Source organism: Mesocricetus auratus, unplaced genomic scaffold (assembly GCF_017639785.1).
Source record: "Mesocricetus auratus isolate SY011 unplaced genomic scaffold, BCM_Maur_2.0 Super-Scaffold_100006, whole genome shotgun sequence".
In the NCBI taxonomy this organism is placed as follows: Eukaryota; Metazoa; Chordata; class Mammalia; order Rodentia; family Cricetidae; genus Mesocricetus; species Mesocricetus auratus.
In genome coordinates, this window is record NW_024429190.1 from 91,368,240 (window position 1) to 91,440,328 (window position 72,089).

The following is a 72,089-nucleotide window of genomic DNA, read 5'->3' on the forward strand; positions in this document are numbered from 1 at the left end:
GAGAGCATCCCTCCATGTGGAATGGGCTCAAAGTCCATTTGTACGCCAGGAATAAATACAGATCTACTATCTGAGGTCCCATAGATTGCTGAGGCCTCCTCTCTAACACCCAGGTTGGGGGGGCAGGGTGTTGATCAGTCCCATGCTGGCCTCTCAATCATGGGGTCCATGTGTTCCCCCCTTGTTTAGGTCAGCTGCCTCTGTGGGTTTCGCCAGCTGAAGACTGTTTTTTGAGCTGTTTTATTCTATAGAGAAGAGTATTCCTTAAACAAAACCAGCATTTCATTGAAGAGTCCTCTGGTCTGGCAGTTATCCACAGCACATGGGCACCATCCACACTAACATAAAGGCTGTGTGTTTTCCACCAACTGTAACTGCATTCATTCCATCAATGGACCAGAGTGCAAGAGCTGTGTTCAAAGCATCCTTTTGCAGCAAGTGGTTGCTTAGGCTATTGGAGTGATCAAATATGGATGAAAACTGCCAGAAATTGTAATAGTATTAATGTTCTGTCTGAAATGCTGCAGAAGTTTGGGAAGAAGTCACACCAGACATACCATAGGCATATGGAAGGACAATTTTAAAACATACTCAAAGGTTAGGGTTGTCTGCAATGCAAGTGATTTATTAATGCCTTAGCAAGCAGTATGGCAGGAATCTGAGATAAAAAGCTTCAGTCACAACTTTTTCTGACAAGATTTCTACTCTTAGAGGTTTCTGAGGAGAGGGGAGGTGGGTCTTGCACTGTGAGGAAGCAGGTTTAATTAATATGCCATGTAACAGAGAATGTGTGACATAGGCTTTCTAACAATTAGTTGGGAAACATCCAGAATTGGAAGCTGATAAAGATCTTCACAAGCCCTTTAGCACAGAAGCTGAAGAACTTTCCAACAGTGAACTGGATGAAAACAGAAACCACAAAAAGGAAGAGGAAGAGGAAGAAGGAAGAAGAAGAAGAAGAAGAAGAAGAAGAAGAAGAAGAAGAAGAAGAAGAAGAAGAAGAAGAAGAAGAAGAAGAAGAAGAGGACGAGGAGGACGAGGAGGACGAGGAGGATGAGGAGGAGAGGGAAGAGGAGGAGGAGGAGGAAAGACATCAGCCCTTCCAGGCCCCAAACTCTGGCGAGCCCAGCTTCAGGTGAGCTTGGGTCTCCGGCAGGGACACTACCCATCCCCTGCCCAACACCCATCCCCTTGATCTTTCGGGGCCGCTCCTGGCATCCAGAAGGCCCACACAGGAAAGACGTCAGCCCTTCCAGGCCCCAAACTCCGGCAACCCCAGCTTCAGCTTAAGCTTCAGTGTCAGCATCCCCAGCTTAAGCTGCAGGAAGGAAGGAGACCAGTGGAGATGGAAAGACCCCACCAGCACCCACTGGAAAAGGAGATGGGAAGAAGACAGAATAAGAGCTCACTCAGCAATAGAAAGACCAACATGACCCCACCAGAATCTAGGGATCCAACACCAGCAAGACCCGAAAAGCACTACATAGACGAAGAAGAGGAGACAGACCTTAAAAATTATTTTATGAAGATGATAGAGACCCTCAAAGAAGAAACGAGGAAATCCTTTAAAGAAATAGAAGAAAAAACAAACAAAAAAATCCATGAAATGGGGGAAAAAATTCAAGAAATAAACAAATCTCTCAAAGAATCTAAAGAGCACCAAGAAAAAACAAGCAAACAAATGAAGGAAACAACTCAAACAGTTGGAGGATTGAAAGCTAAAATAGAAAAGATAAAGACAACACAGAATGAGGGGATGCTGGAAATAGAAAAGCTGGGTAAATGATCAGGAACTACAGATGCAAGTATCACCAACAGAATACAAGAGATAGAAGAGAGAATCTCAGGTGTTGAAGACTCATTAGAGGATATAGAGTTGTCAACCAAAGAAAATCTCAAAACCAACAAATCCCTAACACAAAATATCCAGGAAATATGGGACACCGTGAAGAAGCCAAACCTGAGAATAATAGGTATGGAAGAAGGCGAAGAAATACAACTCAAAGGTACAGAAAACATATTCAACAAAATCATAGAAGAAAACTTCCCTAACCTAAAGAAGGATATGCCTATGAAAATACAAGAATCTTACAGAACACCAAATAGGCTGGACGAGAAAAAGAAGTAACCTTGCCATATAATAATCAAACCTACAGAATAAAGAGAAAATATTAAGAGCAGCTAAATAAAAAGGCCAAGTAACATATAAAGGCAGACCTATCCGAATTACACCTGACTGCTCAACGGAAACGATGAAAGCCAGAAGATCCTGGATAGATATCCTACAAACACTAAGGGAACAAGGATGTCAGCCCAGACTACTATATCCAGCAAAGCTTTCAATTACCATAGATGGAGAAAACAAAATATTCCATGACAAAGCCAGATTTAAACAATACGTATCCATGAATCCAGCTCTACAGAAAGTGCTAGAAGGAAAACCTAGATCCAAGGAAGATAACTACACTCACAAAGACACAGGCAATATATAATCCCACTTTACAAAACACCAAAAGAAAAGGGGAGGAGAAACTACACAAAATAACTTGACTAACAATAAATCAAGCACAAACAAGAATCATCAATCAATGGTCATTAATATCCCTCTATAGAACATTCCACCCAAACATAAAGGGATATACCTTCTTCTCGGCACCACATGGAACCTTCTCTAAAATTGGCCACATAATAGAAAACATAGCAAATCTCCACAGATACAAAAAATTGGAATAATCCCCTGTATCTTATCAGACCACCATGCATTAAAATTAGAATTCAACAATAACACAAATCGCAAAAATCCTACAACCTCATGGAAATTGGACAATGCACAATTGCACCATCCCTGCGTAAAGGAAGAAATAAAAAAAGAAATTAAAGACTTCCTGGAATTCAATGAGAATGAAGGCACAACATACACAAACTTATGGGACACTTTGAAAGCAGTGCTGAGAGGAAAATTCATTGCACTAAGTGCCCATATGAAGAAACTAGAGAACAGTCATACTAGAGAATTAATAGCCCAGCTGAATGTTCTAGAACAAAAAGAAGCAAACTCACCCAGGAGGAGCAGACGCCAGGAAATAATCAAATTGAGGGCTGAAATCAATCAAGTAGAAACCAGGAAAACATTGAGAAGAATCAATGAAACAAAGAGTTGGTTCTTTGAGAAAATCAACAAAATAGACAAACCTCTGTCCAAATGAACCAAAAGACGGAGAGAGAGAGCATGCTAATTAACAAAATCAGAAATGAAAAAGGGGGCATAACAACGGACTCTGAGGAAATCCAGAGAATCATCAGGGCATACTTTGAAAAATCTGTACTCCACAAATTTCAAAAAATTAAAGGAAATAGACAATTTCCTGGATAGATATCACTTGCCAAAACTAAATCAAGAGCAGATAAACAATCTAAACACACCTATAACCCCTAATGAAATAGAAGCAGTCATAAAAAGTCTCACAAAAAAAAGCCCAGGCCCAGATGGCTTCAGTGCAGAATTCTACCAGATATTCAAAGAAGAGCTAATTCCAATACTCCTCAAACTATTCCACACAATAGAAGCAGGAGACTCACTGCCAAACTCTTTTTATGAGGCTACAATTACCTTGATACCCAAGCCACACAAAGACACAACTAAGAAAGAGAACTATAGACCAATTTCCCTCATGAACATCGATGCAAAAATACTCGATAAAATACTCGCAAACCGGATTCAAGAACACATCAGAAAAATCATCCACCATGATCAAGTAGGCTTCATCCCAGGAATGCAGGGATGGTTCAACATTAGAAAATCTATCAATGTAATCCACCATATTAACAATCTGCAAAAGAAAAACCACATGATCATCTCACTAGATGCTGAAAAAGCCTTTGACAAAATCCAGCACCCCTTCATGATAAAGGTCCTAGAGAGATCCGGGATAACAGGAACGTACCTGAATATAATAAAAGCAATATACAGTAAACCAACAGCTAACATCAAACTAAATGGAGAGAAACTCAAAGCAATTCCTCTAAAATCAGGAACAAGACAAGGCTGTCCACTCTCTCCATATCTCTTCAATATTGTACTTGAAGTTCTAGCTACAGCAATAAGACAACAAAAGGAGATAAGGGGGATACAAATAGGAAAAGAAGAAGTCAAACTTCCACTATTTGCAAATGATATGATAGTTTACATAAGTGACCCGAAAAACTCCGCAAGGGAACTCCTAGGGCTGATAAACACCTTCAGCAATGTGGCAGGATACAAGGTAAATTCAAAAAAATCAGTGGCCCTATTATATACAAATAATGAAGTGACTGAGAAAGAAATCAGAAAAACATCACCCTTTACAATAGCCAAAAACAGCATCAAATATCTGGGGATAATGTTAACCAAGGAAGTGAAAGACATGTATATCAAGAACTTTGAGTCTTTAAAGAAAGAAATCAAAGAGGATACCAGAAAATGGAAAGATCTCCCATGCTCTTGGATTGGTAGGATCAACATAATAAAAATGGCAATCTTGCCAAAAGCAGTCTACAGATTCAATGCAATCCCTATCAAAATTCCATCACAATTCTTCAAGGACCTGGAAAGAACATTAATCAAATTTATATGGAAAAAAAGGCCCAGGATAGCCAAAACAACCCTATACAATAAAGGAACTTCAGGAGGCATCACCATACCTGACTTCAAGCTCTATTATAGAGCTATAGTCCTGAAAACAGCTTGGTATTGGCACAAAAACAGGCAGGTAGACCAATGGAACCAAATAGAAAACCCTGATTTTAACCCACACATCTATGACCACTTGATTTTTGACAAAGAAGCTAAAACTATACAATGGAAAAAAGAATGCATCTTCAACAAATGGTGCTGGCATAACTGGGTACTGGTATGCAGAAAACTGCAGATAGATCCATGTTTATCGCCTTGTACAAAACTTAAGTCCAAATGGATCAAAGATCTCAACATAAATCCAGCCACACTGAAAATTTTAGAAGAGAAAGTGGGAGATATTCTTCAACGAGTTGGTACAGGAGACCACTTCCAGAACATAACACCAGTGGCAAAAACACTGAGATCGACAATTAACAAATGGGACCTCCTGGAACTAAAAAGCTTCCCACTGCTGGTGGGAGTGCCAACTCATACAGCCACTTTGGAAATCAGTATGGAGATTCCTCAGGAAAATGGGAATCAATCTACCACAAGACCCAGCAATTCCACTCTTAGGCATATATCCAAATGAGGCAAATTCATACAAGAGCATCTGCTCCACTATGTTCATAGCAGCATTATTTGTAATAGCCAGAACCTGGAAGCAACCTAGATGCCCCTCAACTGAAGAGTGGATAGAGAAAATGCGGTACATTTACACAATGGAGTATTACTCAGCAGAAAAAAACAATGGAATCTTTAAATTCGAAGGTAAATGTATAGCAGTGGAAGAAACCATCCTGAGTGAGGTAACCCAGTCGCAAAAAGACAAACATGGTATGTACTCACTCATATATGGATTTTAGACATGGATCAGGATAGTACCAGTCTGCACTTCCACTGACAGAGAGTCTGGGAAACAGGAAAGAATCTAAAAGATATGCATAGTACCCAAGAGAAGAGGAATGAGGCAAGATCCTCTGAACAGATGGGGAACACGGCGAGGGGTTGGGGGGAGTGGGAGCTGGGAAGAAGAGAGGGGGAGAAGAGGAAGAGAGAGTAGGTCATGGGGGAACAGGAAGTTTGAGTGGGGGGGTAGAATAGGGGGAAGAGGGAGTCATAGGTTAGAAGACAGATCAGGCACCAGTGTGACCTCTAGTGATCTAAAGGGATGACGCCATTTGGCAAGCTAAGCAATAGTGTAGAGACCACCTTGAATGCCCATTCTTGGTAACGAACTTGATGTCTATAACCATCCGGGAGCCTTCATCCTGTGACTGATGGAAGCAGAGGCAAACACCCACAGTTAAACACTGAACTGAACCCAAGGAACCCAGTGACATAGAAAGAGCAAATTGGCAAAGAATGGGCTGGCAAAACCAACAGAGACAGCTGATCTGAACAGAGCTCTTGGACCCCAGACCGACAGTGGGGAGACCAGCCTGTGCCTGATCCGGACCCCCCAAATGTGAGTGTCAGTGAGGAGGCCTGGGCAACCTATGGGGCCCTGAGCAGTGGATCAGTGTTTATCCCTGGAATACAAACAGACATCATGTGTCCATAGCACAAAGAGGGATGCTCTCTCAGCCTAGACTCTTAGGGGAGTGCCTGGACCCTACTGTGAGTGAAATGACAGACTCTAGATATCCACTATGTGGAAGGAATTGGCAATAGGGTGGGAGGCTGGGGGGTGCAGGGGGAGGGGAGAGAGAGCAAACTGGGATTGACATGTAAAACAAGCTATTTAAAATTAAAATTAAAAAAAGAAGAAGAGGAAGAGGAAGGAGAAGGAGGAGGAGGAGGAGAAGAAGGAGAAGAAGAAGAAGAAGAAGAAGAAGAAGAAGAAGAAGAAGAAGAAGAAGAAGAAGAAGAAGAAGAAGAGGAAGAGGAAGAGGAAGAGGAAGAGGAAGAGGAAGAGGAAGAGGAAGAGGAAGAAGAAGAAGAAGAGGAAGAGGAAGAGGAAGAGGAAGAAGAAGAAGAAGAAGTTAAACACAAGACACCAGGAAGGTTCATGACAAAGACACTGGCAGAGGTACAGGACTCTCAGCAAAGAGATGGAAGCAAAAAGAGGTGGACACTGAAGGTTTACATGATCAGACGGGCAGATACAGGATGTTCTTACTTACCATGAAAAAACAAGATCAAAAAGAAGGAACAAATGGAGCAACCAACTCTTGGCATCTTCCCAAAGATACCGCACCTGCCCAACCATCAGGTGTCAACCTTGTGGACCGACAGCCTCCAAAACAATACAGAGAAACCCTGTCTCGTAAAAACATAAAATAAAAATAAATTTAAAAAATTTCTACTTTCACTTTTTACTTGCTGCTTCTTGTCATCTGTATCTTGGTCTTTTCAATGGATGGGACGCTTGGTAAGGTGTTCCTTGTACACATGAATCATGTGGTTCAGCTGTCAGTATCCTGGCAAATGTAACTATGATGTCAGTTCCAATGTTCCCAGACAGGTGTCTCCTGTCCCACTCTCTAGAAAGAACAACAGAAAGGCGATTTGAGGTCTCAATGAGTGTGCTAGGAACTGAACTTGGGTCCTCTGCAAGTGTAATCTGTATACCCCAAGTTTTAAAATATTGGACCTAGAGAAATGGTTCAGTGTGTGGAGTGCTTGTTGTACAAGCGTGAGAACCTGCACTTGGATATGTAACACCCACCTAAATGTCAAATGTGAATGTGCATGCCTGTAGCCCCAATGGATCTTGAGGGCTCACTGACCAGTCAGTCAGTCTAGCCAAGAGGTGAACTAGTGGTTCATTGAAGAAAAACTGTTTCAAAAAATAAATAAATAAATAAAACAGTAGAGACCCAAAGCCAACCTCTAACCTCTACAAGAACACAAACATGCCGGGCGTTGGTGGCGCACGCCTTTAATCCCAGCACTCGGGAGGCAGAGGCAGGCAGATCTCTGTGAGTTCGAGACCAGCCTGGACTACCAAGCGAGTTCCAGGACAGCCTCCAAAGCCACAGGGAAACCCTGTCTCGAAAAACCAAAAAAAAAAAAAAAAAAAAAAAAAAAAAGAACACAAACATACACACCACACCACTACAATCACCATCACCATTGTAGCATAAATTAAAAATATCAAATCAATCAAATACCCTGAAGCCATAGAAATGAACGTGGATTAAAAGAAAACCATGGTGAGAAGGCTTGGTGGATAAAAGTGCTTGCTGTACGAGCCTGATAATTTGAGTTTGACCTTGAACTTCTGTAAATTAAAAAAACAGAAAAGGCTGGTTGTGGTGGCATGTGTCTCAAAACATTCCCAGTACTGCGAGGTGGGAGGTGGAGACAGGAGAATTACCCAGGAGCCCAAGAGCCAGCTAGCTTAGAATATGCAGCACAGTAGAAAGAAAAGAGACCCTACCTTACAATGTGGAATGAAAGAGCCAATTCCCCAATATTGTTCTGTCCTCTACGCGTGCGCCATGGCAGGGTATGGGAGCGAACACACACACACACACACACACACACACACACACACACACACACACACACACACACGGGTTAAATTAGATTTTTTTTAAAAATCCAGAAAAAAAATACCTATTTTGATCCTAGTAATCAACAAAAAAGTGAATCATTTTATTTTCACGTGTGGAACTGCATTTTAGAGTAATACAAATTTCTTATTGCTGCTGATGAATCTGGAGATTTCTAGGCACAAAAATAGAGTGAATATGAAAAAGGTTTTCATGTAGTTCATACAGCCCAGCACCTACATGACATCTCACAGCCGTGTGTGACTCCGGCTTCCAAACTAAATATGATGCCTTGTTCTGGCCTCCACAGACACTGCACATACAGGATACCGACAGACTTATGGGTAAAACACCCAGGGTACCGACAGACTTATGGGTAAAACACCAACACATGAGGACCAGGCAGGTGAAGGATAGCCACAAGCCCACCCGGACCGATTGCCTTGGGAGGATGAAAGACCCCACAACCTACACCTTGGTGGGGTATGGGAGAGACAGAGGCAGATCTGAAGAGAACTGGTGAGGAACAGACTGATTTGGGTGGCCTGCTTACCACCTGGGGCCATTCTGACATCTGGCCCCGAGCTGTTGCCAAAGGCCATGTCTGGGTACATGGTTCTGCCAAAACCACAGTCTGTGTTGATGTCTGTGGCTCCCATTACCACTGAAGGCCATGCGGATGCCTGGGGTCTGGGCGTGTGGCCAGATTGGTGCCCAAGGGCCATGCCATCACAGGGACCATCTCAATCTAAGTCATCTGCATTTCCACCAGGGCCATGAAGATGTCCCTGTCTAAACTACAGCCAAAGGCCATGTCTGGGTCTGTGACCCTACTGCAGCCAGGGTTGTGTTGATGTCTGTGGTTCCTGTTACCATCCAAAGCTGTGTCTGGGGTGTAGGCTACCACCTAGGGCCATGTTGCAGGCTGGGACCACACTGCTGCCGGGCTCATGCCATCTGAGAGGCCTGTGCTGCTGCTCAGAGCCATGGTAACATCTGGGCCCATGCTGCTGCTGCTGCTGCTGCTGGCCATCTCTGGGTCCCTGGTCCTGCTGCAGCTGGAGTCTGTATGGATGTCCATTGCCCATGTTACCACAGGGGCCCATGCAAATAATGTATTGAACCATGTGTAGTACAAGGGCAGTGCTGAGCTAACCTCGCCTCTATTGGCCCTAGGATAGAGAACTCAGTGACCCCAGCACAGGAGGGCTGGCCCCACCCCTCACAGGAGAACTGCCCCCCTTACTCGCACTTGGGAAAGCTGGCCCCACCCCTCGCCACTAGTGTGGGAGAGCTGGCTCTGGCCCTCATCTGAGGGGAGTAATCTCAGCAGCCCAGACCGACCAACGCAGCTGCCACCTAGGCACACATCCAGGGCATTGAGTTGGCACACCTCAACATCTACCCCAACTGTGGACTGCAGAGCCGTGGCAGAAGGATTTCCATGACGTGGGGCAAAAACAGGACATCCAAGAGGAGTTTGGGTGAAGGTCCAGTATTGATGGTGTACCAGAAGCCAGAGGCCTTGAACCTGACCAACAACACATTACACAATGAGCACTTGCAAGTAAAGCTGTTTGGGCAAAAGGGCATAGTGCATGATAGGCAGACGTTCCCAAAGACTCTGAGATGAATGAAGACGCAATAGAGAGGTGAGCAAGACGGAGGAATGAAGTGAGTTTTTTGTTGTTTGCTTTGTTTTGTTTCTGTTTGTTTACATAAAAATTATATAAAGTATAATTTTATTAATATTTTAGTCATATTTTTATTTTATTTCTTTTTAAGTTTCCTATGAGGGGGCAATACTAGTGTGAAGGGCAGATTAAGAGGGATCGGGAAATGGGTGGGATGGGGGTGCATGGCGTGAAATTCCCAAATCAATAAAAAATTATGTTTTAAAAAATAAAGACCAACATTTCGTGTGTGTGTGTGTGTGTGTGTGTGTGTGTGTGTGTGTGTGTGTGTGTGTGTGTGTGTGGTTTGTCGAGACAGGGTTTGGCTGTTCCGGAACTCAAGTTGTAGACAAGGCTGGCCTCAAATTCACAAGGACATTTGCTCAACTATGTCCATACAAGCTTTATTCGTTAATAGCCAGAAACTGGAAGCAACCTAGATGTCCTTCAACTGAAGAAAGGAAAAAGAAAATGGGGTTCATTTGCACAGTGGGATATTACTCAGTTGTTAAAAGGAATTATATCAGGAAATTTGTAGGCAAATGCAAACTAGAAAAGATCATCCTGAGTGAGGTAACCTAGATCCAGAAAAACAAACATGGTATGTACTTGCTCATAAGTGGGTATTAGCCCTAAAGTAAAGGATAACCAGGCTACAATCCACAGACCCAGAGAAGCTAAGTAACAAGGGGGGGCTCAAGGGGAGGGGATACATGAATCCCACTGTGAAGGGGAAATAGAATGGACACTGCCAGTAGATGGGAGGAGGGGGCTGGAAGGGGGATCTGTGGATAGAAACTGGAGGGATCAGGTGGGGAAGGATGGAGGAAAAGAGTACTGGGAGAGACAACAGATGTATCTCTGGGATGAGCTAGAAACCTAGAGCAATGAAAACTCCCAGTAATCTATAAGGGTGTCCATAGCTAAGATTCCTAGCAATCAGGAACACAGGATCTGAACCAGCCACTTCCTGTAACCAGGTAAGACTTCAATGAAGGGACTGGGACACTAACCCAGTCACAAACCCTTTGACCGATTATTTGCCCCATCTACAAGATGTGCTGGGGTAAATATGGTACAGAAATATGGGAGTAACCAACTAATGACTGACACAACCAGAGACCCATACGCTGAGAGGGAACGCTCCTGAGGACCAGGACCCAGAGGCAGCATACCCCAGAGATATAGGATAGAATCAAACAAAACTGGCAAAAAAAAGTCAAGGAAATGATTCCTAATGATACTCTTAGATACTAGCCTAACTGTCATCAGAAAGGCCTCACCCAGCAACTGATGGAAACAAATGCAGAGACCCACAGCCAAACATTAGGTGAAGCTTGGGGAATCCTGTGGAAGAAAGGGAGGAAGAATTGTAGGAGCCAGTGAGGCCAAGGTCATCACAAAAAAAGCCCATAGAATCAACTAACTAAGCTCATAATTGCTCACAAAGACTAAGCCTGAATGAGACTGCCCTAGGCCCTCTGCATGTATGTTACAACTGTATAATGGGTTTCTTGTGAGGATCCTAACAGTGAGAGCAGAGACTGTTTCTGAGTCTGTTGCCTGCTTTTGGGACATGTCCCTCCTACAGGATTGTCCCATCCAGCCCTAACAGAAGAGGAGGTGGCTGGTTTCATTGCAACTTGACATACCATGACCATCTGATATCCATGGGAGGCCAGCCTGTGTCTGAAGAGAAACAGAGGAGGGGGAGTGGGTGGGGAGGTGGTAGGAGGGAGGAATTGGGAGAAGAGGAAGGAGGAGAAACTTTTATTGAGTTGTAAAAAATAAATAAAAACACAAAATATAAAGAATGTAACATTTATGAAAAAGGAAATCAAAAAATATTGAATATCCAGAATACCAAACAAACTAATATGAAATATGCAAGAAAAAGCATTATAGAGAAATAAAGTACCTCTGTGGTAGTTTGAATCAGATATGCCTATGGTGTGTATGTGTGTGTGTGTGTGTGTGTGTGTGTGTGTGCGCGCATGCTTAGTGTTTAGTCATTAGGGAGCCAAAGATACCTCAGAAGGATTAGGAGATTATGAGGTATGGCCTTTTTGGAGTAGGTTTTCCTTGTAAGAAGTGATACAGAAGATTTTCTGAACAGCATACTGTTAGCACAGGCAGTAAGATCAACAATAAATGAAACCAAAAAGCTTCTGCAAGTCAAAGGAAACCATCATTCAGAAAAAGTAGCAGCATACAGAATGGGCAAGGATCATTCAACTACACATCTGACACAGGAGTAATATCCAAAAAAACTTAAGAAACCAAATATCAAAAAAACAAATAATTTAATTTTAAAATAGGGTACAGATCTAAACAGAGAATTCTCAATGGAAGAAATGTGAATGACTGAGAAACACTTAGAGAAATGTTCAACATCCTTAGCCATGAGGAAAATGCAAAACTAAAGTACTTATACCTTCAGAATGACTAAGATCAATAACACAAGTGACAGTTGATGCTGTCAAGGATGTGAAATAAAGGAAACACTCATCCATTGCTGGTGGAAGACAGCCACTGTGGAATCAGTATGACAGTTCCTCAGAATGATGGGAATTGGTCTATCTCAAGATCCCGTTACACCACTCTTGGACACAAACCCAAGGAATGTTTTGACCTACCACAAGGACACTTGCCCAACTGTGTTCACTGTTGCTCTATTCAGAATTGCCAGAAATTGGAAAGAACCCAGATGCCCCTCAACAGAAGAATAGATAAAGAAAATGTGGTATATTTGTACAATGGGGTATTACTCAGCTATTTTTTCTAAAAAATGATGTCATGAAATTTGTAGGCAAATGGGTGGAACTAGAAAACAATCATCCTGAATGAGATAGGTCAGACCCAGAAAGATAAACATGGTATGCATTCACTTATATATGGATATTAGCTGTTAAATAAATGATAACTAAGTTACAGTAAATGATAACTGGCCCAGATAGGTTAGGCACAGAGGAAGGGTCTAGAAGGGACACATGAATTTCCCTGGGAGGGGGAAATAGAATAGATTTTAAGGGATTGGGGGTATGGAAATGGGAGGATCAAGTGGGGAAGAGGAGGGAAGACAGAGTTGAGGGAAGGAATACAGGAGAGACAGCTGGCATTGAGGGGCATGTGAGGGGTGGTATGAAAACTTAGTGCAGTGGAAACTTCCTAACATATATGAAGGAGATACTAATGAAGTCTCTAGATAATGGGGAAAGAGAGAGTCCTAACTGGCTATCTCTTGAAATCAAACAAATCATCCAGTATTGGGTTGGGGTTACATTCAATTGAGTTGTTAGCTAAAGGGGTCCCATGGTAATTCCTAAATAATCCAGGATGTTGCCAAGACAATAGGTTGTTCACAAATTGACAGCAAGGCCCTGTGGCTGAAGACAACACCCATACAACTTACTGAAGATGGAAAAATCAAGCAGGTGCCTATATTAGAGACTTTACCCCTAAGTTCTAGTGCTTTGGTATGGGATGGTACTCCACTGGTTACCAAAAGAGAAACAGAAATATCAACCCAGCCACAAAACCTTTGATCTATAATCTATCCTCCCTGCAAAATATGCTAGGACAATGGTGGCACAAAGTTTGTGGAAGTAACCAACCTATATCTGATTTGTCTTATGACCCACCCCATGAGATGGAAGCCATATCCAACATGGCTCAAGTAACCAAGAGCCAGAGACTAGGTAACCCAGGGACCTAAGATAAAGCCAAATACTACTAGTATTGAATAATCAAATGAATGATAAAAATGACTCGTGATGATATTCTGCTGAACTGATGGGTCAGTGTCTTATTCAGCTATCATCAGAGAAGCATCCTCCTGTAGAAGATGGAAACAAGTACAGAGACCCACAGACATTATGAGAAGAGAGACAGAGACAGATTTTGGAACACTCTAAATGGAATGTCACCACTCTAAATGGGATGTCTTCATCAAATCCCTCTCTTCAGAGCTGAGGAAATCCAGAGGAAGAAGAGTCAGTAAGGGTGTAAGAACCAGAGGTGATGGAGGACACCAAGGAAACAAGGCTCTCTAAATCAACTAAGCAAAACTCATACGAACTCACAGAGACTGAAGCAGCCAGGACCTGCATATGTCTGCACTAGGCACCCTCTGTAAATATTACAGCTTCCAGTTTTGTGTTTTTATGGGGCTCCTGAGTGTATGAAAGAGTGGGTCCCTGATTCTTGTGCATTCTCTTGGGCTCTTTTCCTTTTATTGTAATGGTTTTGTTTTATTTTATTGTATTTTATATTATGTTTTGTTATCTCTTAGAAGTCTGTTCTTTTGTAATGAGAGACAGAAAGCAATTGGATTCAGGTGTGAGTGAAGGTGGGGAGGATGTGGGAGAATTAGGATATACTGTATGAGAAAAGAATCTATTTTCAATAAAAGAAGGAAATTACATTTATTATTGTGTATTGTGTGCATGTGAGTGCCAAAGGACAACTTTCAGGAATGTTTTCTTCCGTTGTGAATGGGTCAAGGGTATCAAATTCAGATAGCCAGGCTTGACGACAGGTGCTTTTACTTGCTGAGCTGCCTTGTCAGCCCTGAAGTATTTTATTTTAACACATAGTTTACATTAATTATGAGGTGTTATTTATGCCTTCTAAATATACATATACATATACACACATATAGGTAACTAATAGAACAATTAGTATTACCACTTCTTTATGGTGATGACTTTCAAAATTCTCTCTTCTGGCTAACCTAGGGGTACTCAGAATGTAGAGAGAGGAAAACTGGTGGAATAGACCAAAGTTGCTTAATGGTATGTAATTTTTGTTGTACTGATATACAACTTGACCCTTAATTTTGCTGAGTATCAGCATCCTTCCATTCCAATTTTAGTGCACCTGCAAACATTTTATTTTTAACTTTGATGGTCTCATCTTTTGCAGTGGAAAAAATTAGTTTAATTACTATGGTGGTTTGAAAGAAAATGCCCCCCCCAAAAAAAGTGCCACTATTAGGAGATGTGGCATTATTGGAGTAGGTGTAGTCTTGTTTAAGAAGTGTGTCACTGTGGAAGAGGATTTGAAGTTTCATATATACTCAAGCCATGCCCAGTGAGACACACCACTTCCTGTTGCCTACAGGTCAAGATATAGGAACCCTCAGCTCCTTCTCCAGAACCATATCTGCCTGTATGCTGCCTTGCTTCCCACCAAGACAATAATGAACTAAACCTCTGAACTGTAGGCAAGCCCCCCCCAGTTAAATGTTTTTCTTTATAAGGGTTGACAGGGTCATGGTGTCACTTCACAGCAGTAGAAACCCTAAGACAATTACCTATGCTTACATATTTTGTAGCCACCATTTTTCCATCTATTTTCTCCTCTCCTGGATTCCTCACCATCCTTGAACCTGGTTCAGACGAAAGATCTAGATTCCTTCATAATAAGCCCAGGATGTGGTCCAGCAACAAAGACAATCTGCCAAAATGAGCCTAGCTGCCATCAGCAAGAAAGTCTATGGCCAGGATTAGCCATTCTATTTGAGACCCAACTCCCTTTAGGGTAAAGAATATCTGCTTCTCCCCTTTCATCCAGTTCTGGCTGTTGCACAAATAATATAAACCCAGAGACGTATATTGGGGTTCAAGCTGAATATCAGAGAAGCAAAATGGTCAAGTCACCAGAGAGCTCTCACCACTACCAATGTTCAGACCAAAGGGGTGATCCACCGACCTGAACCTCAGATTGCATCTCCAGAGTGTACGGCTCTTCAGCAAATCTCAGATTCCTCCTGCAACTGTACTGAGCTCCTTATATTTTCTCTAGTGCTGGGATTAAAGTCATGAGCTCTGTTTCTCTTTTAGACTGATTCACTCTCATGTAGCCTAGGGTGACCTTGAACTCACAGACATCCATCTGCCTCTATCTCCTGGGTCCTGGGATTAAATTAGTGTGTCACTACTGCCCAATTTCTATGGCTGTGGCTAGTTTTGCAATCTGATCTCCAGGCAAGCTTTATTAGATCATAAACAATATATCACCACATCTGGCCAGGAGTACTTTAAACAAAACTGTACCCTATTTGGAACCACAATCTCTCAGCCTGTGACCAGTCAAATCCCTCTCATCCATACCCTTTGAGGACTGTTCCAGGGCACGCAAAGTCCAAAAATCACCACCCTCCTCTCACCTCCTTCCTGTCTCTCACCTCCAGGCTCCCATGATGGAGTACTCTGTTGGGAGACGTCATTCTGTAAATATGTGTCTGATTGGTTTGAATAAAGCACTGTTGGCCAATAGGGAAACAAGATTGGTGGGACTAGGAGTCTAGGATTCTGGGAATTGTAGTGAAGAGAGCTGTCACCATGTGATTTTCTGGAAGGTATGGATGTGGCAGGAGTGCATCCTCAAAAAGGTAAGTCCTTGTAAAATATATATTAGTAATTATGAGTTAATAATCAAGTCAGAGCTAGCCGATAAGAAACCAAGCAAATGGCCAACAGCTTCATAATTAATATAGTGTCTTGTGTGTTATTTGGGGGCTGAAAGCAGCAACAGGAACCAGGAGGCAGGCAGGAAGACTACAAGTTACAGTCCTCTGAGGCTAGGTTCCCTTCTCTGACAGACTCATTAATGGGTGTGAATGATGTTGGTCCATGATAGACCTTAGCACCAGACAGATTCCCAGAGAATACATCTCTCCAGAGCTTTTTGTGAAAAAATGTATAGAACAGGTATGACAAGATATATTTACATTTAATAAAATAAGTCATTTTTCCTATTTTTCCCTGTTTCAATTTCCATCTGAACAATGGCTGAAGAAAATATTAGATGCAAAAACATATTTTAAAAAACAAAAGGGTTTCTTCCTAGCATTTGTGGTTTTATACCCATGTCTTTAAGAACTGAAAATCAATGCCATGGCCTTGGATTTGAAAGAATTCTGTAAAGGGAGTTCTCTTAAGAGTTCTACATATCCTAAAACTTCAAAGGAACCAAAAATCTGTCTGACTACAGGGCTCTAGTGTCTGAGCCTACTGGCTGATTAAGAAAAAATATGTTCCAAAAAGAAAATAAAAAGTATGTTCCAGTCTCTCTAAAACTTTCCCACTCTACTGTCTCTGTGTGAATATTCATTTTAACAAGCCTACTTTCATAAACCCTGAAGGGAAGACAGGACCTGGATACCCAACTGCAGAGAGAGTAAAGAAAGGGAAACCCCAGAACTATTCTTGAATTCCATTCAAATACGGCTGCATCATGGACGTTTGATTAAGTGTTCCTATGAGGCTCCACCTTCCAGCAACCTGGAAAATACTTTCAGTTCATTCCTTAAGGAGAGGCAATGTCTGAGACTTGTTGAGACCTCCATCCTTTTTACAGTAGCAGTTTCGTTTCTAGAACTTTCCTTCCAAGCCATCTTGTTCTTTGTAGAGATGTACTTTCTTTTGACTCATCTCTTGCCTCTTTTTGTTGCTTCAGCAAATTCTGTCGTACCTTCACAATAGATCACACAAGTAACCAGATGTACTGCGCAATCTAAACTGTATTTTAAGGATACCCTTGAATCTCATTTATAAAATTAGTAAGTGGGAGAGGGGAGCAGAGTTCAAGTTCGGAGGGAGGAAAATACATATTAGGGCCCTTGTGATTTGAAGTTTGAAACAGATAGAAAAAAATTCTTCACAGTTGGTTGGTCCTACAAATCTTGATCAATGTTTAATGCAACCTAAAAGAAAAATACAAAGTAAATGAACTTTACTACAATGAAAAGACACAAAGCAAAGAAAATAGAGCTTAAGTAATATCAATGTGATCCAGTAAAGGAAGTTTTTTGAGTTTCAGATAATTTTAGAAGAGTACCCAAGTAGTCTTATCCTTGTCTTTCTCATCCTTCCTAAGAGACACACTCTTTCCAGAGACACCTCCCATTGGGAACAGAACCCTTGTCCTGTTGCTGGTGAGCCTTAGCCTTTAAGGGTATAGTCATCTCTCTAGTCCAAGCACCTCTTTTGGGAATTCCTAGTGGTTTCTTCCTAGATGGCCATTAGGCCTTTACACATTGCATCCCCTCATCAACACCACGCTCCCTCCCCTAGCTCAGTTAACACACATACCCTTCCTTGGCTGCGGAATTTGAATCTTCTGCATGGCCCTCCTGTCCCTACCAAAGCTATCCCATACATAAAGTGGGGTTTGGTCATGTGCATGGCTCAGTCATCTGAAATTCAGCATCTCCATGACTAAAGCCTCCCTGTCCAAAAACCCTTCTTCCTTTTCTTGTATTCACCGACTCGTTCAAGGATAACACTCACAGCTCAGCTGCTCAAGGCAAAGGGCTAGGATTGATTCTTGGCTCCCTCTCCCCATCTCTTGAGCCAAATTCAAGTCCATTCTGACCACATCTGTGCTTTCTAGTCCCAGTCATCTTGCACGCAGATGGCTGTAGCCACCCCGGTGTGGTCCCCCTTTTAAATACCTGCCCCACTCTAACTCTCCACCTGATAATCCTTACCTCTCCTTCTGCTCCTAAGTCCCATCTACCTATCTGATATGCACATGTCATCTGGCTTTTCCAGCTCCCGGCCTTCAAGTCTCGCCACTCTCCTAGCTCTGTGAAGCTGAGCTGGAAAACGGGGCTGTTGGCAACTTCTTGCCTTCTCTTGTTCCAAATCTCCTTCCTTGGTCTCTTATAGTCCCTTCCCAATGGCTATGGGCCCAAAGGAAGGGAACTGTTTATTGGTTGTGGTGCCCTGCTGTCTAACACCAGGTGCTTCCATCCCCGTCCCTGCTTTCTGAATAGCTCTTTGTTTTTTTTTTTGTTTTTTGTTGTTGTTGTTGTTGTTGTTGTTTTGTTGTTGTTTTTTTTTTGTATACAATCTTCTGCATGCCAGCAGAGGGCACCAGATCTCATTCAAGGTGGTTGTGAGCCCCCATGTGGTTGCCAGGAATTGAACTCAAGACCTCTGGAAGAACAGTCAGTGCTCTTAACCGCTGAGCCATCTCTCCAGCCCCCTCCCCTGAATAGCTCTTGAGAACATCTAAATTCTTCTTTTCTTCTACTTCCAATGGCCACCATTAAATAGTGTAATTCCGTGTGCTGCCCACCCCCACCCCAGCCTGCAGGTCTTTTGATTCTGCACAACACCTTGCTCCCTCCCTTAGCTCAGTTGGTATCTGTGCTCCTTCTGGAGTACTACCAAAACCTAGTATCAACTCACACCTACTTGCCCATCCTCCTCCCCCACTGCAGCCAGACGATCTTTCTAAAGTGCAGTCCTGATGACCCAGGTCTCCACTTTCTGCAGGAAAATGTCTGAGACCCAGAGCAAGAATTACGAGTACTTTCGGGCTCTAGGCCCTTCTGTCTCCTGACCTTTCCCTCACTGCATCACTCTTTTCTCTCTCCTGTCTGACTCTTTGCCCTTCATGTGATTTCTGCTTGGAACTCCTTCCTCACTAAGGTTCCTCCATCCTGGTCATATCCCACCCTCTCGGTGCCCACAGAATGAAGCAACAAGATGTGCCTGTTCTAGTTTGCTTTCTTTCTGTTGCTCTGACAAACACCATGGCAACATGGAGGGGGGGGGTGTTTGGCTTACAGTTCCAGATCACAATTCATCACTGAGGGAAGTTGGGGCAAGAACTGAAGCAGAAGCCATGGAAGACGAGACCAGACTTACTGTCTCATTCCCTCACTTATTTCTCATTCAGTCTCTCCTACATCAAGTAGCAACCAAGAAAATGCCCCCACAGACATGCTCACAGGCTAATCTGATGGAGGCAATTCATTTCCAGGTTTATCGAGCTGATGACTAAGATTAGGCATCGCATTGCCTTCCTGGCAGGACAGTCCCCCTGTTGACCTAAGTCAGTTATTCATAGGCTCTTCTTTCAGTCACAAACTACACTAGTATGGGCAGTAGATTTCCTGGTCGTTCCGATGATAAATGCCTAATCCTGCTCTGATTATGTTTCTCCTCTAGACAACAAACTCCATGAGGTGAACACTGCTTTATTGCCTGCTGTCACTGGCACGATGCCTTATACACAGACATCACAGTTTGTTTGTTAAATAAACACATACTTACATACTATATATATAAAAAAACCTTGTTTGCATTAAACTGCTTATGTGTTTCCAGGGCTTGCTCCAGAGAGCCAAAAAGGTACTTTCCCTATCATATTTAAGGATTGTGTATTTCAAAAACTTATTTTACACATGTTTTTTAAGAGGTTTTGACGTTTTCAACATCTAACTGTAAAATACATGGATACAGATGATTAGAAACAGAAGCATCGACAGTCAGGAAGCTATGTGAAGACAGATAGAGCTATGCCAGTGATGCCTCGCTGCAAGGCAGAGCACCAGGTAAGAATCTGGTTAGTGGGACTGGGAAAGTGGTTCAGCAGCCAGGAGCACTAGCTGTTCTCCTAGAGGACCTGGGTTTGAATCCTAGCATCCATATGGCAGCTCACAAATTTCTGTAACGTCAGTCCTTGGGGATTGGCATTCACTGGCACTACACATACATGGCAGTCAAAACACACACACACATAACATAAAGGTAAAGTTCTTAGAAATTGCACCTGAATATTTGGTCTTCTTTGCATGGAGGGAAAGTATTACTTGTCAGTTCACCTCATACATACTAGACTTTATCAACGTGAAAACTTCTGTGATGACACATTTGGATACTCACATCAGATAACATCGGCTCATCAAGTTCTTCCACTCTGCTCAAGTTAGGTGCCCCGTAGCGATCACTGATTTCAGCTAGGGTTTTGCCTGAGTCCATAATTGATTCCTACAGCATAAAAGTCATTTTTTAGTTTTGCATGCCTTCAAAATGACCTGTTACTTTTTCTTGCAATTTGATATAAAATTTCTGAATTAAGCACCCAAACTCAACATTGTTAAGTAGTAGAATTCATCAATGGCTTTTAATGATAATAGAATTCTAGTAAGAAGCACTAACAATTCTACTTAAATGCATCTGGAATTTCAAAATGCATTTGTAAGTAATTCTGTATGCAACATAACAGGACATTGTATCTTCAGAATGCACAAGTACATATTTCATGTTCAAATTCTATCCACTTTGAGGTTTATTTCAAAGCACCACGCAGCTGTGAGTTACCATGAGAATATCAATTTGGACTGTCACTTTTATAGGGCTTTTGGCTTTGTTTTTGTTTGTTAAAACAGGGTCTCACTATGTAGCTTTAGGTGTGCCATGAATCACAACTCCCCAGCCTCAGGCACTGTGATCGTGTGTGTGTGTGTGTGTGTGTGTGTGGGTGTGTGTGTGTGTCTGTGTGTCTGTGTGTGTGTGTGTCTGTGTGTGTGTGTGTCTGTGTGTGTGTACTACCATGCCCATCCTGGACCAGCACTTTTGACAATGTCCTTACTAAAACTTTAGCCACTGATATTTAAAACTAAGGTTTCCACTCTAAAACTGTGCTCACTTCATGGAACACACTGTAGCTATTCCTTCTCACCTCTGATTGTGCGGACTCCTCACCCCTAGTGATGCTTTCCATGCTCATCTCCTAGAAAGTTAAGAAAACACCGAATATTATTCGTTTCTAGTCCATGTTTAGATTTTAAGAATTTTTATTTTTATAAAGCGCTATGATTAGTTTAACAGCAAAAGCCATGTCACTTTCCAAGGAGTAATCAGAATTCAGGGCACACACACACACACACACACACACACACACACACACACACACACAAAATGGATCACCATTTCATTTGTTACTATATACTAATTCTTTCACAACTGGGCTGACCAGAGGTGAAGGGTAAATCTCACTTGCTGAAGGCATCAGCCCTGAGCTGAACTGACCTGAGTGCCTTTTTCCCTGGGGACAAGCTTTTGTGATACCAGAAGGTGCCATGAGAGTTTCCAAAGGAAAGAAGTAACCAACAGCTCTAGCCAGTTGTGATGTCTATGAACCACAACAAGACCATCATGGCACAATAACCCTAAGGGTGCAGTAGTAGCACACATGCCTTAGTGCTTTACCAAGAGTGGCGTCCTGCTTGGTCCTGGAAACCTATAACTACTCAGGCCAGGCGAATTCATGGATCTTGGGGGAGAACTTAGAACCACTTTACTAAGCCAGCATCATCCCATTCTCTTTGCAACAACAGACAGAGATCATTACAGAAAACCACATTAAATTAAATTTAAACCACATTAAAATAACATTCAATTGAAATAAAACCACATTCAAATACAATTAAAATGCAGAGTTGTGGGCTTCCAGTGTGTACATCTACAAAACAACTCCTGCACCTAAGGCTCAGGGGACATGGAAGAGGGTGGAAAGATTGTGAGAGCCAAGGGCCATGGGTGTGTAATGGCAAAAGCTATATTCATAAAGTCTTACTATATGACAGCATAAACATGAGCTGGACAAGGACAATAATAGGCATGTCAAAGACAATAATAGGCATGTCAAAGCGGACAGAGGAAAGCCCACGAGACCTCAAGCCTACACAAGAACTATAGGAATGCGGAGGGTGGGAGAAATTGTCCCCCCCAGGGAAAAGCACACTAATTGGTTGTCCGATGCCAAATGGTCAGCCCTGAAAACGTACACAAAAGTAGCATTATACAGACAGAGCAGGTTATATTTAGGAATATATATACATGTTCATATATATGTGTAACAAAAATTAATGAAAAAGATGATATAAATTTGAAAGAGAGCAAGAAGAGGTATATGGGAGGGCTTGGTGGGAGGAAAGGAAATAGAGAAATGATGTAATTACATTATGATCTCAAAAATAAAAGGACAATATATAAAACATACATTGTATGAAATTTTCTAATATTAGGAATCTTAAAAATGGGCTGAATGAAATGTTAAAATTGAAGCAAAAGTTCTAGCGACTATGAAAAGCAACAACATTAATGTCTTAGATTAAGAGATTCTTAAAGAGAGCCACACCTGGTACCAGCTGATGAGGGGGGTCAATGCAATATGGAAATTAATATATTTATTTACCAGAGAAAGAACTTACACACAAGCTGGAAGATCAGAAGTGTGGCAGGCTTCCAAGAAAGAGCAAAGTTTTCCTTTTCCTTTCTTTAAATATCTCACCTGTGCCCATCCCTTATCCATGCCAATACTGTGGGCTCACCCCTACAGGTTGGGCTTTTTATACAGGAAGAAATGAGTGCATATTTCTAAATGAATTAACAATGTCCAAGTTACTGTCCAATGCCCAAGTGTTCTCCAGAAATCCTTAGCAACACTCATATGTTCAGCCCAGCATGGAAAGCTACTCCTAAATGAGAAGGTGTTCTTCTAACCAAGCTAACCTACTATGACCTTCATCTTTTCATCAGTAGGACCGTGCAAAAAAAAGTCGCATGACTCATACTTGGCAGCTGGAAGATTACTCATCTTGTGACTTTCCATATGGCCACACTAATTATAAGGATATAACATGGTATGCGACACTATCTTGCAAAGATGACTTCATTTTTTTCTAAAAAGTTTTTTATTGATTGATTGATTGATTGACTGATTGCTTTTTGAGACAGGGTTTCTCTAGGTAGTCCTAGCTGTCCTAAAGCTTGCTGTTCGAACCAAGCTGGCCTTGAACTCACAGAGATTCTCCTGTCTCTGCCTTGAGAATGCTGGGGTCAAAGGTGTGCACCACTATACTGGCTTTTCCAGGAAGTTCTTATCCTAAATCCATGTCATAACCCCAGGCAGTGTATATTCTTACAGGATCACCACCCTTAACCGTAAGGATGAACATTTGACACTAACCTTTTCCTCTAGTTCTTTTAACTAAAACCAGAAACCAAATCTGCTCCTCTGCAATGGTGGGAGCCACAACATGTGACTCTCCAGGACCCAAGGACCCAATAAGATCCAAGTTCCTCAGACTTTACCACAAGCAAAAGCCCCAGTGTGTGGGGGGGGGGACTGAAATCAGCTTCAGGCAGTGGCGGGGAAGACATTCCTGAAAGCTCTTGACTCTCTTGCTCCCAAGGGTCTGAGGCAACCATTTCAGAATCCATCCCCTATTCAACTCAGGATTCCTCAACTACATCTGAGAATGACAGCTTATACTGTGTGTCTGCAGGTCATAGTAAGCGACACGAATGGACTTTGAGGAGTGAGGGAGACAGGGATATTTTCCAGGGTGGAGATGACTTACACTCAGCCAATGTGGACATGAAGTATTAAAGTTGTCTTTAATACTTGTCTAGTCACACATTTGCTATTTGGAGACAACGTTGTGACCTTCTGGTGTGTTAATATGTGTGTGAGCTTATGCACAAGACCAGCAAATGCTCCTTTTGCACAAGCTAACATTGAAGCATCTGGATGTTAAGACTGTGTACATATACTTAAATTTGTCCTTCAATGTCCCACCTTTTTTATTCAATTCACCACCCTATATGTTTTTAAAGAAATATATTTAATCCCAGCACTCAGGAGGCAGAGGTAGACAGATCTCTGAGTTCTAGGTCAGCCTGGTCTACAGAGTGACAGCCAGAGGTACACAGAGAAACCCTCTCTTGGGAAAAAAAAGGAAAAAAATACTTCAAATGATGATTTGTTCTGATGTAATCCATTAATAAACATTAAACATATTTGCTTCTGATTTCAGTTTTAGTTATGGGTTCAATAAAGGGAGTTTCAGTTGGGTGGGAAAGACAGTAGCCATAAATGTAGTCATTGAGAAGTCATACCTAAATGCACACATTTTCAAGATATCAGCAATTATTGGATAAACTAGAGATTTGGGTCTATATATTGCCAATGGAAATGGGCTTTTTTTTTAGCTAAGTCACTGTACCATTTATTGTCATAAGAGACAGGAAAATCAACATAAGAACAGATTTTTAAAATGTAAGTGAATTTCTTGGTATATCTAACATAAAGAAAAGTGACATGCTGCTACCTCATCCATCAGAACACCTGAAATCATCCAACATAATTAACAACACCTCCTTCCTGACAAAACCATTGACAGTGCCCCCCTAGAAGCCTTTGTGGCTTACAAAGGCTCACACACAGGACTCCTTGCTTGATGTGCTACTACCCAATTGTAAAAATGGGAAAGTAGACACAAAGGCTGAGAGGGAACAGGTGTCTGGGTTCTGCAACCTATAGTCTTTCTGCTGGCATAGCTGAAACGAACAGCCTGAAGAGTCTAGAAGCTTCCAAGGAGCAGACACTTAACAAAACTTCAAATTACCTTGTTTAACGGTTCTTGAGTTGTCTGGAGTTCTTCTGTCTTCTGTTTCTCTTTTTCTTGCATTTCCAACTCCAGCTGGAATGCCAGCTGCTGCTGAACAGTTACAGGCATTTAAATCATACAGCAGTTGTAAGAGAGCAATAACTAGACATTAACTCCACCACCCTGTTCGTGGTTTGTTTGTTTTAGACAGGTCTTACCTATGTAACCCAGACTGGAGTCTAACTCATAACTATCCTCCTGCCTCCACATCTCCAGTGCTGACATTACTGGAACTACCTCACACCTGCCTAGGTGCCACTTTTAAGTCCCCAACTAAATTTCAGAAAATTAGAAAAATGATTGTATTCAAATAATACTCAACTTCTACAATGATCAATTTCTTTAAGCATAAAAAAGGACATTTCTTTAATTGCCAAAGATAGGAAGTAGTGTATACAAAGTCAGGTTATGACTCTTTTGTTCTTAAAACTACAAATAAAACTAAAGTGAATTTTCTGAAATGATATCTTTAATGAGTTTGGCTGGGAGAGAACCAGATCTTGGATGCAAAGCAGTTAAGAGAGAACATGATAACCACGACAATGAGTATCTGTAAACAGGACTGATTAACAGTATGCTTGGTCCTAATGCAGCATACATGTCACACTGGAACAGATGTCAACAATAAAGCCTGTGGACCAAATGGGACACAACTCCTGTTTGGGTGTAGCTCAGAAGCCAAGAATACCATATACATGCTACAATGGTTGAGGGAAAATAAAATCAAAAGAATAATGATATATGGAAGTTATATAACATTCAAGTTCCAGAATCTGTAAATAAGGCTTAGTTGAAATACAGATAGGCTCATTCGATTGTGAATTGTCTATGACTGATTTTCACTGGCAACAAAAGAGCAAAGCAGTCATTACCAAGGTCACATGCAGCACCATTGACACACTACAGATAGCACTGCACACCAACAGTGTGTGGAGTGTCATGATATCACTCTGCATTTAGAAAATTGATAGCATAATGAAAACAAAGGAGCTAGATGCAGTGACATACACTAGCTACCCCAGCTTTTAATAATTAAGATAGGAGGATCTAAAATTGGAGGCTGATTTGGGCTAATATAATGAGACCTTGTCACCAAGAAGCAAACAATAATAAAATAAGACACGGATGCTGAGTGACATACTTTGAAGACACAATGAGGCATGAATTGTTTTCTTATCTTAATAGCAAAATACAATTTTGTTTTGTTTAATATAATGACACTGAACTAAAGGAACTCAACAAACTTCATTCACAGGTGATGCATGCATCGCAATAGTCTTAACTCATATGAAGGCAAAGGTCAAGCGTCATCAGACAGCTAAGTGGGTAAAAGCACTGTCAGTTAGTCTTGGAACCTGAGTTCAATCCCCATAACGTATGTAATGCCTGGAGGTCAAAGATGCCCTCTGACCTCCACGCATGGATCATATGTGTACATACATGCTCTGTTCACCACCCCTGTGTAAACCATATACACATACACTCTACAATAATATGTTTTAATTTAAAAAGAAAGCAAATGTTCAAAATAGAAAATTTAAGATTGATTCCTCTTATCACTGCACAATTTCTTTGTAAAAATTAAAACAAACTTGAAAAAAATATTAAGCATCTAAGTAATTCATTTGTTCTCAAAGCAAGGAATGATATTTGCCGGGGTGAGTTAATTTAAGTAGAGTTGATTTACATGCTCGAAGAAATGTGTCACCCTGCAAATATTAGTTTTTTTCAATTCTTGAACTATTAGTAAGAAAGCTGGATGTTAGGTCTCAAACCTGGGACAATGGCTAACATATCAAAGTGGACCTGGCCACCATATTATCCCAGCATCCCTCAGCCCCTAACTGTTACAGGGTATGGCTGACATACCCCACTCCCTATTCTAAACTTTTCCAGCCCAGAGGTTAGGGTACCCTTTCCCCAGCTGCCCTTGCCTATATAGCCCAGATGTATTGGTTACCAGACCCTTTTTGTTTACCCTCTACTCTCCCGGCTCTCCCCTCCTCCCTCTCCTCATGTGACCCAGCTCAGGGTCATGCTTACTCTGGACACTGACTGATGTTCCTGCCTCTGGCTATACTCTCCCTATAAACTGTCTCCTCCACCATACCCAGGAGCAGCCATGTCCTTCCTTTTTATTTTTGTTTGTTTGTTTTCATTCACTGATCAATTTATTGATACTAGGAACAATATCAGCTGTCAACTAAAAACAAGTCAAATGCTTTTGAACATTTTCTCCCAGCTTTTGTTGATTTTTATTTACTTGCCCTATTTTATTTTTTGACAGCCTCAGTACGTAACCCAGAACTAGCCCAGAACTTAAGATTCTCCTCCCTCTGTCTTCCGAGAACAGAGATTGTGAGTACCACCTGCCCAGCCTTTTCTCTGGCTTTTGTTTAGGAGAGGATGCTGCCCAGGTGCCTATGAGTCACTTATTCATTGAAACCCTCAGTGCTGAGTTGGAAATGACCTCGAGGAAGAGGCCAAATCCTCAGCCTCCAACTCAAGCGCTTCAGGGAGCAGGAGAAAAAGAATGATCTGTACTTCTCATCTCAACCCACTCTCTGTGAAGCCCTCTTCTGTTGGCTCAGCGATCCTTCTCCCATCCACTTCTTTAATTAACTATCATATCTCTTGTTGTCTTACATTCCACATCCCCTGCAAATGAAATGTTTTGGGTTCAACATGCAGCAGTTATCTTTGCTGGCTAACACAGCTAGGAAAATGTTCAATTTCTAGTGTAACTAAAATTTCATTCCGGTAGGATGAAGCAGACACATCAAAGGTTGTGAAGTATAACCCCATAGTGAATCCATTGTCTCGGGAAAGAAGAACAGCTGAGACTTCCTGCTTCTCTTCAGTACAGACAGATCTAGCAGTAGAGAAGGATAGGTCCAAGTGGACAGCACTATAATGAATGCTTGGCCACCAAATACTACATCATACCATCTTGTTTCAGAAATGCTTAGGACTATTAAATAAGATGCCTCAGGTATGGCACCCAAAACAGCATGAAATTCAGTAATATTTTACCTTCTACCCTAAAGTAATCATATATCATAATTTATTATTTTTCTATGTAAAACAAAGCTTAACAATGTGGAATTTTCCACTCCTTGGCACCACGTAAGCACACAATGAGTTTCATATTTGGAAATAATTTGCGGGGTTTGTTTTTTGCTTTTTTGTTTTTTTTTTTTTTAGGTCAGCCCACCCTTCCATCCTCCTAAGGTATTATTTCAGACATTCATCATTCTCTTCACCCCTCCTACCTCATCACTTGACTCTTAAGTATATGGTCCTGGTTGATTCTTACCTCATGAAGTAGATAGAAACACCGAGTCATCTTTCAACTTTGTGTCACATGCCAATACACCCACCTATACCTAAGCCACCTATGCTTTGTCTCTGAGCTGCAATAAAAGAGGGTTCATCCACTTGTTTTCCAGGCCAATTGCCTCTTATTACAGTGGATAGAAGGTTTTAGACCATTTTTTCTATTTTTCTAAAGTCATTCATTGTGTTCCTGAATCAAAACAAAACCCATTGCCCAACCCCATGAAAGCATAATGCTCACTCACCATCCCCCTTCTTAACCTGTACACCCCACCCTCACCACTGTTCCTGGAGAGACTATCTGGGCTGTAAATAACCACCAGCTTAGCGGTGGTGCTGTTGACTACTCTCTGGATTGTCCTCTTTCCTCGTGGTACTGTCTCTTATCAAAAAAGGATGGGGATACTAGGGAGCAATGTCTAAATGACCAGAGCCTGGGAGTATTTCCAGATGTGGGTTGTAGCATGCCAAGGGTGGCACTGTCAACTTCCGTCGTATTTGAGCGCTTGCCTCACCTGCTGAAATAAGATTTCCTCAGCTTTGAGTCGCTCCAGCATTTCCTGCTCCATCAGCGCTAATTCTCTCTCATGCTCCAACTTAATCATCTCTTTCTGTCTCTAGCAATTGGTAAAAAGCAACAGCACACAAATTATCAGAGACCAATCTTTCAACAGTCTCAGAGGCATCTCAACCACCAGCAATAGAAGAAGGGCTAAAAACATGATGCTCTATTCATTTGGAAACTATACAACAATTTGGGTGATTTTATGATTTAGCCAAACAAACACTGTACCATTAAGACTATGTATTGAATATAAAGAAAAATGTTGAAAAAGGAAACCAACCTACAGACAAACATGTCAGAAAAAGACACTACTTAGTTGAAAATACTTAAAATCAAAACAGAAGCCTTCTTTCTGTTTTCTCCCCTCTCTGCATTCCCATACTGTCCAAAGTTTTCATATAATAAACTTTATTATAACGGAAAAACAATACTGAACATAAAACATAAACAAGATGAACCAGTTATCATGCTCTTCTAATTTCCTGAAAGGAGATCCATATTTACCAATTGCTCCATGATCACATTGTCCTTGTACTTATAAATCCACAAGGCTAAATATTCTATCGGATCCAATGGACGAACTCTTGCCACTTCAGCGAGACCTTGAGTTAGGCATGTCCCCAGGCACTTTTGAAGATATGCTGACTCCATTTTTAACTCCTAAATAAAACAACCTACAAAAGTTTTTCATTAGAGCCAAAAGTGTTCTGAGTAGGCAGAGTTAAGAGTAAAGTCAAACTAAGTAGTGGTGGCTCTCACCAATAATCCCTGAACTCTGGAGACAAGCAGAGGCAGGCACATCTCTGAACTTAAGGCCAACCTGGTCTACAGAGAGAGTTCCAGGTCTACAGAGAGTACCCAGAGAAACCCTGCCCACAAAACCAAAAAAAAAAAAATCAAATGTAATGTCAAAGGAGGCTACCTGAGCATTCCACTCTATCACTAGTCATGGATATTTCTTATTAGGGATGACATAAGCAAGCTGGCCCCTGGAAACTCCAAATGGTCTACAAAAGGTCTCTGCAGAATTCATAGTGAAAATAGCTTCTACATCCTGACGATTCTTGTTTGGTCCCAGAGTCAGAAACAGACACTAGTGTTACTCATCACATTGTGCCAAGTAATGCTGGTGCCAGTTAGTGTCCACAACATCTCAGGCAACTGGCAAGAGAGGGAGCCAAACTCAAAGAGCTTCAGTTAACAGCCCAGAGCACTTGGCTGGCAGGTGAATGTAGGTTTTATACCCACTGCCTGACCTCAGAGACTTAAGTCTATTGACTCTAAGATGCTTCTGGTAAGCACTTCAATAAAACACCACAAATTATTCATCTCTTCTGAAAAATCATGTATTGTCAAAGCCAGAGAATACAAATTCAGACTCCAATAAACAGCATGAAGCTACTCATAATCTAGCCATAAACTTGAGGCTCACCTCAAGCACCTGCCTGTCATCATATACCCTAGGCTCTTACTCTACCAAATATCCTGCAATTCTACATACCACACCCTACACTTTTCCAACTCCATGATCCTCGCTCTATTGTTAGAACATAGCTCCTCACCTTCAAGGTACAGACCAGCTCTAGATAAGGGGGTTTCTGGGGGTTTCTTCCGCTTCAAGTACTTCATACAGCCCTCATTATGCTCCCTGAGATGGTGGAGAGAGAAGAGAGAGAGAGAGAGAGAGAGAGAGAGAGAGAGAGAGAGAGAGAGAGAGAGAGAACATGCACATGTGCATACCATGTACCTGTGCCTGCCTTTCTTCTAGAAGAAAGACTCCTTTAGGTTCCCAAGGAGTATTTTGACCACAGGACTAACACCACTGTCTCTCCATGAGCAAATTTGTGCTCACTCCTAGCTGGTTCCCAGTCTTTTCGGACATGAACATTGCTGCGTGGCTTTTTCTGGGTTGACTATTTCTATTTACCCCAGAAGGATAAGAGACTGAACAAATGATTCTACCCAAGCTCAGAATTGTGACCCAGTGCATTTACTGGGTTTGCCCACAGAAGCAACAGTGATAATACATGTTCCAGCAGGAAGGCTACTAATATTGCTTCATTAAACATATATGATGTCTGTCAGTTGCCTTCTAAACATCTGCATTTGGACCTACAGACTACCTCTGACATCATATGGCATGGAGATTAGTAGAGGAGATGAATATTAATGACAAATCAGCAAATACAAAATTAAAACTGAAATGTGTTCTCTTAAGAGCAGACAACACGGGCTCTGGCAAGCCAGGGAAGCCAAGAAAATCTTCTGTGGAAGGTTGATATTTGAGCTAAGCTCAAGTTTGCTGAAGAAACAATAAAATTCACAAGGCAAAAAAAAAAAGAGAGAGAGAGAGAGAATTCTAGCAGCCAGAAGAGACAGAGTTCCACTGTGCCAAGACTTGCCTCTGGACCAAGGCATTTTGCTTCTTATAGACACCAGCCTGGCCTGCAATAGCGAAGGGAAAACAAAACTGACATAGTTGAGGTAACATCTAGAAATGTCACACTATGTTCACCATCGCAGTTCTTGATCCCATCTCAAGGTTCAGTCTCAGCACCTCGAGACGACACGTGAACACAACGTTTGCACCGTTATTACCATCTGAATGTCCAAGTGGAGGGTCAATTCAGTACAATACTGTGGAATCTTGTGACAATATAAGGGGATGGAAATGCTCTCTAAAACAGGGAGTGGTTCCCTAGTGACCCACAATGCAGGAGGGGAAGCGTGGTACAGAAATTACTTCAACCACCAAAGGAATGAATGTATGTAGACGTGTAGCCCTAAGAACTGACGAGCTGATCTCCTACCGAATTGCCATGGGTGTCCTAACCACATAGAGAAAAGTATTATGGCAACTGACTGGACTGTGTTCTGCAATGTGCTTCTTCAGCGGGAAATCCTCCAGAGATAAAATCACCACATGGACATCTCAGTGTCATTTGAAGTTTAGTTACAGAAAACGTGGAAGATACGCCAGCTGCCCCAGAAACATGGAACCTGGGGAAGGGACAATGGTCGTTCAGGGGAAAACTCTAATTTAGGAGTTGGCCAGGGTCTATCTAGGGCTTCTGGCAGGTGCTTAGCATTCTCTGTGGGGCTTGTATGAGGCCCCTGTGTCATCTCTCCATTTCCTGGCCATATGAGGAAATAATAACCATTGCTTCTGCCCCAAGAAATGTTACTTCCCAGTTACAAACACCAGCATGAACCCAGCTCCTAAGAAAAAAGTCCCTTCTCACAGAAACAGCTCCCTGCAGCCTGGAGTAGCTGCTATGAGCCACTGAAGGAGGTCCTCTGCCAGGACCTGGGAGAAAGGGGACTTGGGCAGCAGTTCTGGATTTGGCACCAGAGAAACGATGAACAATTGTCTTATGCTATATTTGTGCTAGAAAGTAACGAGTTTACCTGAAAATAAAATTCAATCAGGCAGCCATCAACCTTGACTCTTACCTTAGTTTTCCTATTGTGTGGATAGAGGGCGGGGAAGGGGGAGGAGGAAGAGGAGGAGGAGGAGCCGGAAGAGAGGGAGGAGGAGGAGACGGAGTCACCCAGGCCCACCGCTCCTTCCAGAGAACTAACGCTCCCTCAGCCTCCGGGGCGAGACCCACGAAACTCGCAAGGTGTACTTTTGAGAACTGCTTCTGCAGAGGCACTGGAGGATCAGTTCTAAGGAAACCGCTCCAGCCTCCTTGGTGCGTGCAACTGACGCACGTTCCTGCCACCTGCCAGTGAGTCGCGTACCGTTGCCTGGCAACGAGTGCACGCTCGTGGGTAGAGTTAGGATTCCACCCCGACTGAGGCAGTGAGGCGAAGGAAAATGGAACGGGAACGCGTGCACGAGGGGAAAGGGCGCGCTCAGGAAGGGGCCGGGAACGTGCGCCATAGGGGAAGGGACACGCGGATGGGAGAGCCAGATATGCAGAGGAAGCACCGAGGAGGCGCATTGGGACAAAGCTATGGAACCTGGCAGGCCCCAAAAGACAGAGCCTGAGGGGCAGGGACCCTTAGATAGGAGCTCTGAGGACCCACAGGTCTTTGGAAGTCAGGGGAGACCCCTTGATCACTTGGGGGACAGTCGCTAGGTGACTTGGTAATTTTCACTTTCCTTTCAGAGCCAACTCAAGCACAGGCAACTAACTCCAGGTTGCCCAAAGATACCGGCCACCCTCTACCCTGGGACCAACCTCTTCTTAAGGATCTCTGGTCCCTTATGTAATGAGCAATATTCAGTTCCCCTTTGAATCTGGATACGATGGGGCACACCTCTCATGCATCACTGGGAAGGCTTAGGCAGAAGAAGCACAAGTTCAAAGCCACCCCAGACTACCTACAGAGTTGCAGCATAGCCTATGCATAGTGAGACTCCATCTCATTTTTAAAAGGAGAGAGAGATAAATAGATACAAGAATGTTCAGAGTGCATATTGCCTCTGGAATGTTTGGCTTCATATATATGCTTTCTATACCAATTTGTCTATGTATCCCTCCTTAAGCTGAAAGAAAAATGGGAATATGGAGGCTAGGTACTAAGGACATATGTTGACAAAATCTTGTTCCATAATAGCTCAAGTTTACTAAATTCTTGCTGTGTGCCAGGCTGGGTGCTTTTCACGTGATTAGTAGCTCAATTTGTCCTTTCAGTATTATGAGGAATGTGTTTTATTTCTGTTTTCCAAAGGACACGCCAAAGACTCTGAGACATCGAGCAACTTGCTGAAGATCACACAGCTGTCAGTGGTGACATCAGGCCTGGTACAGGTGATTGTGCTGCTGTGGCTCTGCTCTGGTTCCGTGCTGCTCCTAGTGTGGCATTCAGCCTGAGGCTGTATTGCCTGCCACTCTTGAAACCTATTAGGAAATCTAGGAGCATCAACTTCACCCAGCGTGTCTGGGTGGGATAGCGTGTCTGCAGTGGCCTGATGGGCCCATCACTTACTTCCTTCTCTCTCCCTGTAAAGTACATGAGCCTCTGTTGTCTATGTCATAGACTAGCTTCCAACCTCACAATAACACAGCTTGCAATCTCCCCAGAGTTTCTCTGTACCTAGGGCATATGTGACCTTAAATAATCACATGCCAAGCCCTCTCAAGACGGATGAGCACTAGCTCTCATGGTCTGACATATTCCAGCTGGGAAGCCATAAAGAAGAAGCCCACTCACTGTAACTGCTGCTGGCAAGTGAGATTTGGTTGGCTCTCCTCAGAAAGGTAGTGTTATAATTGGATCTTAAGTGACAACCCCCGCCCCCAGCAAAAGCCACTAGCTGAAGGCTTGTTTGCCGGCCAGTCTGTAGTGTTAGATCCAAATAAAACTCCAGTTCCCCAAACTTCGAAACGCAGTCCAGATATCCAGAAATGGGCTCAACTTGGACGACGTCCTGATTTCTGATGGTTAGATAAAAGCCAGCATTCCTCAGGAAGCCGAAACTGCTTCCCTCCACATTTCCTGTACCACTGGCAGAAGGGACAAAAGGCTACCTGTGGTGTCTATTAGCATACCAAAGTGGTTGCTGGCCCCCAGGGTCCCTCAGCTCACCGTCCTGTTTCAAAGTAGCTCTTCTCCCGTCCTCCCCTCCCCTAAACTCCCTGCAGCTTGTGGCTTCCCTCCCCCAGCTACTCCTGCTTTTTTCAATATGCTCTCTCTCGTCGTCACCCCTACCATGCCATGCCCCTCCCTCCTGACCCCTGCTGGCCATGTTCAGTCTACTTTTTTCTCCGCTCCCCTCCTCCTACTCCCTCCACTCTGGACCCTTCCAGATACCTCTGGCAATTCTCTCTCTCAAATCTACAATAAAAACCTTCTCCTTAACCGTACCATGGAGGTCATGTGGCCAGTTTATACTTGGAGCACTCACTGTTGGAGACTGACGGACTCCTTAGTGGGTAGGGCCTACAAGAGGAAGGTGCATCATGGGAAGTGTGCCCTTGAAGGGAACTATGCTACTCTGACCCCTCCCTTCCACTGTCCTTACTTTCATGAGGTGAACAGCCTTTTCAACTGTGTTGCTCCCTACCCTGAGGTTCTCTCTGCCTTTCCAGAGGCCAAAAACCATTGAAGCCAAGTGACTATGTATGACCCAAGATATCGGAAGCCATGGGTAGAAGGAAACCCAGCCTCCTTCACATGACTATCTCCGCATTTTGTTATGGCAACAGAGAGTTTCCTAATACAGAAATTGGCACCAAGGAATCAGGCTCCTTGATTTGATTACTTGATATTGTGCTTCAGAAGTCTTTGGAATTTGTGTAAGGAATTTTGAAAAAAATTGGGAAGCAGAACTACAGTGCTGTAAGCAGAACTTGATGGGCAGTTCTGGCAAGGGCTCAGAAGACCAGAGTACCAATAAGTACACAAACTAATGATATGACAACTTGAGGGTATGATTAAGAGGTGGGTTTACGGTAGATGGGAGGGAGAGACTAGCTGAGGCATCTGGAGAGTCCGGAGCAGACAGAGAAAGAAGTAATCTGAACATAGCCAGTGGACTGGACGTGGCCATGAGAGAATCGGGAGCAGAGCAGAGAGATCGAGGGAAAGAGGTGGAGTGGGGGAGAGACAGAGAGAACGCATAGTGAAATAGCAGGGTTATAAGAATGAGTACTTGGGCCGGGTGGTGGTGGCGCACGCCTTTAATCCCAGCACTCGGGAGACAGAGGCAGGCGGATCTCTGTGAGTTCGAGACCAGCCTGGTCTACAAGAGCTAGTTCCAGGACAGCCTCCAAAGCCACAGAGAAACCCTGTCTCAAAATACAAAAAAAGAAGAAGGAGAAGGAGAAGAAGAAGAAGAAGAAAAGGAAACTTGGGGGAGGGAAGCCTGTGAACTGGGGAGTGGGGGAGTTTGGTACAGGAGAGGTGGGAAGGGCTAGGATGCCAGCTAGAATGGATTTTGAAATTTATAACAGATCCTGAGGAAGCCTGGAGGCCAGCAGGCTCTTTGGTACGCTAATAGACAGTGCCATTTTTCCCTTCTGCCTTCTAGAATTTGGGAAAATGAAGTTTCCTTTGAACCTGACAATAAGAGAAGCATAAGGACAGATGTGGAGCATAAGGACAGATGTGGCCAGCAGAGAGGTCTATGTGGACTGCTGCTGCCAGCCAGGCATAGGAAAGAGTCTGCCCAGCACTTACAGCTCATGTAAGACTACTATGCTAGCAGACATGGAGTGACAGCATTTAATGTTTGCCCTTCTGGGCTTTGGTCTTGCTGTAGTCTTACTCCTTCTTTTCCTATTTTACCCTTTGAGAGGAGAAATATTTTCCTGTGCATCTGCTTCTACCTCTTCCCCTTTCCCCTCTTCCCCCTTCCTTCCTCCTCCTCCTCCTCCTCCTCTTGCTCTTTTTGTAGTATTGAGAATTAAACCTAGGGCCTTGTGTATGCTGGACGAGAACTCTACCACTGAATTATACCCCTAACCCTCTAAGTATGTTTCATTTTGAAACGGGGTCTTGCTAAGATGCCAAGGGACTTGAACTTGGTCTACCACCCAGAAGGCCTTGAACTTTTGATCCTCTTGCCCTAGACTCCAAAGTAAATAGAATTTTAGGTCTTCACCATCTTCAGGCTTGACCTTCATTGTTCCTTAGAAATATGTATTAATAACTTGCTCTTTTGATACTTTTTTGAGGTAGTGTTTCATTATGTTTCTCAACCTGGCTTCAAATTGTTTTTAATAACCTATCATTTATTTATTCGTTGACCATTTCACACATCTAATCAATGCATTTTGATCATATCCAGCCCAAATCCCTCTTCCCACACACCTCCAATATAGTCCTTTCCTATCTTCTCTCCTCTCAGTTTTACTAATAACCTACTGAGTCTAATCATCGCTGCCTGTTGGAATGGTGGCTGGTTTACTAATTTGATGGTATATAGGTAGCTATAACTGCAGTGAGTTCATGCCTTGTCATATAATGAATATAGCATTTCACAGCACTCATTCCCACCGTCTAGCTCTTACCTGCTTTCCATACCTCTTCTATGATATTACTTGAGCCTTGGGGTGGGGATTGATGCAGATGTCCCATTTAGGGTTGAACACTCAAGAGACTCTATTCTCAGCCGTTTGGACCAGTTATGAGCTGTATTAACCACTGTCCACTGCAGGGAGAAGTTTCTCTGCTGCCTCTAATTCTTGATATTCGTGCCTCAGCCTCATGAGGGCCAACGTTACGGGCATGCGCCACCTTGGCCCACTTCTTTTGATTTCTACAAAGGTTCTTCTCTTAGAGTTGTCCCTGAGTCCTACAGGAGACTTGGGACTTTGACTTATGAGTTGTTCTGGGACTATTAAAGACTTCAGTGCCAGGTCCAGTTGTACAAGCCTGTAGTTCCATCACTCAGAGTATGGAAGCAAGAGGATAGCAAGTTTAAGGCCAGCTTAGGCCACACTACAGGAACCGGCCGCAAAAGACAAAAGATAAAACCCAAATCAACAACTAAAGACTTCCGTGACTCTTGAAGACATACCAAATATATTTTTCATGGTGAGGTAAGTACTCAGCTTTGGGAACCAGGGACAGAGTGTTGTGATTCAGATCTTAAATACTCCCTCCCAAAAAAGTCATGTGCTAAAGGCTTTTTTTGTGGAGCTGTGGCAATATTGGGAAATGGCAGAGTCTGTAACAGGTAGAGCCTACTGGAAGGAAGTTAGGTCAATGGGATCACACCCTTGGAAAGGAGTCTCTCTCTCTCTCTCTCTCTCTCTCTCTGTCTCTCTCTCTCTCTCTCTCACACACACACACACACACACACACACACACACACACACACACACATGGAATAAGAATATGTGTCCTTCCCTTTCTCTTTTCCTTCTTCCTTCCTTTCCTCCCCTTCCTGAAGTGACTTACTCTTACCCACCATGTTCCCTCTCTTACAGTGTTTGGCCTCATTATAGGCCCAGAGTGATTGGACCAAATGGCCATACAGCCAAAATAGCCCTTCCTCCTTTAGTTGATGGTCTCAAGTATTATGTTATTATACTGGAAAACTACCGTAATTGTGATTCTGAAATACTTCATATTTGTCCCAGAACAAATGTAACTTGTTTGAATGGATTCATTTTAAAAGGTATATAGCATTTGTAAAATAAAGCATCTGATTTGGTGTTTCCCAGGTCCCCAGCATGGAAACTGCCTACCTGAAGAAGTGCTTTGGAAACAGCCTGACCCAGGCATTGGCAGAGGTGGCAAGAGTGCGACCCAGTGACCCAATAGAGCACTTGGCTCACCTGCTTTACCATTACAGGGATGTGAATAACGCTAAAGAGAAGGTGTGCTTGTGTACGGGGCCTGCCTAGGGAGGCTTTGGTTTGCTCAGAACATCTTGAAATCCAAGGCGGAGTCCTGAGCTGACCTGGAGAGTTTCTTGGCTCATCCGCCTTGTGAGGGTTGCTTAGTCTCAGCTACCTCTGATGTAGGAGGACTCTGAGGGGTACGGAGGGAGTCTAGCTCAGAGGGTTTTAGAGCTGGATTTGGAGCTACTGCCTAGCTCACCCTTATAACAGGAAGAAGTTCAGTGGGCCTGGCAGGGGCAGGTCTATCTCAGGTGGGTGGGGGGGGGTCCTGTCAAAGAGATGTAACGTGACTGTCTCTATCATATTATCATAGAAAAGGCAAGAGGAGCTGCAGCTAAAGGAAGAGTATGACAGACACCTCAAGGAAGCGAAAATGACCCAAATCCTGAAACAAGAGGAAAATCAAATTCAGCAGAAGTGTGAGAAGTGTCACCAGGTAGGAAGGGAGAATGGAAAATTTAGCTCAGCTGCTCTCAGGCAGGGCTCCCAGGAAACCCTGAAGGCACCTAGCACTGTACAAAGCACACTGAGGCCACCCTTGGACTGCTTCTCCCTCACAGCTGCGCTGTAGGCATTACATCTTGTCCATAAAACACTTGGCAATAGAAAAATGAAGTATCAAATGGCAAATTTATTTTAGATTTCAGAAAGTCATTAGTATGACTGGCCTTAAAATTTTCAGGTTTTAAATATTTTTTTAATATTTCATTTTCTTTCGAATTCCTTGGAGTCCTTCAAAAACATTATTCCATGTTTTTCAGAAACAAATACAATTCTCAATGCATATATCAGATATAGTATTCTACTTATCATTTTATCTTTAGATTATAATTATTTCTGTGTCAAGCATCAGGCCTACCTTCTATGATGTAATGCAAACATCAGTTATCAACTCCAAGCAGTTCAAAGCAATTCTGTCTATCTTGGTTTGGCAAGCAGAACATCAGTCTCCCACAGTCTACAACTCCTAAAAATTTTACACGTACCTAATTAGAGAACTCTCTCAGCTGTAATGTCAGGATTGACACCAGAAGTCTTCTTAATCATCAATATGTCCTTAATATCCTTAGTGAGATCCAGCTTTGCTGCCCCAAAGCCAACTTGAAAAACACTGTGCTTGTTTGCATTTGATGGTAAGATATTCAGCAATAACACACTCTTATAATCAGTAGGCTTATTTGTAAGGCTAAATGTCTTGTCAATAAATTGAAAGGAAGACACACCAGATTTAGAAGCTTGGGCTACATGGTAAGTTCATGGCTAGCCTGGACAAATAAAAATCCTAAATTGCTGAGACCATATCACTTAGTTTTAGAGATTCAGCTAGTATGTGTAAGTGCTAGGTTCAGTCTGCTAGAATGGATTGACACAGAGGCAGAGAGAGATTCTCTACATAGCCCAGGAACTTACTGTGATCTTCTTGCCTCAGCCTCCCAAGTACTAAGAAATACAATCACAAACTACCATACCCATTAGGACACTAGTTTGATAGTACCTTTTGATAATCCCATGAGGTCAATCTATGCACTCCAAGGTAGCCGTGAATACAGGCAAATACATTGCAATATATTTTTGTGTAACCCTATTGTATAAGTATGAAACGTGAACCTTGTAGTTGGCCATGTTTTGCAATATTACAGGCTGGGCATCCATGAAGTGGAACTGGCCCTCAGGGTTCATTTTTTGAACAACTGAGATGGAAAAGGTGAGGCACATTAAATAAAGTCCTCATCACTTGTTGTTCATGTTAATCATTTCCCAACACTATTTGTGAACAGAAAGAAATATGGAAGGTAAGGCACGACTCCCCACACCACTGTGTTTTATGCTGCTTACTGTGGAAAGCTTTGCTGACACTAACAGTGTAGATTGGCCCCCTGTGTTTCACTCACGTTTTTGCACTCTATGGCTAGGGTTAGATAGACCAAAAGTGTGCCTGCCATTCTTTTCCCACGCATGAGAGGAGACACTTGTGAGGGAAGATGGGAAAGGAGAGCTGGCGATGCCCGACTGTGCGAACGCTTTATTTGGAAAGTGTCTATAGCCAGTTGTAGTCACAGACATTGTTCCCCTTTGTTAGAAGGAATGAAGGCAACCTGAGACCAAACCAAGCTGAATCGATCACTTATCTGGCCTCTTGACTCACATCAGTTAGTGTCCAAATCAAATTTGAAAAGATTAGGCAAAGAGGTAGGAAGGCAGCAAATAAGACAACTTGCAAGTTCTGGCTCCCGGATGACTTTGTGTGGATTTCAGATACTTCTGTGTCACTAGTAGAGGGTAACTTGGCTTCAGACAGGCCTGGGATACGTTTGGTACTATTTCAGCTGACCTACGTTTTACTGGCTGCTTTACACGCACTTTCTTGCAAGATTTGTTCTTCATATCTTTGTTTTGCTTTTTGCTTGGTTTAGATTGTTTGGTTTGGGTTTTGGGGAATGTTTGTGTTTGTTTGCTTTGTTTTTGAAAATTTTTAAAAAGATTTATTCATTTATTTATAATATACAGTGTTCTGCCTGCATGTGTGCCTACGGGCCAGTAGAGGACACAGATCTCATTACAGATGGTTGTGAGCCATGTGGTTGCTGGGAATTGAACTCAGGACTCTGGAAGAGCAGCCAGTGCTCTAACTCCTAGGCCATTTCTCCAGCCCCTGCTTTTGGAATTTTTGAGGCAGGATCCTGTTGTTTAGCACTGGCTGGTCTGGAACTCTCAAGGTTGCCCGGGATGGCCATAAGCTCATAACAGTCTCCAGCCTTGGCCTTCCCAGTGTTGGGATGACAGGCATGCGACGCCATGTCCAACTATCTCTCTCAAAACTCTCTGTGTGTCGATCTGAGTATTGGAGTTCCCCTGATAGGATGCTGCTAGTAGAAGTAAAAAAAAAAGTGTCCAAAGAGGAGCAAAAGTGGGTGCCAAATGGGATAGGAATCACATCCAAATGGGAATCAAGGAGAACATCACTGGGGTGGTAGCTCATGAGTTCAGGCTAGGAGCGAGTTTACAAACATGGTCTTCAGTTGGTTTCCATTTATTAAGCAGAGGGACTCTAAGAAGGCACTCCCTAAGACACGAAGCGTCCCTAATATTTATAAGGATATGTACCACATAAATGTCTTGGTAAACATTCTCTTAGATTCAACACAAGTTAGAAAGGTCTCAGAGATGATGTGGGCAGATGCTTCGCAGGCCTCTCTGCTACAACCTTACAGGGTCCACACTGCAGAATGGACTTCTGGAACTTTCATGCAGTCGCCCATCAAGCTTCAGTTCCAAGAGTTCTTACCTCAGCCAGAGACTGCAGTCACATGGACGTTAGACTCTTAGACATTACCCCATACATCCATCACAGGGACTTTGGTTTCTTTGGGTTTTGCAGGTGTTATATTTGAGTGCCCTCTTGTGTTCATATGTGTGTGGGATAGGTTTGTGTGTGGTATGTGTTTGCACATGTACATGTGTACACATTAGTGTGGAAATCTGAAGCTGATATCAGTCTTCCTCAATTGCTCTCCACCTTATTCATCAAGGCAGGGATGCTCGGGTGAACCCAGAGTTTGCTGATATGGCTAGTGTAACCAGTTAGCTTGCTGATATCTAGTGTAACCAGTTAGCTTCCTGATGTGGCTAGTGTAACTGGTTAGCTTGTTGATATGGCCAGTGTAACTGGTTAGCTTGCTGATATGGCCAGTGTAACTGGTTAGCTTGCTGATATGGCCAGTGTAACCGGTTAGCTTGCTGATATGGCCAGTGTAACCGGTTAGCTTGTTGATATGGCCAGTGTAACTGGTTAGCTTGCTGATATGGCCAGTGTAACTGGTTAGCTTGCTGATATGGCCAGTGTAACTGGTTAGCTTGTTGATATGGCCAGTGTAACTGGTTAGCTTGCTGATATGGCCAGTGTAACTGGTTAGCTTGTTGATATGGCCAGTGTAACTGGTTAGCTTGCTGATATGGCTAGTGTAACTGGTTAGCTTGTTGATATGGCTAGTGTAACTGGTTAGCTTGCTGATATGGCTAGTGTAACTGGTTAGCTTGTTGATATGGCCAGTGTAACTGGTTAGCTTGCTGATATGGCTAGTGTAACTGGTTAGCTTGCTGATATGGCCAGTGTAACTGGTTAGCTTGCTGATATGGCCAGTGTAACTGGTTAGCTTGTTGATATGGCCAGTGTAACTGGTTAGCTTGCTGATATGGCCAGTGTAACTGGTTAGCTTGTTGATATGGCCAGTGTAACTGGTTAGCTTGCTGATATGGCTAGTGTAACTGGTTAGCTTGTTGATATGGCTAGTGTAACTGGTTAGCTTGCTGATATGGCTAGTGTAACTGGTTAGCTTGTTGATATGGCCAGTGTAACTGGTTAGCTTGCTGATATGGCTAGTGTAACTGGTTAGCTTGCTGATATGGCTAGTGTAACTGGTTAGCTTGTTGATATGGCTAGTGTAACTGGTTAGCTTGCTGATATGGCTAGTGTAACTGGTTAGCTTGTTGATATGGCCAGTGTAACTGGTTAGCTTCCTGATATGGCTAGTGTAACTGGTTAGCTTGTTGATATGGCCAGTGTAACTGGTTAGCTTCCTGATATGGCTAGTGTAACTGGTTAGCTTCCTGATATGGCTAGTGTAACTGGTTAGCTTGCTGATATGGCTAGTGTAACCGGTTAGCTTGCTGATATGGCTAGTGTAACTGGTTAGCTTGCTGATATGGCTAGTGTAACCGGTTAGCTTGCTGATATGGCCAGTGTAACTGGTTAGCTTGCTGATATGGCCAGTGTAACCGGTTAGCTTGCTGATATGGCCAGTGTAACCGGTTAGCTTGCTGATATGGCCAGTGTAACTGGTTAGCTTGTTGATATGGCCAGTGTAACCGGTTAGCTTGCTGATATGGCTAGTGTAACTGGTTAGCTTCCTGATGTGGCCAGTGTAACTGGTTAGCTTGCTGATATGGCTAGTGTAACTGGTTAGCTTGCTGATATGGCCAGTGTAACTGGTTAGCTTGCTGATATGGCCAGTGTAACTGGTTAGCTTGCTGATATGGCCAGTGTAACTGGTTAGCTTGCTGATATGGCCAGTGTAACTGGTTAGCTTCCTGATATGGCCAGTGTAACTGGTTAGCTTGCTCGTGGCACTGGTGCTTTGCCCACCAAACCCCTCTTCCACCTTCTCATCACTTTTCTCTAGGCCTGCCATGCCCAGAGACAGTGTTCTACAGTGTTCCACCCCTTCCTTCTGATCTTGTGTCCTTTCTAACCCCTCTGCTGCCTTGGGGGAGGTGATATAGGTGTCCCTTTTAGGTTTGAGCATTAAATAATCAACTTACTTACTCTCAGCAGCATTTTTCTCAGCTTCAGGTTGGCTCATTTCTATAGATCTGCTGTCACATTTAAGCCTTTCCTCTGTCGTAGCCAGAATCCTACTTAGGAATCCCCATGCTCTTTGTCTTTTTTTAGTGGCTATGTGTGTATGCATACATGTGGCATCCATCTTGCCTTTCATTTTGTTTTTTTAGGGTTTATTTATATTTACTTTATGTGTAAAAATGTTCATATACACATGTGTGAGTGTACCATTCCTCCCCGTTTTAGTAGCCATGACAGGCTAACATGTGCTTGGGAGACCTTGCCACTTCTGTCCTGGTCACTAGGAGGTCAGATACCCTCCTCATGGCAAGGAGCCAATCAAAAGTTAGCTGGTGGGGCTGCAAGTGCATAGCAACCGCCCTGGGAGGACGCCCAGTTGACCAATCAACACAGGGCAGGTCGTCCAAACTTGGAAGTACACCAATCCTGAGACTGTTTCATACCCTAGACACTCCCCTTACGCTGCCCTTTAAGAACCCTGCCTCGAGGTTGCTTGGGGTCTTTCTCCAGTCATTCGCCATGGTGGCAGGGTGAAGGACCCGAGCTAATGGCTTTAGCTTGTTAAATAACTTTAATAAAAGGCTCTTTGCTTTTGCATTGGAATGGGCCTCTTGGTGATTTGGGGGCTCAGAATTTGGGCACAACACCATGTGCATATAGGACACATGGAAGCCAGAGGAGGGTGTTGGATCCCCTGAAATTAGAGTTACAGATAGCTGTGAGCATCTATGTAGGTGCTGGGAACAGAACCTAGGTCCCCTGCAAGAACATCAAGTTCTCTTAACTACTAAGTCATCTTTCTAGACCCCACTTTGTCTTTTGAAGCAGGGCCTCTCACTGCCCTAAAGCTTAATTATTAGGCTAAGCTGACTGGCCAGTGAGCCCCAGGGATCTGCCTGTGTTGGCTTCCCCAGCACTGGGAATACAAGCACAGGCCACCATGCCTTTTTTGTTTTGTTTTTTGTTGTTGTTTTCATTTTGGGGGATCAAACAGATCCTCCCGCTTGCAATCCCTCTATTGGTTGAGTCATCCCCCAACCATCTATGATTTTTTTAGTGCAGATATACTTTTTAATCTCTTGAGTGTCTGTTTCCATCTTCTCGACTATCTACCTTAATTTTTACTTCTTATGTCCCTGTTTCCCCTTAGAGTTTTGAAAATATTTAATGAATCTTTTTAAGTCCCTGTCTGCTACTGCCATCAAGAGTGACATTCTGAAGTTAACGGCTCAGGTTTTCCTCCTTCATCTGTCTGGTAACTTCTATGTGTGTACTGAAGATTGCGGTTGATGTTTTGTGCACCGTATGAGGTTTTATCCCTGCAGGCTGCATAGTTCCTGGTGCAACACTTTGATCCCAGCAGGTTTGACCTCACGTGCCTTTGCAGTAGATTGATTTCAGCTTTGTTCTTTGTTGGTTTCCGGCATAAAAACAGCAGTTTGTGTGCTCCTGCTATCCCCATGTTTCATCTCCAGAAACACCTTCTCTCCTTTGTGTTTTCTCTTTAGGAACTGCTCCCCAAAGCTCTTTCCTCAAACAAGACCCCAGCCCTACAGGAAGACGCAGCACCTCTTGAGAAGGAGACTAAGAGACCCGAATCTCAGCCAGGTGTCTCCAGTGTGACTGCAGAGATGCCACAACAGGTTTTCGCCTCTTAAGAAAATGGCCTGCAAGGGGAGCTCTCACCTCAGCTGAGATTGAAGAGACTGAGGAGGAAGCGGCAGGTGTCTACAGATGCTCCGGCCTACCAACCATGAATGCCTTTAATCATGTGAAGTTTTAACTATTGGATAAAAATGAACTCAGAACAAGAATCAAATACAATAAGTCATCAAGCTGATCAGACTTTTCCTCCTATATTATATGATGAAAACACCCTCCCCCAGACTCTTCTTAACTTCAGCTGTGCCTTGCAGGCTCTGGGAATCCTTACAGGTGTCATAGAGGCTGCCCACAGCACTAATAACAGATGTTTCTCTTCACTGTATGTCACCAGTATAAAAATGTTTCCTTTTTTATTGTGATAAAGCACGTGGCATAAAATTTATAGTTCAGTGACCTTAATGCAGTCATATTGTACAACTATCCCTACCAACCAGCTTCCAAACTCTTTACACCTTGGAGGTCTGAAGCTCTGTCCCGTTAAATACTAACTCTATTTTCCCCTCTGCCAAGCCCTAGAGACCATCATTCTACTTTGTCTGGGTTGTTTTGACTATTCCAGGAACCTCATATAACTGAAATCGTATAGCAGTGTGGGGAGGGCACTGTAGTTATCCTTAGTGTTCTAGGGGCTAGGATTTAGTGCTGTTGCTTGGCATACTATGTCCTAAAGGTTCACTCACCCTCTAACATGGATCACAATTTCCTTCCTTCTTAAAGCTGATCCATATTCTACCTTAATATGGAATGCAAAGACTGTAAACATTTCTGCGTTCAATCATGCAGTGTGATGTCTTGTTAATTTGGGAAATATTTAAGAAGGAAACTGAAGGGGATTCATTTGCTGATCAGAGAAGAGACTGGGAATATGGGTCATCCAAGATGGTTGCTAGGTTTTTTGTTTGGGTTCCATGGGTGGGTGGAGGTAATTTTTTCTTCAGTATAGGGCAGAAGAGAAGTGTGGCATGTATGTAGTACCTATGAAAGGGACAGGCATGGAAACACTACAAAAGAGAGCATCCCTGAGATACTGTTCCCTACCCCAACCCCAAGAAAAGCCAAAGACCCCAGGCCAGCCTTGGCTTCTCTGTAGGATGCTAAATCAGGAAGAAGGATTGCTATCCATCTGAAGGGGCCTCAGAACTCACTCACACTCTCTCTCTCTCTCTCTCTCTCTCTCTCTCTCTCTCTCTCTCTCTCTCTCTTCCCACCTTCCCCTCTTCTCCTCTCCTCTCCCCTCCCCCTCTTCCTCTACCTCTCTAAATTTATCTATATATAATATAAATATATTTGTGTGTTTAGTGTGTGTACTTTTGTGTATGTGTATGGATACATGTGACATGGCACACATGTGGGGTCAGAGGACAACTTTGAAGGGTCAGCTCTCTCCTTCTACCATGTGAGTTCTGTGGATGGAACTTGGGTCCTCAGTTTGTCTTGGGAAGCACCTTTTCCCTACTAGGCCATCTCATGGGTCAAATCTTACATATGTTAAAGCCTATATGAAAATGTCTGCTAAACATAACTTGGGATTGTATACTGGAATTTTGATCAAAGTGTAGCTTATTTTTGCAAATAATTGCAAATCCTATATATGTTCTATTTCAAAGTAATAATTTCCATCCACCACTGTTTTATATGGTCCCTACCCTTGCAAATGATAATGTACTGTGAGGTTATCCTAGAAAAACATTAGATTTTTGCATTTTAGTTTTACCATTAATTCGAATTGAAGTAAAAGAAAACAAAATAGTACTTCTTGGTGATAGTGCAAAGCCAACTATAACTTAGAATGCTGTTATGAATATTCCTCAGAGATTTCCAAGCTTTGTCCTCTGTGCTTGATAGTCTTACGTCAACTTGACACAAGCTAGAGTTATCTGAAAGGAGGGAACCTCAGTTGAGAAAATGCCTCCTTAACATCCAGCTGTAGGGTATTTTCTTAATTAGTGACTGATGGAGAGGGTCCAGCCCATTGTGGGTGGTGCCATCCCTGGACTTGTGGTCCTGGGTTTATAAGAAGGCAGATTGAGCTAGCCATGAGGAACAGCCAATAAGCAGCTCCCCTCCACGGCCTCTGCATCAGCTCCTGCCTCCAGTGCCCGCACTGCTGGAGTTCCTGTCCTGACTTCCTTCAGTGATATAGACCTATAAGCCAGGTAAACCCTTTTCTCTCTGGCTTGCTTTGGTCATGGTGTTTCATCACAACAATAGAAACCCTAACTAAGATACTTTCCATTAGACAGCAGGCTCCCTGTGGAACTAGCATTCATTGTCTAAAGTGTATCCAAACTCTAGAACTAAGACCAGGGACACCCCAGGCCATGCAAGATTTAGAACAGGCCTTCCATCTTAATATAGAATACTAGGCATATTTACTTTCACCAAGTAACAAAAATGACCACCTGGCTGCTTAGAACTATACCCACTGGAGTTTATTAGGCCATAAGACAAGTAGCTTATGAAGTCTTAAGGTAGAACCATAGTGTTGTCCTTGTTCGGGAAGTCCTGTGTATATGTCAATAAAGCACTGTTGGCCAATAGGGAAGAAAGATAAGTGGGACTAGGAGTCCAGGAGGACTCTGGGTAGGAGAAACACAGGGAGTCAAGATGTAACAGCCATAGGGATAAGAAGCCCGGAAACTTCTCCGGTAAGAGAAAATACTTAGATTAGCAATTATGGGATAAATACTTAAGTCAGAGCTAGCCAGTAAGAAACAAGCAAGGCCAACAGGTTCATAATTAATACAGCGTCTTGTGTGTTATTTGGGGGACTACAACACAGCAGAGCCCAGGCGACTGGGGGGGGGGGACCAAGCGGCTAGCAAGGAAAAGGCATATCCCTTATCAGAGCCTTGAGGTTCCCCTTTTCACACCTACAGTAATCTCTCTTGCTGGCAGCTTCTGGAGTCTGTCTGTCACTCCCTGTGCTGAGTCCTTTTTAGAGCATGCTGTTTGCTCCTTAGTGCTTTCTTAGTGTTGTGGAATCAAACCCAGGACTTCATGCTTACTAAGCAAGCACTCTACCAACTGAGCTACATCCCTAGACCAGGAATTTCACTTGTTTAATGAACTCAAAGTCAGTTGATTTTAGCTCGGTATATGGCCATGATATCCCATGCTCTTCACCAGCTCTACACACACACACACACACACACACACACACTAAACACAGACATACATCAGGAAGTAGGAATCCCAAGGCCATCTCAGAGTCCTGCACTAAATAAGCTTTTCAGAAAGCAAAGGGCTGTGAGTCGCTGTGTAAAATAGTACACGGGGAATTCAGTGACCAGAGTCAATGGGGCTCGTGAACTGGAGGACATCACTGAGCAATGATGATCAAAGAACCAGGTGTTGAAGCTAAAAGTATCACCTTTACATTCTCACGTTAAAGTTTAGAAACCATAATAAAACCTCTTCATTTTGTAAAGTTGCCAAAGGTCGGTCGCCTAGCACATGGGATCCATCCTTAGGATAAAGTCTGAGTTACTTCAAATGGCATGCAGAGATCTTTTTAAATTTTTTATTAGAAGCATGCTAATTATCATAAGAATGGGTTTCACTATGACATTTTAATAATATGTTTTGACTGTATTCACCTCCTATCACCCCATTTTGTCTTCCAATTCCAGCTGATTCCTTTCTTCTTTCCAACTAGTCCCCTTCTACATTCTATAACATTTATTCCATGGAGGGTGTTGGTGTAAGGAGGGAGTTACGTGTATTTTGACAGTTTTTCTGTATAGCTCAGGCTGGCCTGAAGTCACTTGTGGCTTCGGCTGGTCTCGCACTGTCTTCCTGCCTCAGGTTCCTAAGTGCTCCACAACTGGCTTAGCTTACATTAATGGTGAAATGCAACTAGCTTTCCCACTAACGTCAGGAACAAGGTAAGGATGTCCCTTCTCACTGGACTCCTTTTCAATATCATTGCTGAAATCATAGTTAATACAATAAATAAAGTATATAAGATGCACATTTGTAATGCCCGTGTTTGGGAAGCCGAGGGAGAAGGATCATGAATTTGAGTCCAGACTGAGTTAGATAGTGAGTTCCAGTCCAGCCTGAGTTACATAGACTCTGTCTAAGAATTCACTTGTGTAACTGGTTAGCTTATGGTGCTTATATGAGAGACATGTTTCAAATAAACAACAAAAGTACACCAATGCACTTTTTGGGGGAAAGAAGGAGTCAAATTGTCTTTCTTCAAGATGCCCCGACTATTAGTGTAGAAACTAAGAGCAAAGAACAAAAGGTTCTTGAAAATACCTAGGCAGTGGCCTTTAATCCCAGCACTTTGGAGGCAGAGGCAGACAGATCTCTGTGAGTTAAAGGCCACCCTGGTCTACAAAATAAATACCAGGACAGGCTCCAAAGCTACACAAAAGCCAAAAACAAACAAACAAACAAACAAACAAAAAAAGCAAAAACACCTCTTAAAACTGATTAGCCATTTTCAAACAGTTACAGGATGCAGTGTCAATACTGAGGCTAACCATATCTCCAAGTTTCAACAGTTTTCATAAAAATTAAAACATAATATTTAGGGCACAAGTCAAGCACACACACACACACACACACACACACAACAATCTTTATGAAGAAAACTACAGGGCTCCAATAAATGCAGTCAAAGCACTAAATGCAGAAACATTCTGTTTCATGGCTAGGAAGACTGAATGCTGTGAGGTTACCAGTTACTATCAATTTTATAGATTCAGTGCAATTAAACAAAAATAGCAGCAAACAAGTGTGCATCAGTAAAGTGGTTCTGAGGTACCTATGGAGAAGCAAAAGCTTACAGAATCCCAAAGAACAGTGTGGGAAACGGGTCCTGTCCAATGTTGAGTCTTACAATAAAGTTACTGCAGTTAAGATGCTAGACGCTTGGTGAAAGCATAGAAAAGTAAGTCACTGTAGCATAATATAGGGCCCAGGAAAAACCCACATAAGCATGATCAGTTGACCATTGACAAAGGAGCAAAGGTCAGCCTTGAATTTGAGATCCTCCTGCCTCATCCGAATAACTTGGATTACAGGCCTGCACCATCAGGCTGGAGTTAAAATAGTTTTCTTTGTGGTGCTGGGTATGGAACTCATGGCCTTGCCCATGCTAGGCAAGTGCTCTGCCAACAGAGCTAGATCCTCAGCTATCCAAATAAAGATTTAACATGAAAGTACATGGATACACCAAAAGAGGGACTTAGAAAGACGGTTCAGTAGTTAAGAGCACCTTTTCTTACAGAAGGACCCAGGTTCAGTTCCCAGCACCCATGTCAGGCTGTAGCTCCAGTTCCCAGGGATCCAGCACCATCTTCTGGCACATGCACAAACTCACACAGAGACTTGTCCTTAACCATGATTAAAAAAAAATGAACCTTTGTTAAAAAGAAAGTTTTGTCTCCGTATTTTAAGCTAAACATTGCTATAAAAGAACCAATAAGGTTTTGAAGTCTATAAAATAAAAAAATACATTAAACTAGGTTTGCTATGGAAGAAAGAAACAAGACCTAATGTAGCCTCCCTGTAGCTGTTTGTAATGCCTGTAGTCCTAGGCCATTATGGTCAGTGAGTACCCACTCTGAAACCACCCAAAGAATGCCCAGCCCTGCAGGCTCCCTTGATGGGAAAAGTACGGTATAGGTATGTCAATTTTCCATCTTTTATAACACATTTTTACTGTAATGCTTTGTGTTAAAAAATGATTGTGCTATGAAAATTCATAACCTAGAGCAATAGGTTGTCCACATGGTTTGGGCATATACAGTAAGGCATCCTTCTAGGTTTGTGAGCATACATTAAGATGTTTATACAATGATAAAATTGCCCAGCAATAGATTTCTCAAAAAGTAAACCCTCCATCAAGCAATGCATGACCATTTCCACTAAAAGCCACTAAAAACCTGGACCTCTCAGATGCCTCCATATCACCCAAGCTAAAGGCCAAATGTGGGATGTTTCTCTGTGTCTTCTATCTCCTTAAGTGCAGTAGATACTCTCAGCCACATGCCTTGGCAACCATTGACTTACATGTACTGGGCATGACAGTCGTACAATTTGTAACAGTCACAGTTTTACTTACCCAGGGACTAAACACTGTAAGTAATATGGCCAAGCACCGTGCCTCTTTCAGGAAGTGCTTAGAGGTCATTGTCAATGTCCCATCCAAAAGGCATATTCTTCCTAGGGGAGCTGAATCCCTTCACTTGGGGCAGCCTTTTTCACCTCTCTCTGGATGATGCCATTATGTATTTTAATTCCAGCCAAGCTGACTAGCACTTGCAGGAAAGCTAAAAAGGCATGGTTGCCTCACTCCTTTGTCCCTGTGCTTGCTAGCTCTCAACCCAGACTGTCTACCTCTCATGGCTACTGTGACAGAGAAGTGAGGGGCTTCGTCCTGAGCGTGCAGGAGGTGTCCCGATGACTACTGCAAGATTCTGTGCAGGGAACAGAGGGCATAGACAGGCAGGTGGGACACACTACATCTCAGACCAGGAGCAAGACACTTGCCAGGGCATGAGGGCAGGAGTGAGCACTCACTTGTAGGCTGTGCTTAGAGGAATTGTTCAAGAGGCTAAGTAAGGGGCACATAGAAAGTCTGGATTCCAGAAAGCTAGAAAGACAGATCCAACAGTGATGGGGGAGGGGGTGTTAAATGACTCCCGTCTTCCATTTATTAGGGATAAATTGAGGATCTGAGAAATTCATTCCCAAACAATGCCTGTTTTTCAAGTGACAAAGATGAAGGCCATTCCCAAAGCGTCAAGAATGGAACACTTCTGCCCCCAAAGAACATGTTTATTTGTTTTCTCACTTAGGGACATAGTTTGTAAGCCTTAGTTTTCCATAATAATAGGTGAATTACTTGACCTATTTAGCATGTGTTGGGCAGGGGCTAAGCTTCCATGCACTAACTATTTCATGCAATTCTCATAGCACCAAGTGAAGGGTGCTTTCAAAATGCTCACATTACAGATGCGGAAACAACTAATATTCAGCAAGGCTAATGAGCAGGCTGTGGTCAGATAGGTGATAAGGAGTTCTCAGCTCTATCTCAGGAGCCAGCTCCTTTCCAGGCATCCTGACAGGATTACAGAGGAAGTCAAATAACCCTGACCACGAACAGGATCCTGTATGAGTCCATTTGCTCCAAGTTAATTATAGCCTTCTTCCTACCCTTTGATGAAAGGAAGCCTTCAGAGAGGTTTCAAATGACCAGTATTATTCAGAATCATTAAAGCTCACTCACACATTTGTTCTTTTATTACCAGCTAACAAACTCTCCAAACATTTATAATCCCAAACAGGAAGCTTGAAAACTTCATAGTCGGTCCTTTAAAGACAAGGGTTTCACAACATAAATGGTAAAGTCCACAAATCAACATTCTTCCAGTGAGAGAATATTATTGTCTAGTGAAAACATCTTTCTAACTAATAAGCATTAATTAACCTCACTCATACTTTTATGTAGATTAAAATTATTTTCTCCAAAGGTTGAATCAGATCCTGTAGCAGTTCTCAACCTCCCTAATGCTGTGACCCTTTAATATAGTTCCTCATGTTGTGGCGACCCCCAACCATAAAGTTTTCTCATTGCTACTTCACAATGTAATTTTGCTATTGTTATGAGTCATAATATAAATATCTGATACGCAACCCCTGTGAAAGGGCCGTTCAATGCCCCCACCAAGAGTGGAGACCCATAAGTTGAGAACTGCTATCCTATGGGGAAGTATGGTTTCTTTTCCTACCTGTGGGCAAATGATTTTGTGAATAAAACATGTAAAATTATGATAACGGATATTTTTAGACTATGCGAATGAGATAAGGGCTGGGGTGGTAACTCCTTTGCCAACCTTTGCACAAAGACCCCTGCTTGGAGCCCCCTCCTCTACAACCCAGGCATGGTGGTGCATGCACACCTATATACTAGTGCACACCTGCAATCCCAGCACTCGAGACGTGGAGACAAGATAATCCAAAGCAGTGAGCCACCCTGGGCTACATAGCGAGTCGGGTACAAACTCAACCTGGGCTACATGAAAACCTGTTGTAAAACATGAAAGAAGAGAGAGAGAATGGAATGGCTTAAATCAGTTAAAAGTGTGGGTACCAGAAGATGCCTGTCCTCAAAGGAAGGCTGATGTGTGACATTTCCAGGCAGTGTTAGAATTCATGGTCTATGTATGAAGAAGGTCAGTTCTCTAGCTCTGTTCCTGCTGCATGATCTATGTATGAAGAAGGTCAGTTCTGTAGCTCTGTTCCTGCTGCATGATCTATGTATGAAGAAGGTCAGTTCTGTAGCTCTGTTCCTGCTGCATGATCTATGTATGAAGAAGGTCAGTTCTCTAGCTCTGTTCCTGCTGCATGGCCGGCTGCCAAGTCAAAGTACAGGCCGGCCACATGAGAGTGAAGGAAAATTCCAGATCTCTCTGCTTTCCTGTTGGAGTCCATTTGTCAGGAAAGAAAAGTTCCTCTGATGTCTTCCAACAAAAAGGCAAATGACACCGAGGAAGGAAAGTCCCTGAAAAATAGTCTCCAAAAACCAGACCCAGGAGCAAAAGTCAGAAGCTGCCCTGGCTCTACCAGGATCTCCTGGGTCTGATGACCTCTAGAGTCCTGGTCAAAACATGGTAATACCAAAAAAAAAAAAAAAAAAAAAAGGATCGCTAGTACATTTTTCACTCATCTTTAAAAGGATCGTCTTCACGAAGAAAATGACAGGACCCATACTTCTCACTGCCCAACACCCACTTGTAGGAAAGTTTAGGCAAAGTCTGATAGGACAATCAAAAGAATCAGAGGCTGGTGCTCAGTGGTACAGCACTAAGCAGCATATATTCCACTGCCTGGGGGCCAGCCTCCAGCAGTGCAGGGCTCAAAGGACATCCATGGAGTCGGAGTCATCTGTCTATGGCTTTTATACCTGGGGGTAAGGGGAAATACACTTACACAGTCTCTTGATGGTTTCCTTCAGACCTTTTCTTTATTCTTCTTTTGAATTCTCTCTTTCTATGTTCTATATTCTCTTTTCTCATCGCTATCCAGAAATGTCCCTTCTTTTTGATTTTTTTCTTCCAACCTTATCTTTATTCTTCCTTATTCTCTCATTCTTGATGTTTTCCTTCTAACTCCCACTCTATTTTTTCCCTTACAGCTTATATACCACCAGCAAAATCGTTCAAGCGGTATAAAAATTACAGTGTGGTTACATTCTGTTTTTCAAGTGAATGATTACAATGAATACAAGTAAAATAATAGCATGTTTTCCATACTCCCTAACATGATTAAATGTTTTATGTATTACAGGTGAAAAACAAATTATCCCAAGAACCCATGCACATTCATATCCAGGCAACTTATTACAGATTATCATTGTAAGCAAGCAAGGTATTCTTTTACTGGCAGGCTGTGTTTTGCTGCTACAAAGAAAGGACCAATCACTTCATTACTTATCTTGAAAGGTAATCTTATAAGGAATCTTAAAAGAATCACAAACAAAGTTTTATACATGAAAAACATCATTCAGCTCTCCTTTAAGTCTTTAGGACATATACCCACTCGTTAATAGTTTTTTATATCAGGAGATTGAGGGCAGGGATGGGTGTAAGAAATTAATCATCACCTTTGGTTATCAACCAATCCTAGCAAGAAAGACACATCAGGTAATGATAATTGGGCTTCTTTGTTCTTGTTCCCTGACCTTCAAAAGTTCCTTATTCAAGTAGGTGCCTTTCTAAAGCTTTAGATCATCTTCTTGGGTTGTTCTCAGGAAAGCTATTTATCAAAAACATCTTTAAGTTATTCTCAAAGCTCCGTTTCAGTCATGATGCACTCTGAAACCTGTGAGCACATTTCTTAAGATTAAAAGAATTTAAACTAGCTGGGCTACTGGGGATTCAATTGTTTTTCTTAATCATTAACCTAAGCCACAGTCTATATGGCTCAACAGAAACGCATGTGTTCTAGCTGTGTGACACTTCCTTGTAATTATTTTTAATCATCAAAACTCTATGTAAACTAGCATTACTATTATCAGCGAGACAGTATAGTTTAGGAAGAAATCATCTTCATAATAATCCACAGGTAAAAATGCCCAGTAGAATGGAATGTTTCCATGAGATAAATGTACTACGTTTCAGGGAGTGGGAATCTCTCCACTCCCATTCACAACATATCAGATACCAGAGAAAGATGGCAGCAGCAAACATGTAAATACACAGCAGAAACAAAAGACATTCTGGAGTCTGTGGTCTTCCAGCCTTGTCCACCTGAGACTCACCAACCAGGAATTTCCTCCTGGTGGGCTCATACCTTGAACTTCAATTGTCTTCAGCTGCTTCTCCGACACGGCCACCAGTACATACATGAGACCCCAGGCTGGATCTTCATCACTGGAAAGAAATCAGAAAATGTACAGTTTGCAAGCAAGGTTTATTGGGAAAAATTGTTTCATAAAAGACACCAGGAAAAGATCTGGCTTCAGAGATAGCCCAAGGCTTAAATGTGCATACTGATCTTTCAGGGGACCTGAGTTCAGTTCTGGGTACCTACACTGGGAAGCTGACAAATCCTTACAATTCCAACTACTGGCAACCACAGGCACCGTATGCATATGTACATGCTTACACAGACATATATACATAGTTTTTTCCATATTGTTTTAAAGACACTAGAGAGGACTCTGCATACAATGTCCAGAACATGTAAACTAATAGACAACCATTGGCCCTATTGATCCCACTAATCAGCCAAACTCAAATTATCCCAACAATAACAATGAAAATGTCACAACAGAGAATATAGTCTAAGATCCTATTGGACCAGGATGAAACATGTTCAGGTCACTGTCTAAGGAAACAAAGTACATGGCTGCATTTAGATTAAATTAAGGCTATTCAAGAGCTATCACCCAAGGAGATAGGTTCTATAGATGGGCTTAGCCAATGAAAAACCTCAGAAACAATACTGTTTTGGTTCCTGTGTGTTGGTATGACAATGTCTGAGACCAGGGAATTTATGAAGAGTAATCATTAACTGATTATAGTTTTTCAGACTAGGGAGGTACAATATTATTTTGCTGGCATGTTTAGTGTCTGGTGTGTGTATGCTTCATGTATGCTGCTGTCTGTGTGTCAAAGGGCACTTGCATTCCCCAAGTGTCTTTTAAAAGGCATTGCTTTCTGCATTAATGAGGACAGAACCCTCGTGATCAAATTACCTTCCAAAGGCTCAATCTCTTGCTATTGCATTGAAGATTGAGTTTCAACATTTAAATTGTGTGTGTGTGTGTGTGTGTGTGTGTGTAATTTGAAAGGTTGAAGACATATTTCCTTAAGTGATGTCAATGCAGCAACCTCCCTGAAGGTCACCACACTGAAAAGATGTTGACAAACATGTAATGTCTCATGAGCATTTCTCAAAATATTTGAGCCAAACTGATAGATATATCTAGAGAGGAAAATTCCAAAATTCTGATTTGGATAAAAAATGTATTAATGTCACAATATAATTAATTGAAAAATGAGTCTTAGAATTAGGTCTGGGGGCACAGACTTATAATTCTAGCTATATGAAAAGCTACATATAAAGATCAGAAGTTCAAGTCCACCCTGAGTTTCAGAGTAAGTACAAAGTCAGTCTGGGAAACTTAGTGAGCCATCTCCTCAAGTTGCAAGAAAAAAATGACTGGAAGATACATGTCGGATGCTGGGATCATCACATTAAGAATGTTGTCTAGGATCACTTTTTTTCATCCTAGTGGGTGTTTTATGAGAGCTCACACATGGTGCTATGAAGTCCCTCTCCTATTCATAGGATTGATTGCTTGCACCTTTGCTCTGAAAGTGACTGTAGCCAAGTGGTCACTCTTCCCATCTCTTCCTCCCCCTCCCTTGCTTCCTCCTTCTCAACGGCTCCCTCCCCAAGTACAGAACCTTGAAACTGGGGGCATTATGGTAGAAGTGAGAGCAAGAGCCTTTATCTACTTTGTGCCACCCATTACTTTTTCCTGGCTGTGATGCCCACAGTCACAGAACCCTCTCTAGTCAAGTATCTTCCAGTCAGTGTCTATAGCCCCTTTTCTCCCTAGAGAAAAGTTGTGAGAATACCAGGAAGAAAATGGCAAGAGAGAGATTTATAATTGTGTTGACTATTTTGGTTGACAACTTAACTACATCTGGAATGAACTAAAATCCAGAAATGGGCAGGCACACCTGTGAGGGATTTTTTGCTTAATTACATCGTTTGAAGTGGGAAGATTCACTTCCAATCTGGATCTTTAAGGCCACACCTTCTGGTGTCAGCCTATATAAAGGACATGGAAGAAGGAGGCCTCACTCTTAGCCTGCTGGCTCTTGCCCTCACTAGCATGTCCATCCCTTCACGGGCATTAGAGGCTACTTCCTAAGGGTTTCAGTGTATACTGAAGACCAGTGGAGACATCCAGCCTTATGGACTGAACAACAACAAGCCATTGCTAGATTAGCTGAAGCACAGCCTGTAAATCATTCCAATAAATCCCCTTTCTGTATAGAAAGAAATTCATCTGTAAGTTCTGTTACTCTAGAGAACCCAGACTAAAACACTAATGAGACAAGATATAGGCACAACGTCATTCATCAAAATATTCCCAGATGTGGGCCGCTCAACAGGTTGGAGACTGTCCTTTCCAGGTGCCTCGGTTGGTGGGAACCTCTTCCTGGTAGCTCAGCTTTTGCTTCTTTCTGGTTTATTCTTCTTCCAGGCAGCTCGTCTGGTCTCAGTCTTCTTCACAGCTTGACTGCCTGTGCTCCAGGTTCCCAGTTTTGTGAGCTGTTACCCATGTTGGGGTGGGATTTGGTGATACAGTTGTCTTTGAGACATTTTTGTTCCTGTAAATAACCCCTCATCCATCTCCTGTAAGTAACACTAATAAAACTCAGTGGTTCACCTAGATGGACTTTGGTGGTGTCTGTACTTTGGTCTGTTGTGGGATCCCTGTGGTAGTTTCAATATAATTGTCTTGTATAATCTCATAGGGAGTGGCACTATTAGGAGGTGTTGCTTTGTTAGAGTGTTTGTGGCCTTGTTGGAGGAAGAGTGTCACTTTGGGAGTGGGCTTTGGGATTTCCTATGCTCTGGATACTGCCCAGTGAGTCAGACAGCCTCCCGTTCCCTGTAAGCTAAGATGCAGCCAGCAACACATCCGTCTGCATGCCACCATGCTCCCCACCATGATAACAGACTGAACCTCTGAAAATGTAAGCAAGCCACCTCAATTCAATGTTTTCCTTGTAAGACTTGCCGTGGTCATGGTGTCTCTTCACAGCAACAAAAACCCAAACTAAGATAATCTCTATCTGGGGTAAGCAGACATGCATGTTTCATCTCCCCAGGGGAAGTTTCATCACATAAACCCTTGCCCATGTAAAAAAAATTTTTTTTCTTCAAATACCCAAGGTAGAAGGAAAAGACAGACAACCGGCAGTTGCTAGCAACATCTTTGGCTGCCTCTCTTCACCATGTGGGCACGGTCTAGAGCCAGGAGGGGCAAGTAATGACCATCCCCTGTAAGCATTCCACCATTCAGAACTAGTGAATTGAACTCCAGTATCAGATTCTGACCCGTCTAGCATCTGGCCTTTTCTTAAAAGATCTGAACATTTCTTCCTTAAGCAACCTCACAGAATAAAAACAAAAATATACAAATGTGGACTGAACAGTCAGAGAATGAATTATATAAAAACGCTTGGACAGCTGGGCAGTGGTGCTGCACGCCTTTAATCCCAGTACTCGGGAGGCAGAGGCAGGCAGATCTCTGTGAGTTCAAGGCCAGCCTGGTCTACAGAGTTGAGTGCCAGGACAGGCTCCAAAGCTAAACAAAGGAACTCTGTCTCAGAAAAAAAAGTTTCACATGGCACTTAAGTGTCTTAAATGTTTTAGGCATATAAGTAGATGCAACAGAATTCCAATACAGCAGTTATGTAGTTGAGAAAATTATAACGTAGCAAGTTACTTGTCATAGCAAATGCATTATCTAAGAGCATGGAGAACTGTCTAGAAAGATGACCATTTGAGTGATAGGATTACTTCAAAATTTGTGTTTTATTATGCTTTTCTGTATCACTTTAAGTTCTTTATCATGATTCCAAGTCCTTCATAAAGCTCAAACATATACACACATTTCATTTGCAGAAAATAAGTTTAAGCAAACCTCATTAATATGAGAATGAACAACTTTGTTTCTTCATTTTCACTGGTGTGAAATCCCCATTTGTAGTTTAGCTTCATTGTTGACTGTGAGATGGTATGGTAGTTTGGTTTTGAATGGCCCCCATGGGGTTGCACATTTGAATGCTTGATCCCTAGTTGGTGTAATTCTTTGGGAAAGATTTGAAGGTGTGGCTTTGTTGAAGGAAGTATGTCACTGGGATCAAGCTTCGAAGTTTTAGAAGCCCACATCAAACCCAGTTAGAGTAGTGTGCTCAGTGCTCTCTCTCTCTCTCTCTCTCTCTCTCTCTCTCTCTCTCTCTCTCTCTCTCTCTCTGGATGAAATGTGAGCTCTCAGCTGCTACTCCTCCAGTGCCATGCCTGGCTACCTGCTCCCATGCTCCCTACCATGAGGGTCATGGTCTCACCCTCTGCAGCTGTAAAGACCCCAATAACTTCTTTCTTCTTTACGTTGCCTTGGTCATGATGTCTCTCTCTTCACAGCAATAGAAAAGTCTCCAGTACATGCTGAACGTCATGAAGTAACTGCCCTGACTGCTTCGCTTTCTCTCCTGCTCTCTAGATGTTTAGACTGTGAGGAATCTATACTCCTGGGAACCTGTTCCTCCATGGGACAGGACAGACATGGTAATACTGCACTATGAGGTTTGTCTCTTTGGTCTTCCGAATCTGCTGGTTCTCAGCTAAGGTTCAGCAGGTCTTCAGGGGCTTTCTGAAGTCTTCCAACCCACAGTGCAATGGGAAAGCTAGGCTGTGAGAAGGAGATGTGAGTCTTCCTCATGTTCTTCAGTTCATATTATTATCCCTCCACCCGAACAGTGGAAGAAGCCACTGAAACGCCCCCATCCCTAGCTTCTCTCTGGCATTTACACGAGTTATTCTGTGAAGAACCCATAGAAGGACATGCCTGCATCATCAAGAAGTCCTCCCCCTAAGCCGGGCGTTGGTGGCGCAGGCCTTTAATCCCAGCATTCAGGATGCAGAGGCGGGAGGATCTCTGTGAGTTTGAGGCCAGCCTTGTCTAAAGAGCAAGTTCCAGGACAACCTGCAAAGACACAGAGAAACCCTGTCCAAAAAAACAAAAACAAACAAACAAAAAGAAGTCCCCCAGATGCTGGTGATGCCACAGTTATTGCCATCCTTAATATAATACAGGCTGACAAAAGACGTAATCCTTGGAGTAGAAAATTCATCATTTTAAGCCATCTCTTGTTGCTGCTAGTAGTCAATTCAGCTACCCACTCACCCCTTCCAGTACTTCCTCTCTACTGGGATAAAAGCCCAGATGCTTTTCATTTTGTAGCCACAGGATGGCAGCAGTACTTCATAACTTTGACTTTGCTGGGACCCAGCTAAGCTTGCTTTGTTATTGTTGGTGGTGTTTTGTTGTTTTGTTTTGGGGGTGTTCATTTAACAAAAATTATATATATATTTGAATTGAAATATGTATACATTGTAGAATGGCTAAAGAGAGATAATAAGCATATGTAATACTTCTCAGTGTTACTATTGTTTTGTAATGAGTTCAATTAAAATCTAGTTTCTTAGTGATTTTCATTTTTGTTTTTTGTTTGTTTGTTTGGTTGGTTGGTTGGTTGGTTAGTTACTGTTTTGAAACAAGGTTTCTCTGTAGCTTTGGAGCCTGTCCTGGAACTCCATCTATATACCAGGCTGCCTCAAACTCACAGACTAGGATTAAAGGCGTGTGCCACCACCACCTGGCTCTTAGTGATTTTCTTAGATGCAACACCTGATTAACTATAGTCTCCATGCTGAACAGTAGATCTCTTGGACTTACTCTTTCTGGATAATGGAAATGTATCTTTTGACCAAGTCCCCAATCTTCTACCTAGCATGGAACTCTTTGAAATGCTGGTTCTTAGTTCCCTTCAAAGGCAAGGCTCCTAGAGTCAGTTCCATCAGCTTGGACAGAAGACAACGAAATCTTTCATGAACTTGAAAGAGTGAATAATTGTCTATGGGCTGCTCAGTTACAAACGGGACATCTACAACACATGCACAAGCACGCACAGGTATCTAAAATCTCTCCCTACACCTGTCTTTCTGAGATCTGTGTCACATCTGCTTCATCCTTTCAGACACTGCTTTTGCTTGTCCTATAGCAGCTACTGTGACTATTACTGTATCTTATGTCAGGCAAATAGGAGCGGATCTAAGTAGACTTTGGTATGAGGTGTTCTTGTCTGCAGTTGTTGGATGTGTTTGGTGTGTTCTGGTACTACAGGCAACTATCTCCAGGTCCATGTTTCTGTCTCCCCTTTAACTTTGGGTTTCCCTGTATGATGCTCCTCAGAAAGAGTCTGTCTTTCCTCTGTCGTCCATGGCTATTACACAGGCATCCTTTTCAGTGGTAGGTGTGTGTGTGTGTGTGTGTGTGTGTGTGTGTGTGTTTATAGGATGGCTATAAATGTCTAAAGAGGCAAGGAGTTTCAAAGAGGTCTGAGAGGCCCAAGCTGAGAAAATAACTAGGAAGTGAGAGTCTGCAGGTCTGAGATAAATGAACCAGCTGGATTTCTCTGGAGAGCTGCTGCCTGAGCTGTCACTGCTGCTACTGCCTCTGCCACCAGTAGTCACAGGTCGGGACACAGCTGCGGGGTTGAGTCTGGCAGCAGTGAGAGGGAGGGCAGCTTCCAGTCCAGACCCCTTACCGAGACCCCATAAAGAGGTGGACAGCTAGTATTGCAGTGTCGGTGAACCCCATCTATCTGGAGTGTGTCAAGAGGCAAACAGGCAGAGAGCTCTCGCTGATACAGGGATTTCAGCTCAGCTTGGTCCTGGCTGCTGATGGGGGTACTCGTATTGTCCTCTGCTGCCCATGCTCCAACTGCTCCTCTGTCTGGACCTCCTTGTCTGCTGAGCCCAGTAAGTTCTTGGGCCTGATTTTCTTGATATAGTTTCCACATGACTGTGTGTCCTTACACCCAATTCAATTCACCTAGAGATGAATTTTCTACTCCAAGGATTATGTCTTTTGTCAGCCTGTGGCACATGGAGGTGTTGGACAGTTGGTGCCATTCACACATCCATCAGGTGCAGTAGCATCCTCCGTCCTCAAAACGGGGCCAAAAGCTGCTTACAAAATAGAGTTCTGTCCCAGCAATCAGTGTCTGAAAGTCCACAGTTTCACACAATATGGAGTAACCGAGAGCGGGGCACAGCGTCATCTCAGCATTAGCCTGAGGTAGTGTGCATAAAAGTGATCAGCACCGTGCCAGACAGATGATTAGCATGTGGTGATTTGCAGTTATCATAATTATTCAGGTAATCACATCAACCCATAACTGTTGAGAACTGTGGTGGTGCACACCTTTAATCCCAGCACTCAGGAGACAGAGGCAGGAGGATCTCTGAGTGTGAGGCCCAGCCTGATGTACAGCCTAAGTTCCAGGACAGCCAGGGCTCCACAGAGAAACCCAGTCTCTGGAGGAAAAATAAAGAAAACAAAAAATGTAACCAGTGAATACCAAAGAATGAGCCAAGTATGCTTGATGGCTCACAACAAAGAGAAGTTGGAACGGAACATGATAGCATACATCTGCAATTCTAGCCCTTTGGAGACTGAGATAGGTGAATCACAGTTTGTTTAAGATCAGACTGGTCTATATGGTGAGACCCTTTCTTTAGAAACAGAAAAGAAAGAGAACTTGAGCTTAAGTGTGGTGGTGTAATCCTGTACACCTGGCTCTCAGGAGGCAGAGCAGGGGTATTGAGACTACCCAAGACCCTCCCGGTCTGCATATACATTTCCAGGCCAGCCAGTGAGATTCCAAAACAAAAGCAAAGAGGAAGAAAGACACAAAAGAAAATCAGTGCAACGTAACTGATCCTTCTTGTCTAGGAGAAGAACAACAACCACACGTGGTGGGCTGAAGCCATACTTCAAGACAGGCACCACGGTCCTGAGAGCATTCGAGGCAGGAACACTGGTTCTGGAGGGTGTGGGAAAAGAGGATTGTGCTGAACTTTGAGATATAACACGGGCAGGAAGTGTAGTGACAGAGATCAGACCCATGGACTCAAGAGGGATATCGGCTACACAAGCCATCAGACGAATCCAGGCGATATTCTTCCTAGAGCCGTTGTAAGTCCTGTATTTTTCTCTGCCAAGGCTTGCACTGACCAGCAAGACTCATAAAGGAAACACCCTGGGGTTTCATAGACTTGCTTTGAAGATAGGAACTGTGATGTCTACATAGAGAATATCTCAACACACTCAGAAAGCGCATAAACACTACTTGGTGCCTCCTATATTTCACAAGCACCCATAAGGGCACTTAGCAAGACCTACCCATTCACAGCAATTTCCTTACAGCTACATCACAGTGCAGAGACGTGATCCTTTCCTAGCGACTATAAATCAACCCAGGGCCTTCTTCCTGTAGGGGCGGGTCAAGGCCTTCAGGAAGACAGTAGTGTCGATCTGGGTCTTGGTGGAAAGATGCTTGTATTGGGCAGAACAGAGACAGAGATTGGGACTAAGATCATGTCTCGATCTAGGAAGTAAGCCCATTCATCAGTCAGTTTGGTTTTTAGGCACTTTAAGGAGTACTCTTATACAGGGTTCTAGGGCTAAGACCTGGAATGCAATGTCTCATCAGCCCCCTCTGGGGTTAGATACTGTTACCTTGCTTTCTTCTCAGAAAGCACAGACTTAGTGACATAAATGACCATTTGTGCTTACAAAGATAAAGGTCTTCATGTACAGAGTTCAACCTGACCCCATGACGGAAATGTCATAGCTATGTAATGTTGATTTCTAATGAGATAGGACTAGAAATGTAAATTAGGATTGAGGCATGGAGGCAATCCATGCCTCCGAGGATTTGGTATTCAGTGACACCACCCACTCTGTAGGCAGAGCAGTTTTGGAAACTCTGAGATAAGAGAATCTCTAAAAGCAGGAATTTAAAGCTTCTTCCAGGACATCTAGGAGGCCTAGAAAGCTGCTCTGAGGTAGAATGATATCTGCTGGGAATGAGAGTCCTTCATACCATGCTCAGAAAATTCCTCACAGAACGGCAGAGCTCATTCTGCCGTTCTTTGGCAACACACTAGGCTTCTGCCATCTTCAGAACCCAAGGCACTGCTCATTCCGTGTGTGTGTGTGTGTGTGTGTGTGTGTGTGTGTGTGTGTGTGTGTGTGTAATGTTATGTCTGTGAGTGAGGGGGAGAGTATTCACAGGTCCATATATGTTTATCTACTTGTGGGGGGGGTGAGGGAGGTGCCCACAGAGATCAGAAGGGGACCCAGAATCACAAACACTTGTGAGCCCGCTGATATGGGTGCTGGGATCTGGACTCTGGTTTGCTGGCAGAGCAGTAAGTACTCTCCCCCCCCCCACCACCACCACTACCACAAGCTTTCTCTGTGTAGTATTGGCTATCCTGGAACTTGCTCCATAGACCAGGCTGGCCTCAAAATCAGGGACCTCCCTGCCTCTGCCTTCCAAGTGCTGGGATTAAGCTCTGAGCCACTTCTCCACCCTGAGTTTCGTTTACTTAAATTTGTTTATTGTGCTTTGTAGAAAGCAGACCATTGAGTTTTCTATTTAATCACACTTACACAGTTCAGTACATAAATTTGTCTACACCGGTACATAAAACTTCCAGAAGCAGTTTGTCTTACAGATTGAAACTCAATCCTCATTAAGTAATTCCTTGCTTTTCCTTGTAGCCCTGCTTTTTGTCTATGAATCTGACTTAATAATGTACATACTTCATAAAAGTGGAATCCTGTTATAGTCACCCTTGATAACTCAAGATATTCCATTTTTAAGATGATTGGAATTGATTAACAGGCTTAGGATTTTGCTTAGTGATGGAAAAGTTGCCCTACATGGGCAAGACCCTGACTTCAATTCCCAACATCATGAAAACAACAAGACATTTATCTTATAATCCTAGGAAATACGAATATATAACTTAGTATGCATCAAGGACTGTTTTAAGTCTTTTAATATGATATCCAATTAATTCCTTGTAACAGACTCTACAGCATGGTTACTTGTTCTACAGACAAGGAAACTGTTCAGGAATAATACTTTTCTTGAGTCATTGTCATGGTTATTTTGTTTTGTCAACACAAGCTAGAGGTTTTTGGATAGAGGAGCCTCAACTAAGAAAACACCTCTATCAGATCGTGGGACATTTTCTTGATTAATGATTGATGTGGTAGGGTTCTCACTCACTGGGGATAGTGCTATCACTAGGCAGGTGGTCCTGGGGTATATAATAAAGCAGACTGTGCAAGCCATGGAGAACAAGTCAGTAAGCAACACTCCTCCATGGTCTTTGTTTCTGTTCTTATCTCCCAGGTTCCTGCCTTGAGTTTCTGTCTTGGCTTCCCTTGATGATGGATTATAAACTGTAAGAGGAAAAATATTCCCTAATTTGTTTTGATCATAATACTTCATCACATTTGGAAACCCAAATGCAGACATTCACCCAGAGAGAAACTGACTGAAGAGCCACTTTTGGGGGGTTATATTTCAGGATGCTAGGTGTTGTGAAGTACCTCCCATCATGGCAAACTATAGAAAGGTGGCAGAGCATGAGGGAATTGTGCCTGTTAGTGTCTGAAACCACTGGAAAAGGATTCCGTTCTCCATTTGTACAAACACTCTAAAATATCTATGTGAATTTATATTGAACCAGAGAGATGAAAAAATTATATTAAGGAAACCCAAATGTTACTAAAACTCTTAAAATAGGAACAAAACAGTGATGTACATTCCTTCAATGAAAAACTTGAATATTATGAAAATATTAAGTCTTCTAAATGAATTTATCTAATGTGTTTTAAAAATATAAACCTTCAAGCATTTTGTTTTTGGAGAATGGAATAGTCTCTAATGTAAAAATGTGGCAGGCACTGCTGTCCACTTGGCTGTTGTTCCCATAGTTTCTTTTGAACAGAAGCACAGTTGGGCTCTGCAGTGTGTAGATAGGATTTGTTTTCAAGGAAGGTTGATTGCTACCTCATTCTAGTGAGTTATGACAACTTGCTATATCTACCATGCACTCTCTCTTCTTTGCTAGTGATTTGTCCAAGAAAGGATGTGTCACACTGAGCTGGGGAGATGGCTCAGTGGTTAAGAGCATGTGCTGTTTGTACAGAGGATCCCAGTTTGGTTCTCACTGTCTGTACTGGATGACTCACAATTGCCTGTGATTACAGATCCATAGTATCCAGTGTCTCTAGGGGCATCTGCATTCACAATGCACATCCCCACACAAAGACACACACATATAATTTGAAATAAAACACACCAATTAAAAATGGGTATGCGTGGCTGAGGAGATGGACCAGTGGTAAGAACACTTGCTGCTATTACAGAGGACCCAAGACTCTGTTCCCAGCACCACACAGAAGCTCACAACTATTTGTAATTCTAGTTTCAGGAGACCTCTTACAGCCTCCATTGGTGCTGCATGCACACAGTGTACATATATACACATAAGCAAAACACTCATACATATAAAAGTAATTTTTTAAGAAAGAAAGTTTTACAAGGGGAAAAAGGATTCCTGCCTTTGGATATACTTGCTGTATTCAGATCTATACAGCTATGTAATGACGAGGCCACAAGCAGCACATGCTATCAAGAAGCTGAGGGTGGAGAGGCAGAAGGATTCTTTATTTTTAGTTCAGCCTTAGACAGTCTACTTCTAAGCATCTTATGCACAGTAAAAATTTGTATTGCACTTTTCTGTTACTTGTATGTAAATGTGGTGTAATTAATAGAGTTTTAAAATTTTATCCACATGAATGCCAGGGAGTATGATCACCAGATTTCCAGTTGTCATTCTTTCCAACACTCAGTAAATACATCAATCTTTTTGTGTGTATTCCCCACTGAAAGTATACCAGTTAATTACCCTTGAAGCTACTTAATGGCTTAGTACACTGGGCCCATAGTGGTTTGACTGAGAAATGTCCCCATGGGCTCATATCTTTGAACACTTGGTCACCAGCTGGTTAGCACTATTGGGGGAAGTTACAGAACTTTTACAACATGTAGGCTTGCTGGAAGGAGTATATCATTAGAGGTGTGCTTGATGGCTTATAGACTCACCCTGTGGTGGTTTAAAAGAAAATGGCCACCAAAGGGAGTGACACTATCAGGAGGTGTGGCCTTGTTAGAGAAAGTGTGGTCTTGTTAGGAAGTGTGTCACTGTAGAGGAAGGCTTTGAGGTCTCATATGATCAAGCCTCGCCAAGTGAGACAGTCCACTTCCTGTTGCCTTCTGATCAAGATGTAGCCAGCCCCATGTCTGCTTGCAGGCTGTCATGTCCCACCACGATGACAATGGAATATACACCTCTGAAAGTGTAAGCCACCCCAGTGTGTTTCCTTCATAAACGTTGCTGTGGTCATGGTATCTCTTCACAGCAGTAGAAACCCCAACAAAGATGATCCCCAATTCCAAAGTTCTTGCTTTCTCTGTTTCAGTGTTAGATATGAAAGATGTGATCTGTAGGCTTCCTGCCACTGGCCGCCATGCCCTCCCTGCCAAATGGACTCTAGTGCTCCATGTATCACTATATGCTAGAACTATACGCTTAAATAGACTTTCTTCCTTAGGTTATTTCTGGCCATGGCATTTTTAGTGCAGCCTCCTGCCTTCTCCTTCCTAGACTTCTCTATTATTGTCTCTCTGAAGAGCTGGATTCCAGCACTTTCCATAATGTTGAATCTGGTTAACATCTGCTGGTATCATTCCTGCACCCCTCCGGGCGCTACATGGGCTGGCAACTTAACTTACAACAAGCAGATCATTAACAATGAGGCTTTTAGGTTATTGACCCTTCACTGTCCACATTCTAGGCAAGGAAATGGTGACTCTTTAGAAAGAAAAATGACATGGTCTCATCATAGTGTAACTTCACTTGCAAGAGAGAAGATTCAAGAAATGTCTCATCTGCCAACAAGAGTGTTGTTCTTCACAAGATGTACTAAAAACGTTTAAATCTAACAGGTTAAGATAGTTCATAAAGATGTCTCTGATGTGAAGTAGGGAAAACTTCTTCAGTTTTGATGATTTCTTCTGTTTTCTTCTCTCCCAGTTCCTGCACCCCCACCTTCCTCATTTTTTAGTGCTTTTTAATTATAAAAATTATTTATTGAGCGAGTCCAGCTTCAGGTGAGATTGGGTCTCCGGCGGGGACCGCCCACCCTTCCCCCATCCCCCTTGATCTCCGGGGCCGCCCTGCATCCAGAAGACCCGCCCACACAGGAAAGACATCAGCCCCTCCAAGACCCCAACCCCAGCAAGTCCAGCTTCAGCATCCCCAGCTTCAGCTGCAGGAAGGAAGGAGACCAGTGGAGATGGAAAGACCCCACCAGCACCCACTGGAAAAGGAGATGGGAAGAAGACAGAATAAGAGATCACTCAGCAATAGAAACACCAACATGACCCCACCAGAATCCAGGGATCCAACACCAGCAAGACCCGAAAAGCACTACATAGACGAAGAAGAGGAGACAGACCTTAAAAATTATCTCATGAAGATGATGGAGACCCTCAAAGAAGAAACGAGGAAATCCCTTAAAGAAATAGAAGAAAAAACAAACAAAAAAAAATCCATGAAATGGGGGAAAAAAATTCAAGAATTAAACAAATCTCTCAAAGAATCTAAAGAGCACCAAGAAAGAACAACCAAAAAATGAAGGAAACAACTCAAACAGTTGAAAGATTGAAAGCTGAAATAGAAAGAAAACACAGAATGAAGGGATGCTGGAAATAGAAAAGCTGGGTAAACGATCAGGAACTACAGATGCAAGTATCACGAACAGAATACAAGAGACAGAAGAGAGAATCTCAGGTGTTGAAGACTCATTAGAGGATATAGAGTCGTCAACCAAAGAAAATCTCAAAACCAACAAATCCTTAACACAAAATATCCAGGAAATATGGGACACCGTGAAGAAGCCAAACCTGAGAATAATAGGTATAGAAGAAGGTGAAGAAATTCAACTTAAAGGTACAGAAAACATATTCAACAAAATCATAGAAGAAAACTTCCCTAACCTAAAGAAAGATATGCCTATGAAAGTACAAGAATCTTACAGAACACCAAATAGGCTCGACCAGAAAAAGAAGTCACCTCGCCATATAATAATCAAAACATCAAACCTACAGAGTAAAGAGAAAATATTAAGAGCAGCTAAAGAAAAAGGCCAAGTAACATACAAAGGCAGACCTATCCGAATTACACCTGACTTCTCAATGGAAACGATGAAAGCCAGAAGATCCTGGACAGATGTCCTACAAACGCTAAGGGAACAAGGATGCCAGCCCAGACTACTATATCCAGCAAAGCTCTCAATTACCATAGATGGAGAAAACAAAATATTCCATGACAAAGCCAGATTTAAACAATATGTATCCATGAATCCAGCTCTACAGAAAATGCTAGAAGGAAAACCTAGAGCCAAGGAAGATAACTACATTCACAAACACACAGGCAATATATAATGACACTTTACAAAATACCAAAAGAAAAAGGGAGGAGAAACTACACAAAATAACTTCACTAACAATAAATCAAGCACAAGCAAGGATCACCAATCAATGGTCATTAATATCCCTCAATGTCAACGGCCTTAACTTGCCTATAAAAAGACACAGACTAGCAGAATGGATACGAAGACAGAACCCTTCCTTCTGCTGCATACAAGAAACACATCTCAACATCAAAGACGGACGTTATCTCAGAGTAAAGCGTTGGGAAAAGATCTTCCAATCAAACGGTCCCAAGAAACAAGCGGGTGTAGCAATCCTAATATCTAACAAATTAGACTTCAAATTAAAATCAATCAAAAGAGATGAAGAAGGACACTTCATATTCATCAAAGGAAAAATACATCAAGACGAAGTCTCAATTTTAAACATCTACGCCCCAAATACAAAGGCACCTACATTCGTGAAAGAAACATTACTAAAGCTCAGAATGCACATAAAATCTCACACACTAATAGTAGGAGACTTCAACACTCCGCTCTCACCGCTAGACAGGACCTCCAGACAGAAACTTAACAAAGAAACAAAAGAACTAATAGAAATTATGACCCAACTGGGTTTAACAGACATCTATAGAACATTCCACCCAAATACAAAGGGATATACCTTCTTCTCGGCACCACATGGAACCTTCTCTAAAATTGACCACATAATAGGAAACAGCAAATCTCCACAGATACAAAAAAATTGGAATAACCCCCTGTATCTTATCAGACCACCATGCATTAACATTAGAATTCAACAGTAACACAAATCGCAGAAACCCTACAAACTCATGGAGATTAAACAATGCACAATTGCACCATCCCTGCGTAAAGGAAGAAATAAAAAAAGAAATTAAAGACTTCCTCGACTTCAATGAGAATGAAGACACAACATACACAAACTTACGGGACACTTTGAAAGCAGTGCTGAGAGGAAAGTTTATAGCACTAAGTGCCCACATGAAAAACTGGAGAACAGTCATACTAGAGAATTAATAGCACAGCTGAATGTTCTAGAACAAAAAGAAGCAAACTCCCCCAGGAGGAGCAGACGCCAGGAAATAATCAAATTGAGGGCTGAAATCAATCAAGTAGAAACCAGACAAACACTGAGAAGAATCAATGAAACAAAGAGTTGGTTCTTTGAGAAAATCAACAAAATAGATAAACCTCTGTCCAAACTAACCAAAAGACAGAGGGAGAGCATGCTAATTAACAAAATCAGGGATGAAAAAGGGGACATAACAACAGACTCTGAGGAAATCCAGAGAATCATCAGGGCATACTTTGAAAATCTGTACTCCACAAAATTTGAAAATTTAAAGGAAATGGACAATTTCCTGGATAGATATCACTTGCCAAAACTAAATCAAGAACAGATAAACAATCTAAACAGACCTATAACCCCTAATGAAATAGAAGCAGTCATCAAAAGTCTCCCAAATAAAAAAAGCCCAGGCCCAGATGGCTTCAGTGCAGAATTCTACCAGAAATTCAAAGAAGAGCTAATTCCAATACTCCTCAAAGTATTCCACACAATAGAAGCAGGAGGCTCACTGCCAAACTCTTTCTACGAGGCTACAATTACCTTGATACCCAAGCCACACAAAGACACAACTAAGAAAGAGAACTATAGACCAATTTCCCTCATGAACATTGATGCAAAAATACTCAATAAAATACTCGCAAACCGGATTCAAGAACACATCAGAAAAATCATCCACCATGATCAAGTAGGCTTCATCCCAGGAATGCAGGGATGGTTCAACATTAGAAAATCTATCAATGTAATCCACCATATTAACAATCTGCGAAAGAAAAACCACATGATCATCTCACTAGATGCTGAAAAAGCCTTTGACAAAATCCAGCACCCCTTCATGATAAAGGTCCTAGAGAGATCAGGGATAACAGGAATGTACCTGAATATAATAAAAGCAATATACAGTAAACCAACAGCTAACATCAAACTAAATGGAGAGAAACTCAAAGCAATTCCTCTAAAATCAGGAACAAGACAAGGCTGTCCACTCTCTCCATATC

At 42.6% G+C, this 72,089-nt stretch overlaps 2 protein-coding genes across 9 annotated transcripts; one reads left to right on the forward strand and one right to left on the reverse strand.

The window, feature by feature from the left end:
* Positions 1–17,334: 17,334 nt before the first annotated feature.
* Dydc1 (DPY30 domain containing 1) lies at positions 17,335–32,566 on the reverse strand. 3 transcript variants are annotated; one of them, XM_040747656.1, is made up of 7 exons: positions 32,438–32,566; positions 29,489–29,658; positions 28,935–29,036; positions 25,042–25,131; positions 21,309–21,359; positions 20,510–20,614; positions 17,335–17,535 (listed from the first exon to the last, which is right to left on the reverse strand). In XM_040747656.1, the coding sequence occupies exons 2-7, from the start codon at positions 29,633–29,635 to the stop codon at positions 17,506–17,508; spliced, it is 525 nt and encodes a 174-aa protein (XP_040603590.1). In that variant the 5' UTR covers positions 29,636–29,658; positions 32,438–32,566; the 3' UTR covers positions 17,335–17,505. The 3 variants fall into 3 exon arrangements, with proteins under 3 accessions (XP_040603590.1, XP_040603588.1, XP_040603589.1); XM_040747654.1 differs by having other exon boundaries at positions 25,042–25,134; XM_040747655.1 differs by lacking the exon at positions 32,438–32,566 and adding an exon at positions 30,547–30,632 and having other exon boundaries at positions 25,042–25,134.
* Positions 32,541–46,085, forward strand: Dydc2 (DPY30 domain containing 2). 6 transcript variants are annotated; one of them, XM_005080991.4, is made up of 5 exons: positions 32,541–32,679; positions 33,665–33,744; positions 38,107–38,262; positions 38,600–38,722; positions 45,154–46,085. In XM_005080991.4, the coding sequence occupies exons 3-5, from the start codon at positions 38,116–38,118 to the stop codon at positions 45,301–45,303; spliced, it is 420 nt and encodes a 139-aa protein (XP_005081048.1). In that variant the 5' UTR covers positions 32,541–32,679; positions 33,665–33,744; positions 38,107–38,115; the 3' UTR covers positions 45,304–46,085. The 6 variants fall into 6 exon arrangements, with proteins under 6 accessions (XP_005081048.1, XP_040603594.1, XP_012976621.1 ...); XM_040747660.1 differs by having other exon boundaries at positions 33,665–33,738; XM_013121167.3 differs by having other exon boundaries at positions 32,577–32,715.
* Positions 46,086–72,089: the final 26,004 nt, after the last annotated feature.

Coding starts and splice junctions, on each gene's coding strand:
- Dydc1 (XM_040747654.1), bottom strand. CDS start 29,635: ATGGAGTCAGCATATCTTCAAAAGTGCCTGGGGACATGCCTAACTCAA. Junction 21,360..25,041: donor CTCAAGAACCGTTAAACAAG/GTAATTTGAAGT, acceptor TTAACTTTCTAG/GAGATGAGCATGGAAAGCAT. Junction 17,536..20,509: donor ATGAGCCGATGTTATCTGAT/GTGAGTATCCAA, acceptor TTTTTCTTTTAG/GTTGCATTAAACATTGATCA.
- Dydc2 (XM_005080991.4), top strand. CDS start 38,116: ATGGAAACTGCCTACCTGAAGAAGTGCTTTGGAAACAGCCTGACCCAG. Junction 38,263..38,599: donor TGAATAACGCTAAAGAGAAG/GTGTGCTTGTGT, acceptor ATATTATCATAG/AAAAGGCAAGAGGAGCTGCA. Junction 38,723..45,153: donor AGTGTGAGAAGTGTCACCAG/GTAGGAAGGGAG, acceptor TTTTCTCTTTAG/GAACTGCTCCCCAAAGCTCT.